The sequence below is a fragment of the Nicotiana tabacum genome, chromosome 19 (genome assembly GCF_000715075.1).
Source record: "Nicotiana tabacum cultivar K326 chromosome 19, ASM71507v2, whole genome shotgun sequence".
In the NCBI taxonomy this organism is placed as follows: Eukaryota; Viridiplantae; Streptophyta; class Magnoliopsida; order Solanales; family Solanaceae; genus Nicotiana; species Nicotiana tabacum.
Genome location: NC_134098.1, coordinates 138,365,080 through 138,437,168, shown reverse-complemented (window position 1 = coordinate 138,437,168; position 72,089 = coordinate 138,365,080). Strand labels below are relative to the sequence as shown.

Sequence of the window (72,089 nt, the reverse complement as noted above, 5' to 3'; positions counted from 1 at the left end):
GAAACTCTCATTGCTCGATCCCACATAGTATAATTCTCCATGCCTATGAGCTGAATACCAACAAATAAGGACCTAGGAGCATCATAGGGATGAAGATACATGGGATAATTATGATCAATCACCACCGGAACTGGAACAAAGGTTCCTAAATTAGATACATCTTCAATCGCCATGAAAGCCATAAATTATACACAACAGATTCAATGAATTCGTAGATGCAACGAAGAATCGTTAATCAAAAGAAAAATTAACAAGAAAATCTAGGTTTTGCTGTATTTCATATTAGGAATCGATTTTCACTAAAATTGTCGATGAATCTCTCGGTCGTCTTCAATCCGCGAAGAACAATCCTTAGATCTTATCTACGAGACGGCTCTGATACCATAACGAAATGCATTGAATTCCTAGTCGCCATTGGAATAGAGAAAAGCAGAGGCCGAAGGAAGAGAACATATGCAGAGCTTTGGGAATTTTCTGTATAGAATGAATTAAATTGCAAAATGAACAAGTTAGCTCCTATATATATAGAGAGAGAGTGTATAACCACTTCCTAACTAACTGCCAGTTGTAGCCAGTTGCACACCTAACCTCCATTAACAATATAATTAACTAATAACTAACTAACTCAGCTAACAACTAATTAAGCATCAGTGCACAGCAAGACATTTATCTAACTCCTTCACACAAATTATGGTGGATGTCTACTCTTCCACCATGATCTTCAACTCAAAGGCTTAATGACATATTCAATGACATATTTTCTTCACTTTTCATACATATATAAAGGCCTAGTAATAGATAGAAAAATACACACATTTGAAGAAGAAATAATAATTTATCTTCTCTTTCTCTCTATATCTCTTAGCTTGTTTTTCCTAGTTTTATATTGTTACTTTGAGCTATATTTCATAACACAATTGAAATATTTTGTTTCATTAATTCAAATCTTAGCGACCTTATACTTAGAGTTCAAACTATTTTGTTAACTACGTGAAGAGAAAAACTCACAAAAGCAACTGAGGATTTCTTCCATTCCAATTCTTTTTTCCGCCATTTTTCAATTCTCCTTCATCGTTCATGAAAAAGAAACATGGTAAATTGAGTGCATTAACTTCTGAACAATGCCAGAATAAAATAAGAACTAATAAACAAAACGAAAACAAAAGAGTAGAATGAAAATAGTGTTATAAAGTGGATGTTACGAAATCGATGTAAGTAAGATTGACTTTTATAATCCTTTATTATTTCAATGCTAAAAGGGGAAAAAAAAAAGAGAGGAAAAAACTGAAACATTAGTGGGCCGTTTCAATTGACTTTTATAATCCTTTATTATTGTCAAAATTGCTTTTTGAAAGTTAAAGTATTGAGTCACACTTTTAGAAGGTAAAAAACTCTTTTCAGAAGTAAATTTTTAGAAACAAAATAAAATACAGCATTTTTCCACATGTAACTTTTTGCAAAGCATTTTTAAAAAGATACTTTTCAAAATAAATTAATTTTAAAAGCACGACCGAACAAACTATAAATTTCACAACTCCAACCACCTCATCCAATAGAAAGTATATTGTAGATAAATTCTTTGCATTTGGTTGTAGATAAATTCTTTGCATTTGGTCATCCTTAGTCTAGCGATTCATCACTTTGAGGACCAACCGTATGAATTAGTGGGCCGTTTCCATGGGCCACAGACCAAGCCCAATCAAATTTTGAACGATGCTGAATGTAAATAGTTTTGGGATTTTTATCTAGCTATATTATATTAGAGACTTATGTACTTATGTGTTCTATGTTTTTTTAGTGAATGATACAATTACCCATAAAAATAAAACTATTTACCCTTACCTACCAATTTATTTTTCTACCCATCAAACTAATTACATTTTCTACCCATAGTAGTTTTGTGGGAAATTTTCTCTTTTTTCTTCAATTTTTTTTTATTTCTATGCTTCTTTTCTTTTTTTTCCTTTTTTTCTTTCTTTTCTCCTTTTCTTTTTTCTCGTTTTCTTCTTATTTTTTTCTTTTTTCTCTTTTCTATTCATTTATTTTTGCCCAAATTGTATTATTGTTATTTTTATCATAACTTATTTCACACTCAATTTTGACTCCTTCTTTATTTTTTTATTTTTATTTATTTTATTTATTGTTCCTTTTCTAATTCCATTTAATTCTTTTTTTTTTAATATAGCTAGTACGATATACCTTTTTCTCATTTTTTTTAAATTCAATTATTAAACTGAAATAATATCAGTTGTCACTTGATCTAATTCACTGAATATCACACTGACTGTTGTTGAGCACCATAAATTACATAATCAGATTCTAAGAATCAACACGTGATTTCCATGCAAACCTTGATCTCCTTCCCTACAAATATCAGTACACACTCTACCATTAGCAATAACACAACCAGATATGGAGCAAGAAAATATAATCTACAGCCACCAAATCTCTATATATACTAGTTAGAATGAAAATGATAATAAAATATTGGAAAATACAATAAAAGTATAAGTAGCAAAAAAGGCTTGTAGTGTCATATGATACCAATATGGTATACATGTATACCGACAAAGTATATGATTGCTCTATAATATTGATACAATTATATGCGACTATACTACTATACCAAAACATTAACGGATGTAATAAAAGTATGAGAAAATTACATGCTCGCATTGCAAACTAAATATTCGCAAAGCAACTTGCTCATTCCGTATACTAACAGGGTATATAGTTGTATGGGGTCGTTCCAACAATTGTCTATAACTATAAAAATTATTACATAATACACGTAATCTATGTCCATTGGCACACAAAAATTCTAGCACTTCAAATCATGTTCATATAAATAATTTCAGAATAGAATTCACATAAAAATGCAGCTACAACAACCAAAAAATGTTCAAACTACCATATGATACCAATATGGCATATAGCTATACCAACATGGTATAAAGTTTTACTTATTAATTTCCGGCAATTATATGATTATAGTACTATTACATAACATACATACATAAAGAGAAAAATAAAAAAAATAGTGTACCACATATTAATATAATAAAGTATTTCAAGATATTGTACTATATTACTATTATTAAAAGAAAATCAAATAGTATACCAATTAAATGCAGCTAATACAACCAAAAAATGATTCAACTAGCATATGATACCAATATAGTAAATAGCTATACTAATAGGGTATATAGTTGTACGTGGTCGTTCCAACAACTGCATATAGCTATAAAAACTATTACATAATACACAAAATTATGTCCATAGGTACATGAAAATCCAACACAACAAAACATGATCATAAAAATTATTTCAAAATAGAATTCACTTAAAAATACAGCTAAAACAACCAAAAAATATTCCAACTACCATATGATACCAATATGACATATAATTATACCAATAGGTTATACATTTCTACTAATTAATTCTAAGCAACTATATATGACTATACTACTATTACATAATACACATGCATAAAGAGAAAAATTAAAAAATAGTGTACCACATATTAATATAATAATATATTTCAAGATATTATACTATAATACTATTATATAAAACAAACGCATAAAGAAAAAAATCAAAATGATTACATAATACACATGCATAAAGGAAAATTAAAAAAATTCAAGATATTGTACTATTCTATTATTATTAAAGAAAAATTAAATAGTGTACCAATTAAATGTAACTAATACAACCAAAACTTATTCCTACTAATATATGATACCAGTATAGTATATAGCTATACCAACAGGGTATACAATTGTAAGCAAAGAGTTTAAGGAAAGATATTTTTAATTCAATTATTAAACTGAAATAATATGAATAAATTATATACTATTAAATTATATATTATATGCTAAAATATTATACAATATATCAAAATAATATCTTGTGTTCTTCATTCAACATTATACTATTATATTATACTATATACTATAACATTATATTGTTATAATTAATTATATATCAAAATGGTATATAATATACCATTTTGTTATACAGTATAAATTCATCTTTTTCGGTAGTTCAACCCAAAATTCTAAAATCTACTCCAAAATCTCCACCAAATTGATTCAAAATATAACCACAACCTCCAATTAATATTCAAGCACACTCCAATCATAATTGGATCGAAATAACTACAAATTCAACAAACCCAATTAATGAGTTTCAAGCTTCAAGATCCTTCAATGATGGATTTAATTTTAATAAAATCTTCGAAAATTAGCATTAACATCATAATCTACACATCAAAGAATAATATCCAATAAATTCCAACAGAAAATACTTCAAACACACATGAAAATTCAAATCTTAGTTAGATAGTACATTTTATTTTTGCTTTACTTTTAGGAGATAAAATGAATTATGAAGCACAAATAAAAAAAAATGGGCGATGATAGCAAAAAAAGGTACAATACAAACAACATACAAATGGGTAGTGGCAGCGAGAATTGATGAGGAGATAAAAAAGTAAAGCTAATTATGTATTAGGCTGGGGAGGTAATAAGTTGTAATAGAATAGGTATTTGATGTAATTACTTTTAAAATGGATAGTTACGGGTAATTACTTTTGATTAGGTAGGTATATAGGGTAGTTTTCCCTTTTTAATAAGTATCTAATTTTTTCTTACAAATTGTATATATTGCTGCTTAAAAGGCTCACACCCCTTTATTAGTGCCTTAAATTAAGGGATTTAATTACATCCTTTCTTTTTTTTCCCTCCTATTCTTTTTCTTTCTTTCTTTTTTACATCAAAATCCCTTAATTTACGCCCAGAATCTCCATCTTTTCTCTTCCCACCATTGCCGACAGCTTTATATTATTAAAAAATCGTTAATTGCATCGTTCTTTTGTTGGGAGACTGGACAACACTGAAAAATAGAAAATATTCAGAAATTGCATCATAATTGTATTTGAACTGATCATATACATCAATAGCTAAAACATAATTGTATCATACTTGTATCACAATTAAATCTAACTTGTATACGGTACATTAATACCCAAAATAATACCTGACACAATACTAATAAATTATAATTATCATATATTTGTGATACAAACTATGAAATACGTCACGAACTCACAACTGCTCGTAACAATATACAATTGTCATACATTTGTAATACAATTCCTTCAACAATTATGATATATAGGGAGTTATAATACAATCGCGATATATTTCTGAAAAATTGTGATACAAGTATGATCTTCATCTTCTTCAAGTTACAATCACAACTCTATGATAAAAATCTAATATATTCGTATTATAATTGTATAAGTAAGTATGAAGTATTGTTTTGGGTATTGATGTATCATATACAAGTCACATACAATAAAGATTTTTGAAAGAAAGAAAACAAGATTCAAAACTTACCCACAACTTGATTCTAGATTAATTTTTTGAATTTCGTCTGCATTGTATCAATAAGAAATAGAGATTTTGGGTGATTAGTAAGAAAGAGAGAAATTGGGTTTGAAAACCTTTAGAAAAGGAAAAGAATTGGAAATTCAGGGGGGAGGGGGGAGCATTGATCACGCCCAACTATGCCTTATAAAAAGGACTAAGTGGTCGTTGCAAATATAATCCGGTTTACAAGTCAAGAGTCGAATCCTACATGGAATTAACGTATTAATTACAACTGCTAGTTTCACTAGGATTCAAGTAATAAATTTCCAAAAATATTGAATAATGAGTGGAGTGTTTCCCAACTAACAACGAGATAATTAAAAAGCTATAATTTTATTACTAACAAAGCAAATGGTGTAGACAATATTGGAAATGCCTAGGGTTATGATTTTCCCTCTTATCGGAATCCTCTCTGCTACGTCTTCTATAAACTCACCTAGATACTCTCTACTGATTATGAACACTTTAGGTGTCGTAATTCTCTTCCGAGCAAATACAATAATTTACTACACGTATTCTTCCGAACTACGCTAGCTAGCACTAGTTTACTGCTCACTAAGATCGCATCACGGTTTTGTTATTCCTAATCCCACCTTTAAAACCCTCCGTATTGATCCCTCAAATACGTTAGGAGTGATGATGTTCAGCAACAACCTATATATGTACCCTTTTCCAAGTAATACATACTAAATAGGCATAACCGATTGAGGGCCCTTCAATCAACCACAATAATCACGTAGTTGAACGAGTAGAGAAAACCTAATGGCAAATTTATATTAAATGCAACAAATATTCATCCTCCAAGAGGTTCCATCAAACCCTAGAATACGGATTTTAGCTACTCATAATTGTTTTCACTACCATAATATAAGAATTCATCACCAATACTAAAAAAAAGGGAAGAAGAAAGATAAAAACTCGTTTCCGAATCTTCCATCTTTCTCTTTGCCTGTTCTTGCCTTCAAAGTTCTTCTAAAAACCAATATACCCTCTTTTTGGACGAGCTGGGCTTCATATAGGTCAAGGGAAGTCGCCTCCAGAATTACAATTTTAGCCTTGAAATATTTTTTCTCGGAAGGATGTGTGCGGCCGCGTACCTGCGCAGGTGACCGCGCATCTGGCCGCGCACTTTAGCCAGTTTCTCCTTGACTTGCACGGCCCAGTGCGCAGTCAGTGCGTGGATGCGCACCTAGGCAATTTTCTGCACTCTTCTTTGTTTTTCTTTTTAAGTGCGCTAACCTCCTTTGATCCTCGAACGAATTCCCAATTTATTCCATAAGCTTTTACTTGGCCTTCAACGCTCCATATTAGCTCAAAAAAATGGTCCCTAACCTCATTGTAGCCCGGAATTGCTCGTGTAAAGCATAAAGTACTTAGTGAGAGAAATTTACTACCTCTTAATGCTCAAACATCAGTAAAGTGCAACAAATTAGAGTACAAATAGTGGCCAAAATACATAGTTATAGCCTACCATCAACACCCCACACTTAAATCATTGCTCGTCCTCGAGCAATCAAACCACACTTTACATAGACGAAACCTTACTGAGCGACTTTCCTAACTCATCACACCAAGAATATTTAAAATAGACTAAGTACAGTAGTGTAACATCTTCACCTCAAGAATTGTCTCACAACCACCATGCATTATGCACAACTTACCCACTTACTCTAACACATAGGTTAAGAATTACCTTTCCTTCATGAATCAAGTGCCCTCCCACAACAAAAGAGAATAGTTCCACAATCAATCAAATTCAAGAACAATTAGGAACTCAAGATAGACAGAATTCACTCACTCTCAGAAACGACATTCATGTGCCACAAAAGATGCACCATAGGCTTGCCCGTAGTGTACTACTCTACTAAGTGAGTTTATTCAGTCAAGGATCAAGTAGGACTTTTAACTGGTTGTAATGTAGGCTGCGGGATGGATATGATACATTTAGATATAAGTGTGACTACACCTCCCTAAGTACTTTAATACATACACTTTAACAGTCAAACCCCACACTTATGTCAAAACATATCTCCACCTTCATATCATTATGCATCAACTCCCTACTTATTTAAGCACCTTTACATCAAAAGTCACCACTATTTTCACAACAATACAAAACATAGCAATTTCACTAGTTCCACTTAAAAGCCAAACCAACCACCTCACACTTCAACTTTTACAAAGTTCATAGCAATTTTAAGTGTTCATGGGAGGTAAATGGTTCAAATAGATGGTCAATTCAAACAAAAAAGGGTAAGGCTTATAATGTGGTTGCCAACAAAATAGGGTTACAGGCTCAAAGGGGTTAACTAAGATACATAACAATTAAGTGGTAAAAGCATATCACTGGCTCAATAAAGAAATGCCTATGTCACTTCCTAGACTGACAAAACTACTATTTCGCTTTGCAAACACACGAGACAAATTTTAGACATCAATTGCCATGCACAGAATACAACAAACCTCACACGCACATGGCACATGACTCACTCAAGATTGGATCATCAAGACACTCTAGTCAAAGCAGTTAAGCAAAGTTAAGAACATATAATTTAAGACACTTCTACAAGAGTCAAAAACTGAGCCTAAGCGTCACACTAAAGCACTCACTATTCTCAAGGCATAACGAAGTCAAGAGACCTTGTTTTCATTTCAGCCCATAGCACAAGGGTTCCTACACCTAACAAAAAAAACTAACTACACCCGGTTCAAATAAAAACCCTTGGAAAAGAACCGCGGCACAAAGAAAAACCAAGGGGGATTTATAGACTACCTACAAAAGAAAATATTTTTATCTTTTTCTTTCGACTTAAATCCCTCAAGAAACCCGTCGAATGATATCCATCGTCGGGAAACGTCAAAAAATTTAAGAAGATTTTTTTTACTACTCAAACACACAAAAGAAACTAAAACTAATATACATTACTACATATATACAACATATCCCCCACCCCACACTTTAAGTGGTGGCATGTCCCCATTGCACACAAAGAAAAATGTAAGGCAAAGGAAACTTTCCTGATAGAGTCAGTCCGTGTCGGAGACCGTGCCGGGGTTTAGATGGCAAGCCCTGCCAAGCGCACGCAGCCATGCCATAACATTTCTCTCAGACTTGGCATTTTGGGTCGCAAGGGCATCCACTCGAGCTCCCAAGTCTGTGACAGAAGTACGCATCCTCATCATTTCCTGCTCTAAGGCCACCATTCTTGTGTCCTATCTGACAACTGAGGTTCTCTCAACAACCTGCTCGTGCGGGGGTGAAGCAGTAATAACCTCAGCTTGCACTTCATTACCTTCTTCTGGTGCATCAGACTCATCGCTATTTGCCTCAACATGTCCAACATGGTCCTTTCCTATTACCACTTTATCATCCCGGAACTTCTGTTCCTTTTTTACTTTCCCATCCAAGTCCTTGTATTCCGGTACCCGTGCCACACGACATAACCGAGTGATGAAGGATGGAAAGTAGAACCCAAACCTTTTCACAGGATAACGAATGAGCATCTCGTCGTGAATAACCTTAGCCACATCAAAATCATGGCCATTGATAAAATACCAGATCAGTACAGCCCCGGGACCATTCACCTCAGTGGTATTGGAGGAAGGCAGCAAGCGGCTATTTATGACGTAAAGCCAACACTTCCCTTCAAAGTTAAGCGATGCCGAATGAAACTTTCGCCCCGGCGTAACCTACACTACCTCCTTGTTGGGCACACATATTGTTCTAAAGAACAATTGCCATGAGGTTGGTTCTCTGCTATAGGTGTCATAGTAGTCCTCTGCTTCAGGATCTTCCCCAAAAATTAGCAAACGATAGACCCTCAGAACGGCCTCTATGGATGCGTCCACACTCATCTTTCGAACCGTGCAAACATGGTTAACATGTTTCAGGCAGTTCGCATAAAAATCCCACACAACCATTAAATTGGCTTCGTCAGGTTCTTCAAACAATATCCCCAGCCCTCGCCGGACCAATTCACGATACATATTGGGGCAGCCATTTTGGAGGGACCTCATATCAATTCCCCTCTCCGGTTTGGGTTTCTTGGATGCCTTATTACAGAAACATTCCTGGGCCTCACTAGATACGAACTTGTTAGCATCAAACTGGCGAGCATTGGCAGAATATCCTGGCCGGGATGAGCCAACGTGACCACTGGAGGAGGCACATGTGGTTCTTCATTTCTTGGATGGTGTCATAATACCTGAAACAAATACCAATATCAGCTAAAGGCACAATGTGTGAACCAAGAGCGGCTACTCAGACTTCACCAGCACACTTGGTCATAAAATTATATTCTCAAACTCATTGTGGCATTTATACAAACACATGCTATGCACAGTTCACCCGAAACCCCAAACAACAATTTTATGACCCCAATTAAACGAAAGATATACCAATGTCACACCTAACCCGTCATGGTGAAATTCGACTATTACCCTAACACACGAACAAGTACAACTATAAAGAAAGAACTAACCAAAATCTACTACAATTCAAGAAAAAGAAAAGAAAGTAAACTAAATTAAGAAGGGAAAAAACATGTCACTTACGTGAGGAAAACTTATGAAGATTTGGGTTGGGGAGAAAATAAAGGAAAGTAGAAGAGATGAGATGAGAGAAGGGGTAGGGTTTGATTTATTGGGGGTGTTTAGGAAGGGGCAACTTCAATCTTGAATTGTATAGAAATACCATATCTCCAGGTTTAAGACTCCGCTCAAGAATATTTTTTGTCATGCATCATCTTCATTCTCTCCTTGTATAGTCGTGTGCTCTCAAAAGCATGGTAGCGAAACTTATCAAGTTCGTGCAACTCAGTGACTTTATTTGTACCAACATATTCTATATCGAGATTCAACTGCCTCAATGCCTACAAAGCTTTATACTCCAACTCCACTGATAAGTGACACGCCCTCCCAAATACCAATTTATATGGCGACATGCCAATCGGAGTTTTGAAGGCGGTACGATAGGCCCAAAGTGCATCATCTAACTTTCTCACCCAATCCGTTCTTGTAGCATTCACGGTCTTTGTCAAAATGCTCTTTATCTCTCTATTCGAAACTTCCACTTGCCCACTCGTTTGTGGGTGATATGGGGTGGCTACCTTGTGGCGCACACCATATTTTTCTAACAACTTTGCGAAGGCGCGGTTGTAGAAGTGAGTGCCTCCATCACTGATTATTGCCCTTGGAGTGCCAAATCGGGTGAATATATTCTTTCCCAAAAAACCAATGACCCTATTTGCATCATTTGTAGGGAGCGTTGCAGCCTCTACCCATTTTGACACATAGTCCACAGCTACGAGTATGTACTTGTTGCTATATGAGCTGACAAAAGGCCCCATGAAATTGATTCCCCATATATCAAACACTTCTACCTCCTAAATTGGGTTAATGGGCATCTCATGTCGGCGAAAAATATTCCCGGTTCATTGGCATTCATCACAACCCTTCACCCAAAAGTGTGCATCTTTGAATACAGTCGGCCAGTAAAAGCCTGACTCCAACACTTTCGCAGTTGTCCTTACTCCCCCGAAATGGCCACCATATGGGGATGCGTGACAAGCATGCAAAATAGAAGATTGGTCTATCTTAGAGATTCATCTCTGAATCATGTTATCAACACAAATCCTAAATAGATAAGGCTCATCCCAATAATACATGCGACAGTCACGAAAGAACTTTTTCTTTTGGACAAAGGAAAGGTCATAGGGGACAATACCGCTCGCCAGGTAGTTTGAAATGTCTGCATACCATGGCTCTACCTCAAGGCTCATGGCCAACATTTGTTCATCCGAGGAAAGTATCCACAATCTCTTCCACCTCAACCTTCTTCTTTGCTCCTTCCAGCCTAGACAAGTGATCAGCCATTTGGTTCTCTGTTCCCTTTCGGTCATAAATCTCTAAGTCAAATTCTTGCAGTAGTAGCACCCATCGAATCAGGCACGACTTTGACTCCTTTTTCTCAATTAGGTACCTGAGAGCAGCATGGTCAGTATAAATAATTACTTTCGAGCCTATCAGGTATGACCTGCATTTGTCAAATGCGAACACCACTGCTAGCATCTCCTTCTCGGTCACTGTGTAATTTAGTTGGGCACCACTCAAAGTTATACTTGCATAGTAGATTGGATGCATGACTTTATCTTTTCACTACCCAAGAACTGCTCCCACAACATAGTCGCTTGCATCACACATCAGCTCAAATGGTTGCTCCCAGTCGGGTGCATACACCAACCTCTTCTTCAATTCCTCAAAAGCTACCCTGCAGTCAACACAAAAGGGTGATCTTTTTCAAGCAATTTACACAGCGAGTTAGCAATTTTGGAAAAATCTTTTATAAACCGCCTGAAGAAACCGGCGTAGCCAAGGAAACTTCTTATTGCCTTGACGGAAGTGGGTCGTGGCAACTTTTATATTATATCAACCTTTGCTCGATCCACTTCAATGCCCTTACTCGACACTAGGTGCCCCAAGACTATACCTTCATATACCATGAAATGGCACTATTCCCAGTTTAATACCAGATTAGTCTCCATACACCTCTTCAATACTCTTTTCAAGTTCATAAGGCAATCATCGAATGAGTTCCCCACCACTGAGAATTCATCCATGAAAACCTCCATTATATCCTCTACCATATCTATAAAGATGGCCATCATGCACTTTGGAATGTGGCAGGTGCATTGCATAGGCCAAACGGCATTCTCCGAAAGGCGTAGATGCTATATGGACAGGTGAATGGCATTTTCTCTCTATCTTCCGGGGCAATAGAGATATGATTATACCCCGAGTATCCATCCAAAAAGCAAAAGTGGGACCTCCCTCCTAATCTATCTAGCATTTGATCAATGAATGGCAGTGGGAAATAGTCTTTTTGGGTGGCCTTGTTCAACCTTCTGTAATCCATGCAGATTCGCCATCCTGTGACTGTTCTTGTTGATATCAACTTGTTGTTCTCATTTTGCACTACAGTCATTTCACCCTTCTTTGGCACACACTGAACTAGGCTGACCCAGTTACTGTCACAGATGGGGAAGATGATTCCCGCATTGTAACGACCCAATCAGTTATTTTGAGAATTTAAGTCACATTCAACGACATAAGGTCTTGAATATCTTTTTATTGCGTGCGTGGTTAAATTCAGTTACCGAATGATTCAGAGTCAAATCGGAAGAAGGATTCAAGTTTTGGAAGCTTAAACGGTAAGAGTTGACCGAAATCTGACTTTTATGTAAACGACTCCGGAATGGGTTTTAGATGATTTCAACATCTTCGTATGGTAATTTTGGACTTAGACATACGTCCGGATTTAGATTTGGAGGTCTGTGGGGTGATTTGAAGCATTTCAGAAAAAATTGAAAAAGTAGAAGTTTTGAAGGTTGAGAGATTTGACCAATAGTTGACTTTGGTGATATCTCCTCCGCGTTTGCGTAGTGTAATTTTTGAGGATGAATTATTTGTTCTCCGCGTTCGCATAACTCCTTTCGCGATCGCGGAAGCCTGCCTTCCTCTTCTTTGCATTCGTATCCGCTCCATCGCATTCGCATAGTAGAAACTAGGAGATGGGAGCTGGTGACCATTTCCTCTACGAGTTCGCACTGCTCTATTCGCTAACGTGTAAGTGTGCTTTCCCCTCCTTCGCGTTTGTGTGCCAATTCATGTGTTCGCGTAGCCCAGTTCCTAGGCCATTATTTTCCTTCTTCGCGATCGCACATGCTTGTTCGCGATTGCACAATACCAATTCCAGGAAGTAGCCATTTCCTCTTCGCGATCGCGATGTACAGACACCTGGGTAGCAGAATATATTTTCCAAATCGAGGGTTAGGCCATGTTTTTCATATCTTGACTTATAGAGTTCGGTTTTGAGCGATTTTTGTGGGTTTTTCAAGCAAATCGATTGGGGAAGTGTTCTTCACCTAGAATTTATTATATTCCATGATTTTATCTTCATTTTTATCATTTAATTTGTATTTTGATTTGAGAAAATGGTGTTTTATGAAGAAAATTTTCAAAATGAAAAATTATGATTTGAGGGACGAATTAGTATCAGAACTTGATAATTTTAGTATGGTTGAACTCGTATCAGAATGGGTGTTTGGGTTTTGTGAAATTTGTCGAGTTCCGAGGTGCGGGCCCGAGGGTCGATTTTTAGATTTTGATAAAGATTGAGGCTTTATAATCCGGAATAGTTTCTTATGAGTTTTATTTGTGCTTTGTAGTTATTTTGGTTAGATTTGAGATATCTGGAGGCCATTTCACCCGAAAAGTTCATTTTTGAGTATCAGTCTGTCTTCTTTGAGGTAAGTATCTTGCCTAACTTCGTGTGGGTGAACTACCCCTTAGGATTTGAGTCTCTGTGCTAATTTTAGTTCGTGTACACGAGGTGACGAGTACATGCTCGAACTTATTTGTGGAAAGTTGTCCTTTTAGGGTTCTTGGGTTCTTGTATTTACTAAATATGCAGTTGTTTTGTTATGAATACATTTCTTAATTACTGGTTTCACCTCTACCTGCTTTAATTAGAATTAATTGCTTCATGATCCACTCTTGTTGTTTATTTGATTCATATGTGCCTTAACTTAAATTGTTATCTCTTCTATTGTCACGTTATCTTTCCCCTAACTGCTTATCTTTATTTGAAGTTATAATTATCTTTTCTGTAATTGTTCATCCTTAATTGAGACTATGATTATCTTTCTGCTGCTTATCCTTAATTGAATTTGTTGTGTCTCTTTCTAATTGCTCGACCTTAAAAGAAGTTTAGATATCTTATATCTTAGTTGACTTGTCTTTATTTGGAATCATTCGACTTGTGTTAGCTCCCTTGTTGTCGAACTGTATATTGTGGATCGTTGTTACATAGTATTTCCTTTCTTGTTGAGATGTTCTTATTATGACTAGCATTCCTGATTGTGGCTACTCCTTGTGAATTAGTTCCTCCGCTTCTTTAAGTTCTGGAATCTCTGAGTTGACTTATTTGTCGTACCCTTATGTTATTGTCATTGTTGCGGTTGTTGTTATTGTGATGCACGAGGTTTCTCTCGTGCGGTTGTTGTTATTGTGATGCATGAGGTTTCTGTCATGCGAGTGTTATTGGGTTGCACGAGATTTCTGTCGTGCTATTGTTAATATTGGTATTTGCAAATGCGGCGTGACATGGCATATATATATATATATATATATATATATATATATATATATATATATATATATATATATATATATATATATATATATATATATATATATATATGGGTTGCGCATGTGGTGAGACAAGGTGGAAATATTATTATGCACGTGTGGCGAGATAAGGCGGGCACTTACCATATTATTGCACACTTGGGAAGACAAGGTGGGCTATGTCAGGGATTGATTTTTGATGACTTGTGATGGCCTGGTGGCATTCTTGTTGTTGATGTTTATGTAGTGGTACACTTAGCCGTGTGAGTTTTATCTTGTGGAAAGTTGTGAGAAAACATTCTATGTGCTGTCCGTTTCCTTTCCTATACTTACTAGCTGGCATGAAACATGATAGGACACTTGCACAAGCATACACGTAGTTGAGCACTCTTATCGGTTAAGAGGTTTTATTGATATTGATAAGTATAGATGCACACCCTTGTTACTTGCCTTCTATGTGAGAATGGCTCTATTTGGCACGTGAGTTGTTAGTACGGTTATGAATTATAATGAGGGCACGGGATGCCCAGTGTTAGGGTTCAGGTATTAAGACCCGTGAGTTGTGAATAGTATGAGGTTCGGTACCTCGTGGAGTTTATTGACTAAAACCTAGTGTGAAAGTTGTTGTTTTCATTTAGCTGCTACTTGCCTTTCTTTTAATTGTGTTTATCGGATTTAGGTTGTGTTTCCGTTCGTTCTCCTATGTGATTACTATGGTATTTTGCTGGTAGTTGTTGTTTTCCTTTCTTACTGAAGTTACCGTATTATTTGCCATTTCGCGTAGTCCTTATGTAGATATCATACTCTGTTGTCCCTATACTTATACTTGTTCAGGTTATTTAGTCCAGTAAGTGTCTTGACTGTTTCTCGTCACTACTCCATTGAGGTTAGTCTTGATACTTGCTAGGTACCGCCGTGGTGTACTCGTACTACACTTCTGCACATTTTTGTGTAGATCCAAGTATTTTCGAAGTCAGTTGATCATTAGCTAATTATGCGGATTGTTGCTGTGGAGACTCAAGGTAAACTTGTTGATGCGTTCGCAGGCTTTGGATTCACCTTCTGATTTGTATTCACACTGTTTACTTTATTTCAAATAGTTGTATTTAGAAAATTATAGCAAACTCTGTAGAGCTTATGACTTGTACTACCGGTTTTGAGAATTGTAAATTATATAGAGATTTCCATTTCAAAAAATAAAGAGAGAAAAATTGTTAGATGTTATTTAATTATTGGGTCGTGACAAGTAGGTATCAGAGCCCTAGGTTCATAGGTGTTATGAGTCATAAGCGAGTTTAGCAAAGTCTTGTGGATCGGTACGGAGACGTCTGTACTTATCTTCGAGAGGCTACGGAACTATTAGGACAATTTCACTTCCTTCATTCCTATCGTGCGAGTTTATTGATCTCGAAGTTTGAAGCTTTTATCATTCCATTCTCTCACAGATGGTGAGGACATGAGCTGCAGTTGCTGATGAATTTACCCCCGGAGCAGATGTCACTAGGGGCAGAGGCATAGGCTGACGTGGAGCACGTACCGCAGCTAGGGCACCTACCAGAGCAGTAGTTGAAGAACCGCCAATAGTTCCAGTTTGGGGGCAGGTACCAGAGGTGCCTGTTGTTACCCCCAGACTTCAGGAGACCTTAGCACAGTTCCTGAGCATGTTTGGTACATTAGCTCAGGCAGGGTTGATTCCGGTTGCACCAGCTATTTCACAGACCGGGGGAGGAGTTCAAACTCCCGCTGCCCATACTCCAGAGCAGCGATTTCATGTTGGTCCGGTTCCAGGTGTCATGGCGACACAGCCTGTGGTTCTAGTTCAGCCTGTGGTTAGGGCAGAAACATCTGAGGAAGAACATCTTAGACTTAAGAGGTACAAGAAGTACCACCCTCCCACCTTCAGTGGATTGGCGACAAATGATGCCCAGGGTTTCCTGGAGGAGTGTCACCACATTTTTCATACTATGGGTATTGTAGAGACGAGCGAGGTTGCTTTTGTTACGTTCCAGCTCAGGGGAGCGGCTTATCAGTGGTGGCTGGCGTATGAGTTAGGTAGCTCGGCCGAGTCAGCTTCACTTACATGGGTTCAGTTTTCAGAGATATTCCTAAGAGAGTTTGTACCTCAGTCCCTTCGAGATGGCACGCAGAGTTTGAGCAGTTGCGCCAGGGCACTATGTCAGTGTCAGAGTATGCCATTAAATTTAGTGATTTGGCCAGACATGCACCTGCTTTTGTCGCTACCGTTAGAGAGCGTGTCTGTAGATTCATTGAGGGGCTAAGGTATGATATTCGGTTCAGCATGGATCAGTTGTTAGAGTCGTATGTTTCATTTCAGCAGGTGGTAGGGATCTCTCGCCGAGTGGAGGGCATATGGGATCAGGAGAGACGGGACAGACGGGGCCATAAGAGAGAGGTTAGGCAAGGTCAAGAGAGAGGACAGGGAAGCTAGGAGGCCTCGTAGACCAGAGAGATATACTGGTCCTTATTTTGGAGGTAGGGTACGACATGGTATAGGTTTTGTGGGTTAGCCAATTAAGTTTGCACTTCAGGCTTCGCACGGTGTTTTAGGTACATATGGGTCTCAGAGTACCCGTACCGTATAGTTCCCACAGCCACGTCAGCAGAGGGGTTGCTTTGAGTGTGGAGATACCAGTCACATGGTGAGAGATTGTCCCAGACTCCGGACAGATGTGTCACAACGGGGTATTCAGGCGAGTAGATGGCGCCCAAGAGGGGGAGACCCAACCTGTTGATGTGTTTCATATAGTAGGCTTGAGGCCGCATCGCCAGATGATGTCATACATGTATGCTTTTGGTTTGTCACAGAGGGGCACCATTCGTATTTTTTTTTGTTCTGCTTATCGAGGCGAGTTCCCTTATTTGTTGCTTTATTTATGGGTGAGTTTCATGATTAGTACTTTGCTTACGTGTTACCTTGTTGGGAGATTCTATGAGTGGTAGCACGTGTCTATCATTTATTTTTATTCATTATTGAGAGTTACGAGACTAAAAGTGAATTCATGTTGTCCTCAAGGTAGGTTTGATGTGATTCCTGAGTAATTTGGTTACAATTTGTGATTTGATACTCTACCGGGGTGAGAGTTTAGTAAGTGTTGTGATTTTATTGGCAGAATTGAGTTAGTGGAAGATTTCCATTGGTATGATGTGTATTCGACTTGTGATTTAGAGTTGAGGGTGAGACCCTCGCGATTCCATGTGATTTGATATGTTTGAGCCGGGCTGCATGCCGTGGTGGAAGTTATATCAGGATGAGATCCTTGTGAATTGTTCATATACTTCAATTTTTCCTTTTAAAGTGATTTGTAGGATGGTACTCATAGAGAGTTATGCCTATCAGGCTTGTTTGACATTCTCTTATGTGTTTCTCTTTACATATTCAGTCATTTTTCGTTCTGTGATTCTTGAGTTTTAGCTTGCGGGGTGTGTGCCCGGTGGTGTTAGTTACGACTCGTTGATTCGGGTGTATAGTTAATAGGTCTTCATGTTTCTTGCATCATTTTTAGTGTTGTGGAGGTTTGAAATAGGGTTCTAACAGATATGAGGCTAATTGCCAGTGTTGGTTTTGATTACGGGCAACTATTGTGATCAAAAATATTATTATAGGGCTATATGTGGCATGTCATGTTGAGTGGTCGTACCTTATGGGGGGTAGGCATGAGTTATTGCAACTGGTTGAGACTGATACCGGGTGTGGATTTAGAATCGGGTCTTTTGGAGATGAACGGAAGGTGAGAATTTTGACTCTAGGGCTTATCGGTGTTGGTAGAAAGGATAAATTATAGTTGACGTGGGGTCACCCACCGGTGTATGCTGGATATGTGCATTCAGTGATTTGAATACGTCGAGGCGATTCTTGGCACGTTCGAGGACAAATGTTTGTTTAAGAGGGGGATGATGTAACGACCTGACCGGTCGTTTTGAGAATTTAAGTCTCATTCGGTGGCATAAGGCCTTGAGCAGCTTTGTATTATGTGTATTGACTTGCGTGCGTGGTTGAATTCAGTTACCGGATGATTCAGAGTCAAATCGGAAGAAGGATTCAAGTTTTGGAAGCTTAAGCGGTAAAGAGTTGACCGGAATTTGACTTTTCTGTAAACGGATACAGAATGCATTTTTGATGATTTCAACAGCTTCATATGATGATTTTGGACTTAAGCGTGCGTCCAGATTTGGATTTGGAGGTCCGTAGGGTGATTTGAAGCATTTCGGCGAAAATTAAAAAAGTTAAATTTTTGAAGGTTGAAAGGTTTGACCAATAGTTGACTTTGGTGATATCGGGGTCGGATTGCGATTCCGAGAGTCGGAACATCTCCGTTATGTCATTTGGGATTTGCCTGTAAATTTTGACGTCATTCCGAGTTGATTTGATAGATTTCAACGAGTTTTAGAAGTTGGAAGATTTCAAAGTTCATAAGTTCGATTCATGGTGTGATTCATAGTTTCAACGTTGTTTGATGTGATTTGAGACCCCGAGGGAGTCCGTGCTAGGTTATAGAACTTGTTTATGTGTTTACACGGGGTCCCGGGGGCCTCGGGTGTGTTTCGGATGGGCTACGTGTCATTTTCTTCAATTTTTGGACTGCTGTTTTCGGTCATCTGGTTTCCTTAATCGCGTCTGCATCACTTCCTCCGCGTTCACGTAGTGTAATTTTGGAGGATGAATTATTTGTTCTCCGCGTTCGCATTACTCTTTTCGCGATCGTGGAAGCCTTCCTTCCCCTTCTTCGTGTTCGCATACGCTCCATCGCGTTCGCGTAGTAGAAACTATGAGTTGGGAGCTGGTGACATTTCCTCTACGCATTCGTACTGCTCTATCCGCGAATGCGTAAGTGTGCTTTCCCCTCCTTCCCGTTCGCGTGCCGCTTTACGCGTTCGAGTAGCCCAGTTCCTAGGCCATTATTTTCCTTCTTTGCGATCGCATATGCTTGTTCGCGATCACACAACACCAATTCTGGGCAGTAGCCATTTCCTCTTCGCGATCGCAGCTCCTCTTCCGCAATCGCGATATACAAACACCTCGGCAACAGAATATATTTTCCAAATCGAGGGTTAGGCCATTTTTATCATATCTTGACCTGTAGAGCTCGATTTTGATTGATTCTTTGTGGGTTTTTCAAGCAAATCGATTGGGTAAGTGTTCTTCACCTAGAATTTATTATATTCCATGATTTTATCTTCATTTATATCATTTAATTTGTATTTTGAGTTGAGAAAAATGGTAGTTTTTGAAGAAAAGTTTTAAAATGAAAAATTCATGATTTGAGAGACGAATTGGTATCGGAATTTGATAATTTTAGTATGGTTGAACTCGTATCGAAATAGGTGTTCGGGATTTGTGAAATTTGTCGGGTTCCGAGGTTCGGGCCCGGGGGTCATTTTTGGGTCGATTTTTAGATTTTGATAAAGATTGAGGCTTTATGATCCTGAATAGTTTCTTATGAGTTTTATTTGTGCTTTGAAGTTATTTTGGTTAGAATTGAGCTGTTCGGAGGCCATTTCACCCGAGAAGTTCATTTTTGAGTATCGGTCTGTCTTCTTTGAGGTAAGTATCTTGACTGAATTCATGTGAGGGAACTACCCCTTAGGATTTGAGTTTCTATGCTAAGTGTAGTCCATGTACGCGAGGTGACGAGTACGTGCTCGGACGTATTTGTGGAAAGTTGGCCTTTTAGGGTTCTTAGGTTCTTGTATTTACTGAATATGCAGTTGTTTTGTTATGAATACGTTTTTTAATTACTGGTTTCACCTCTACCTCATTTAATTAGAGTTAATTGCTTCATGATCCACTCTTATTGTTTATTTGATTCATCTATGCCTTAACTGCTTATCTTTATTTGGAGTTATAATTATCTCTTATGCAATTGTTCATCCTTAATTAAGAATATGATTATCTTTCTGCTGCTTATCCTTAATTGAATTTGTTGTGTCTCGTTCGTAATTGCCCGACCTTTAAAGAAGTTTAGATGTCCAATATTTTTGTTGACTTGTCCTTATTTAGAATCATTCGACTTGTGTTAGCCCCCTTGTTGTTGAACTGTACATTACGGACTGTTGTTACATATTATTTCCTTCCATGTTGAGCTATTCTTATTATGACTAGCATTCTCAATTGTGACTACTCCTTGTGAATTAGTTCCTCCGTTTCTTTGAGTTTTCGAATTTCTGAGTTTCCTTATTTGTTATACCCTTGCATTATTGTCATTGTTGTTGTTGTACTTGTTGTGACGCACGAGGTTTATGCCGTGCGGTTGTTGTTATTGTGATGCACGAGGTTTTTGCCGTGCGAGTGTTATTAGGTTGCACGAGGTTTCTGCCGTGCTATTGTTACTATTGATATTTGCACATGCGGTGTGACAAGGCGGGATATATATATGTGGGTTGCGCATGTGGAGAGACATGATGGGAACATTGTTATGCACGTGTGGTGAGACAAGGCGGGTACTTACCATATTATTGCACACGTGGCGAGACAAGGTGGGCTATGTCAGGGATTGATTTGTGATGACTTGTGATGGCCTGGGGGCATTCTTGTTGTTGATATTTGTGTAGTGGTACACTTACCTGTGTGAGTTTTATCTTGTGGAAAGTTGTGAGAAAACATTCTACGTTCTGTCCGTTTCCTTTCCTATACTTATTAGCTGACATGAACCATGGTAGGACACTTGCACAAGCACACACGTAGTTGAGAATTCTTATTGGTTAAGAGGTTTTATTGATATTGCTGATTATAGATGCACACCCTTGTTACTTGCCTTCTATGTGAGAATGGCTCTATTTGGCATGTGAGTCATCAGTGCGGTTATGAAGTGTAATGAGAGCACGGGATGCCCAGTGTTAGGGTTCAGGTATTGGGACATGTGAGTTGTGAATAGTATGAGGATCGGTACCTCGTGGAGTTTATTGACTAAAACCTAGTGTGAAAGTGGTTGTTTTCATCTAGCTGCTACCTGCCTTTCTTTTAATTGTGTTCATCAGATTTAGGTTGTGTTTCCATTCGTTCTCCTAGGTCATTACTATGGTATTCCGCTGGTAGTTGTTGTTTTCCTTACTTAATGAAGTTACCGTATTATTTGCCATTTCGCGTAGTCCGTATGTAGATATCTTACTCTGTTGTCCATATACTTATACTTGTTCAGGTTATTTAGTCCAGTATGTGTCTTGACTGTTCCTCGTCACTACTCCACTAAGGTTAGTCTTGATACTTGCTGGGTACCGTTGTAGTGTACTCATACTACACTTCTGCACATTGTTTTGCAGATCCAGGTATTTTTGAAGTCAGTTGATCATTAGCTAGATGTGCGGATTGTTGCTATGGAGACTCAAGGTAAACCTGCTGCTGCGTTTGCATGCTTCAGATTCACCTTCTGATTTGTATTCACACTGTTTACTTTATTTCAAACAGTTGTATTTAGAAAATTGTGGCAAACTCTGTAGAGCTTATGACTTGTACTACCGATTTTGGGAATTGTAAATTTTATAGAGATTTCCATTTAAAAAAAAAATAGAAAAAATGTTAGATGTTATTTAATTATTATTGTTATTTAGTAAATGTTAGGCTTACTTAGTTCCTAAGACTTGGTGCAATCATGATACCCAACAGAGGGAAAATTGGGCTGTGTCACGCTTCTAACCACTTGATCACTTCTTTCTTCACCACTTCTTTCATGTTGGGGTTCAGCCTTCTCTGATGTTTTATGGACGGTTTGTGCCCATCTTCCAGTAGAATCTTATGCATATAAAATGTTGGGCTGATACCCTTAATATCTGCAATGGTCTAACCAATTGTAGTCTTGCACTCCATCAACACATGTAAAAGTTGTTCTGCCTGCACAACTAACAAACTAGTTGAGATAATAACAGGTAAAGTTGAGTTAGGTCCCAAGAAAGCATACCTGAGGTAAGACAGTAATGGTTTTAGCTCCAACTGTGGTGGCTCTTCAATTGATGGCTTAGCTCGAGGGGTCTTTCTCTCTTCTAAGTGTAAAGGCTCAAATTCGAGCTCTCTTTTCCAGTACCCTTGGCCTTCAAGGGCCAAAACCCACTTAGCCAAGTCCTCACCATCTACCTCTTCTAAGTTCATGAGGCAGGCTGCTAGAGGGTCTTTCAAGTTCAGAGCCTCATCTTCCTCCTCCAAAATCACATCCATATCTTCTATCAGAGAGCAGTTAGCAAACTCACTGGGTTGCCGCATAGACTTTTGCACATTGAACGTTATCTCTTCATCGTTCAGTCTCATCTTTAGCTCCTAGTTTCACAATCAATTAGAGCTCTCCCAGTGGCCAGAAATGGCCTTCCCAAAATTAAGGGAATCTCCTCGTCAACCCGGCATTCCAGAATGACAAAATATGCCATAAACATAAACTTTCCAACCACCAGTACATAATCAAGTATACTTGATGGCCTCTTCACCGTTCGGTCAGCTAGTTGTAGTATCATGGATGTGGGATTACTCTTCCAACGCCTAACCTTTTATAGATAGCCAAGGGAATCAAGTTTATGCTCGCCACCAAATCACACAATGCTTTATCAAAAACATAGTTACCTATTATGTATGGGATTGTGAAACTTCCTGGGTCAGACAACTTCTCAGTTATGCATCTCATCACGACAACACTACATGTCTGAGTTAGTGTAACAGTGGCCAAGTCTTGAAAGTCGAATTTATGAGACATCAAGTCCTTTATCATTTTTGCATAACCAGGCATCTCCTTCAAGGCGTTAATCAATGGAATGTTCACCTGTATTTGCTTCAACATCTCCATGAATTTCTTATACTGCTCATCCTTCTGATATTTGGCCAATCTCTGTGGGAAGGGTGTTGAAGGTTTCTTCTTTCATGTGATTTGAGTTTGATCCTGCTCGGGCACTGTTTCTAAAGCCTTCTCCTGCACTAACTCTGTCTCCTTCGCAATTTTTTTCTTTGCTTGTTTCCACTGGTGCATGTCGTACCGTCACCTCTGTTAACCATGTTGAATCCTCAACCTCAATTGGTACTGGCATAAGTATCTCAGTTGGTCGGCTTTCGCGAACAATTTCTTGCTCTAGATCAAGATCTCTACCATTTCTTAGACTCACTGCCATAAGTTGTTTCAAGCTTTGCTATTTTGGATTGACATGCGTGTCTGCATGTAACGTCCCTTGGGGATGATTATTTAGAGCCATGGATAACTGCCCTAATTGAATCTCAATGCCTTTTATCGTTGAGTCATGTGCTTCGACTTTCTCTTGCATTTTTCTATTGGATCCAATCAGCTGTTACAATATTCCTTTAATTTGAGACAACCCATCATCTTGTCTCACTATCTGTTATTGTTGAGGATGTTGATAAGCTAGCTGCTGATTTTGCTGATTGTATCCCTGTTGCCTTTGGTAAGGCACAACTTGACCCTGTTGTCGCATAGCTCCAGGATTATTGATATTATTGTACTGTTGTTGTGCTGGTCTATACTGTTGATTCTGCTACCCCCAATTCTGACCACCTTGCCTTTGTCCTCCATAGTTGCCCACGTAGTTCATATTCTCTTGATAGTTCTGGTTGTCACTTTCACCACTCCACGAGTATACATATGTTGGTTAATACATGGTGTAAATAAGCCTCCATTAGTCGTGTCAACTATGTGTACCTGCTTCTGGCCTGATTCATCAATCTTCTTGGTGAAGATACTCATTTGCGTCATTATAGTGGCCATATTCTCAGCTATGGAATTGTCTAGGTCGAAAGACACTGAGTGAACTAGAAGAGTGCTTGTAGAGTCTCTTGTCATCCATCCTGAGTTTTGAGCCATTTTATCTAGCGGGACTTTACACTCTCTAAATGATTTGCTAAAAAATGCTCCACCTGCTGAAGCATCAACATTGTCCTTCAAGCTATCTGCCAATCCCATGTAAAATCTTTGACCCAACATCTGATCTGGAATGCCATAATGTTCACACTTAACCATCATCCCTTTGAACCTCTCCCACGTTTCTTGTAGTGTTTTAGCTGGTTTCTTCTTGAAGCTCAATATCTCATCAACTTGTTTGGCAGTCTTATTGGGTGGGTAGAACTTGTTCAAGAACTGCTTGACTAACTCCTCCCAAGTGGTGATGGAGTTTATGGGGAGCGAATTAAGACAAGTTTGAGCTTCTCCAGTCACTGAGAATGGAAACTATAACAATCTAATTGCTTCCGGTGTCAAATTCGGTTGCCTTTGAATGACACAAAAGTTTTTTAGATGCTGCTGTGGATCTTTAATGTAAGACCCGGAGAACAATCCATTGTTCTGCAGCAGATGTAGCATGTTCTTTGTGATTTGAAATGACTCCGCTTCTATCTGAGGGACCGCAATTGAGGTTGCCAGATTTTCAACGGTGGGTTGTGCCCAATCATACAAGGCTGCTTCTAGCACAAGAGGTTCCACACCCTGATTGTTCGGGTCATTCCCATTGTTTCTGTTGTTTGGGTTGTCTATTACGTCACCCAGTCTAGTTCGATTCATTCTGTTGAGTTCTGTTGTTGTTTATTCTTCTTGTTTGCACGATTTAATGCCTTGAAAGCTTTCTTAGGATCCGATAATGCTTCAAACAATTTACCAGTTCTTGAGGAGTTTCTAGACATGCACCTGTAACACCCAAGACTACAAACGTTAGAATTTCAATATAATGAATTTCAAGTCTAGAAAGCTGACTAAATTACGAATTCTAGTTATTTTTCTAGTTGTAATTAATAACACCATTAAGTCCCCGACAACGACGCCAAAATTTGATCACGCCCAACTATGCCTTATAAAAAAGGACTAAGCGGTCGTTGCAAATATTATCTGGTTTACAAGTACGGAGTCGAATCCTACAGGGAATTTACGTATTAATCACAACTGCTAGTTTCACTAGAATTCAAGTAATCAATTTCCAAACATATTGAATAATGAGTGGAGTTTTTACCAACTAACAACGAGATAATTAAAAAGCTGTAATTAATTACTAACAGCAAATGTTGTAGACAAGATTGGAAAGGCCTAGGGTTATGATTTCCCCTCTTATCGGAATCCTCTTAGCTACGTCTCCTATTAATTCGCCTAGATACTCTCTACCGATCATGAACACTTTAGGTGTAGTAATTCTCTTCTGAGCAAATACAATAATTTACTATACATATTCTTCCGAACTACGCTAGCTAGCACTAGTTTACCGCTCACTAATATTGCATCAAGGTTTTGTTATTCCTAATCCCACCTTTAAACCCCCTGTATTGATCCCTCAAATATGTTAGAAGTGATGTTATTCAATAACTACCTAAATATGTACCATTCTCCAAGTAATACACACTAAATAGGCACAACCGATTGAGGGCCCTTCAATCAATCACAATAATCACGTAGTTGAACAAGTAGAGAAATTCCAATGGCAAATTTATATTAAACGCAACAAAAATTCATCCTCCAAGAGGTTCCATCAAACCCTAGAATACAGAGTTTAGCTACTCATAATTGTTTTCACAACCACAATATAAGAATTCATCACTAATACTAGAAAAAAAGGAAGAAGAAAGGTAAAAACTTATTTTCGAATCTTCCGTCTTGCTCCTTGCCTGTTCTTGCCTTCAAAGTTCTTCTAAAAACCAAGATACCCTCTTTTTAGATGAGCTGGACTTCATATAGTTCAAGGAAATTTGCCTCCAAAATTATAATTTTAGCCCTGAAATATTTTTTCTCGGAAGGACGTGCGCGGCCGCGCACCTGCGCAGGTGGCCGTACACTTTGGCCAGTTTCTGCTTGACTTGCGCGTCCCAGTGCGCGGTCAGTGCACGGCCACGCACCTAGGAAATTTTCTGCACTCTTATTCGTTCTTCTTTTTAAGTGCGCTAACATCTTTTGATCCTCGAACAAATTCTCAATTTATTCCATAAACTTTTAATTGGCCTTTAACGCTCCATATCAACTCAAAAAATGGTCCCTAACCTTATTGTAGCCCGAAATTTCTCCTGTAAAGCATAAAGTACTCAGTCAGAGCAATTTACTACCTTTTAACACTCAAACATTAGTAAAGTACAACAATTTAGAGTGCAAATAGTGGCCAAAATACATAGTTATAGCCTACCATCTAGCATATAAAAATAAAAGAGATATTTTAGGTGATTATTAAGAAAGAGAAAAACTATTTTTGACTTCCTTTGGAAGAGAAACATAATCTTAAATATAGAGGGGTTATTGGAAATGAGGGTGGGTGTCGTGTAACTGAGACTCTAAAATTAAGGGATCTTGATTTTTTTTCTTTTTTATGGTTTTGTATATAACTTGTAGTTATAGATATACAAAGTAATTAATAAGGAATCTAAATAAAGGTGGTAAAAAGGTTTCTATTATAGTATAGCTAGGTAAAAATCCCAATAGTTTTTTCGCGGACTAAAGGTGATAATACCCCAATATATTACTCTTTCAACTATAAATAGAAATGGTTACATGTAATGACACGGCCGTTCGTTTTGAGTATTACAATCATGTTTCCATACTTACCGCTCAATTTATGCTTTACGGTTGTTATGTGACTCGTCGGGGTGATTGGTTCGGGTCCGGTGAGGTTTTGGAATGAATTGGAAGGAACACTTAGTTCCAAGATTTAAAGCTTAAGTTAGAATAGTGATCGGATGTCGACTTATGTGTAAACAACCCCGAAATGGAATTTTTATGATTCCAATAGCTCCGTATGGTGATTTTGTACTTGGGAGCGTGTCCAAAAAATTATTTAGAAGTTCGTAGTGGAATTTGACTTGAAATGGCAAAAATTGAATTTTTGGGAAGTTTGATCGGGGAGTTGACTTTTTGATATCTGGGTCGGAATCCAGTTCTGAAAATTTGTATAGGTCCGTTATGTCATTTATGACTTGTGTGCAAAATTTGAGGTCAATCGAACATGATTTGATAGGTTTCGACATTTAATGTGGAAGTTGGAATTTCTTAGTTTTATTAAGCTTGAATTGGGGTATGATTCGTGGTTCTAGCATAGTTTGATGTAATTTAAAGTTTCAACTAAGTTTGTATGATGCTCTAGGACTTGTTGGTATGATTTGACGGGTCCCAAGGGGCTCGAGTGTATTTTTGGATCATTGGTTGAGAGACTAATAAAGTTAAGAAATTTGAGAGTTTGACCATGGTCAATATCGGGTCAAGACGGCCTCTTTCCAGTGTTTTGAGCACGTGAGCCGGTCCGTAGCATATTTTATGATTGAAATTCATATATGGTTTGTGTCCGAGATATTTCAGATGAGTTTCGGGGTAATTTCGGATCATTTCGGAGAAGTTTGAGTTTGCTGGTTTCTGGTGAAATACTGTTCATTGGCAATTGCGAACCATTTATGAAAATTGCGAAAATATTGTTCATTCACAATTGCGAACCATTTATCGCAATTTGCGAAAACACTGTTCATGGGAGGTACTGTTCATTCGCAAATGCGAACCTGGGCAGAAACTTAAGGATTGAAAATCTGTCATTTCTTCATTTTCGATTAGGATTTTTGGAGCTCGATTTTTGGGCGATTTTGAGGATTTCTTCACGACTTCGACTGGGGTAAGTGTTCTATATCCTAAAGTGATTATATTTCATGAATCTATGGTTATATTCATCGTTTAATTCAAATTTAAATGGAAGAAATCAAGATTTTTAAAAATTCTTCTAAAAATGAAAATTCCAGATTTGGAGGACGATTTGTTGTTGGAATTGGATAAAATTGGTATGGTTGAACTCGTATCGGAATGGGTGTTCGGATTTCGTAAAAATTATATCGGATTCCGAGAGGCGGGCCCCGCATTGACTTTTGTTGACTTTTTGAAATAAATTTTTAAGTCGCCGTATTTTTATTCGGAATTATTTGCGATGAATATTAATGAAGTTATACAATTAATTTGGATAGATTTGAGCTGTCCGGAGGTCAATTTAAGGAAGAAGGTGATTTTGAAATATCGGCAAAATTTCAAAAAGGTAAGTATCTTGCCTAACCTTGAGTGGGGGAATTACCCCTTAGGTATCGAGTCTTATGTGCCATTTTTGAAATGTGAAAAACTGTGTACGCGAGGTGATGAGTACGTACTCGGGATTATATGTGCAAATTTTATTGGATTAAAGTCTTAGACATTATTGTGTAGTAAATTGGATAATTGTTGGCATTTATTAAATCATCTATTTGTCATGACTCATTCCTTGTTTGTTGAATTTGTTTTTATATGACAATTTGATGTGATTGTTACTCGAATATTTATGTAAATTCCGTGAGTTTGGTGATTTGATATTTCCTTGAAATAATTATATTATGGATTTTTCATTTACAAATAATTAATGAAATAAGTTTAAACCGAGGCGTTATATAATTATCAAGAATTTGGATTAGTGAAGGTGTTGCCAAATACTGAGTATTTTCCATCTCTGTTGTTATTTTGAGGTGTTATACACATTGTGTGGAGCCTTGGGCTATTTGTTGTGAAAGTAATTGATTTTGTTATATCTTTGGAATTGGTTGTGGCCATTGGGCAAATTGTGATATGAATTGATTTTGTTATGTTGCCGTGATAATATTTCGTGTAAATTATTGTGTTATTTGAGTTATTATTTTGAGGATATAGGGTGGCATTTCACTGTTGATATTATGTGGGTATAATGGTGGCATTTCACTGTTGTTATGTGTGTTGGGATATTGTCTGGGCGGAGCGATAAGGGTGGCTATAAGAGCGATAAGGGTGGTCATATGAGAGATAAGGGTGGCTATAGGAGCGATAAGGATGGCTATTGATATTGTTAGGACGGAGGGATAGTGGGGGCTATTATAGGAGTGATAAGGGTGACTATTGTCAGTGATGATATGTGATAATGTGGGGTTATTGCGTAGGTAATTTTCATGTAATGTTGTGATTTCCTTGTGTTTATTTTTATACATTGTGCAATTTATCTTGTTGTTGGTAAATTGATAATAGTCTGATCTATGTTGAAATTGGGAGCTTGTGATTATTACCGGGCGGATAATGAAATAAAATATGGGCACGAGGTGTCGTGAGTAAATAATGATTATATTGGCACGTGAACTGTCCGTGCAGTTGTGATATGAAATATGGGCACGAAGTGCCGTGAGTAAATAATGATGATATTGGCACGTGAATTGTCCGTGCAGTTGTGATATAAAATGTGGGCACGAGGTGTCGTGGTTAAATGATAATGATATTTGGCACGTGAGTTGTCCGTGCGGTTGTGATAGAGAAATTGGCACGAGGTGCCGTGGAAAAATAAAAGTGGGTTGAGACCCGTATTTTATGATTTTAAAATATTGTGTCACAAGGTGACTTTTATTCGAAAGAGATTTATTTGAAAGAATTTTATTTGAAAGATATTTATTTGAAGGAAAGAGATTTATTTGAAAGTATTATATCTTGAAGATTTCTATTTGAAAAACATATAGGCGAAAGATTTATATTGGAAGGACTTGATTAATTGGTTGTACTTGTATTCATTATTTGTTGCGCAATATTTATGGTGTTCTTGTCGCTCTGCTGTGTATATCACTGGATGATTATTGTTGCCATCATTATTATTTGTATCCTATTATTTTTGCATACTATATTGTACATGTTATTAGACTAGTGCGTGTCTCGACTGTGCCTCGTCACTACTCCACTGAGGTTAGTCTTGATACTTATTGGGTACCGACTATGGTGTACTCATACTACACTTCTGCACATTTTTGTGCAGAGCCAGGTGTTGGAGATATCAGACTCAGACATAGTTAAAGTGTGATCGCAAGGATTCAAGGTAGAGTTTCTTGGTCGTCGCAGTCCCTAGGAATCTTTTCATTTTATTGTACTGTTAATTATTAATCAAACAGTATTGAGTATTCGATCCTTGAGATCATTCCATATATTCAGTTAGAGTTCGTGACTCAATATTACCAGTCTTGGGAGGTTTTTCATATTTGTTTCCGCTGTTGGTTTTTGGCACCTGTATTGAATTAAAAAAATAGCTTAAAATGTAATTGTGCTTGGCTTATCTAGTTTTAGAGACTACGTGTTATCACGATACCTGTGATTGGATTTTGGATCGTGACACTACACCTAATCAAACATGCATTAAAAAAGAGAGCATACTTCTGTCATAAATCAAATAAAAAGGACCTAATGATTCTTCAAGAGTACAACGACAACTATGTCTCTATCTTAAAGTAATTGCGATCCACAATTTGAATCTCTAATTTTCGGTCCGTAAAGGACTATAAAATTCTTCAAGAATATATAATGGAATAGAATTCTTAGATTGTTATCATATATAATCCTTCATTTAGTTAAATAATATCTGCATTTGATGATATTAACATTATGTGAAAATTATTTTAGTTTCATTCTCGTTTTATCTCTATTTCAACACCAAGAGATGAATTGTAATTTGTACACCATTATTTAATTAATCTATTATTAATCCGTCTTGGAAAAAAACAAAAAATAACTAAAATATCCTTAATTAGTAAATATTGTTTTTGGAATTATAACTATTTTACATCACTAAAAAAAGATAAATTAATGCTTTTGCAATTGATAAAGTTAGAAGTTCAGGTAGCATGAGGTAAATAAAGATACTCATTATCTAGCTTATTAGTATTTATTTAGTCACCCGAAAATAAATGAAGATGTTTTTCCTCTTTATCATTCTTATTATAGTTTCCATCAATGCTTGTGTTAAGTATTAAATTTGGAAACTTTCTGAGAGCCCGTTTGGACATAAGAAATTTTTAAATTTTATTCGAATTTTTTAAATTTTTTTTTAAAATCAGCGTTTGATCATAAAGTTTTTAATTTTCACTTAAAAATATATTTTAAAATTTTTTGAAAATTTTAAAAACTCCAAAAAACTATTTTTCAAAATTTTCACTCAAATCACTCACAAAACTTTAAAAACAACCCAAAATTATATTCATATCCAAATACAACTCTAATTTTCAAATACAATTTTTATTTTTTTTTTATTTTACAATTCTTATGTCCAAACGACCACTAAGTTAATCGATCGTAAGAAACGATGAGATAAACAAGAGGAGAATCACAAGTCCGACATTGTAAACTTCCCACCTTCCCACGTGTTTTGTACACGTGTCCATCCATCCACGTGCGCCCCTTCCAAACCCTCCACCCCTTCTTTCTCACTTCGTCACTCTCTTTCAAGTTTCAAAACTGAACACAGCTTGATTTTCAGTTCATCATTTCTGCTAATCTCAGCTTACAAGCAATGCTAAAGAATAAAAGCTTTTTTCTTGAAGTTCCCATCTTTGATTGGTTTAATGGAGCGCTTGAGGTTTCGGATAACGGGAAAGAAGGCATCTTTTATACTCTTTCTGCTGCCTACGCGTTTGTCTCCTTCATTGCCCTGGTACACTAATTTGAGTCATTACTTACGTTTCTTGGATTATACTACTTGTGTTTCCACTTATGTTATAAAGTTGAACTCCAAGGTTTCTATTAGTAGTATTTTTTTACCATATTTCTGGATCTTATTAGATTGACCATTAATGCCAGTTGATTAAGTGTTGTAATACCCACATTTACTATAATACCAAATCACTAATTAACCTCGTTTTTAGACCCAATATTTGGGTCCATCTTTTATTAGGGCATTTTCTTCGGATTTATTTCATCCATTCAGAGTTCAGATATTTTCCAATATGAGCTCCTAACTTACGCTGGGTTGTTTAATTTTGTGGACACGTTTGTTCTGGGGTATGCCGAACTAGACCTAGGAATTTTTTGTTCAGTTTGCATTTGGCTTCGTTTGAATGTCTGGAGGAAAGTTTGATTGTTGATAAAAATTGCAGCGAATATAGTGAAGCAAAGGAGATTATATTATTTTCTTGGATGTCCTTGTTTGAAAGGAAAAAGAAAGTTCAAAATAAGATAAAATAATTTTCCCTCAGGTTTATATATTTTTGCGGGACTTAAGGTTGGGATTTTTTTGTTTTGAAAAATTGTCAAAGGCTTTACCTACAAGTCTCCTTCCTATCAAATGCACAAAAATGCAAGAAAATCAACTTTTCGACCATTTTTCTCCTAAATCATGGCAACCAAATGATATATTGAGGTTAATGCATGGACTTATTGTAGCAAAGGGATCATTTGATTTGCAGGTGGATAAGGCGTGACAGTGACCAATGGTGAGAAATTTTTTATTGATTATGTCGAGTGCATATACCATAGGCCTATGTCACATGGGCTTAGTGGGCTTGTGTTAATACTCACTAAGAAAGGCTTAGTTGATTCTCTGTTGGTAACCATGGGCTAGGCATGCTCGGGCAAGAGCTTCACGCTTGTCAAACCATGGGTTTTAGTCTTGCTTGGATTAGGAGAAAGGTAAAGAGGAGTTGAAGTTGACGCCAACCTAAGGTATGGAGAAAATATTTTGTCGTGGGGAAATGTTTCACCTAGGATACTATTTTCTGAATCATTCTTCTCGTGCTTGATTGGATATAAAGTAAACAATTTATGGTTATTGACTTATTGTTAAGTATAAGATAGGTAGAATAGCCGTTTTGTGATATATTTTTAGTATCAAAGGTTGACAACAACATCCAGATTGGTTGAGGCAAGCGATCTGAAGTAAGAAGCACATACTTATAAAAGAATGCGATTTATGTTCATATAAGTAACGTAAGTCATTTATCGGCTTTAGGTGAAAACTATTTTCTTCGGAGAAAAGCAGTTTCCATAATTCAGGACAAATCAAATCAAATATCGAGCAATGATTTGATCAATCACTACATTTTCTAGAAAAGATTTTGTATCATAGCAAACACATTCGTACTAATTTTGGATAAGCTACTCCGTCCGTTCCAATTTACGTGGCAGAGTTTGACTCCACAGAGTTTAAGAGGAAAAAAAAAGACTTTTGAAACTTATGATCTTAAACTTGACACTACATTTTTGTGGCTATAAAAACATGCTAAGGATAGCACTCAAGGGTGTGGCCTAGTGGTCAATGAAGTGAGTTGAGAATGATGAAGTTTTAGGTTCAAATCTCAACGGAGACAAAAACACTAGATGATTTCTTCTCATTTGTCCAAGCCCCGGTGGATAGAGTTACTTGCTTCCTGTTGCTGGTGGGAGGTAGCAGGTATCCGTGGAATTAGTCGAGGTGCGCATAAGCTGGTCCGGACACCACGATTAAGAAAAAAACAATGCTAAAGGTAAAATGAGAAATTTATAGTTAAATTGTTTCTAAATATAGAAATGGGTCATTATTTTTTGAACGAACTAATAAGGAAAAGTGTCACCTACAATAGAACAGAGGGAGGAGAATTACTTTTTTCTCTCACTTTACCTTACTGTCTGAGAATGCTTCTTTGAAATTACATCGCTTTACACATAAAAAGTGATAGTTCCTCGTTTCGCGCTGCTCCAAAGATAAGGTGATCGCTTTTAGTAACACTAGACTTTTTACTGCTAGGGTAATAAATTAGTTGGCAGGTAAGGAAACACAGGAGTTATGTTCAAAGATATAATTTATGGAAGTCAGAATTCTCTTATTTTTCTGCTATTCACTATTACAAAACTGAAGGGTTGACATTTTGTTGCCTAAGTTTTATTTATGAACTGTCGAGCTTCCACTCTAAAGTGCTATTGAGGTATATGTTCCCCCCTTATCTTCGTATATTTACCTAATCAGGAACTATATTTAAAAATAAAAATAAATATAACTTCATATCTTTACCTAATCAGGAACTATATTCTCAAATATGTTGAATTCAACTTAACTGAGATTTTTTGCCTAGCCTGAATAAGCAACTTATCGTATGCATTGACAGCAGATCATAAAAAAGGTCACACAGTTTCAGTCTCCTCTCCTTGCTCTTTGCAACAGATATTCACAAGAGGTCAAGAGCCATGGAAATTGAGCTTAAAGTAAATGACAACATGCAAGGGAAGTAGACTTGTTAACACAAGACATTTTTAATTTTGACTCATGATCATGTAGTGGTAAATGCATTTCTAGGCTCGAAACAAAAGAAAGATTAAGACATCTTTTGATAGCTGTCTAGTAAATTCTGTATAATTGACCTAAGCATTACAATGACTATCTTGTATTCCTTATTTATTTTCAAAGGATAATTTAATCAAATGGAAAATAAATAGTTCATCCGACAAAACCAAAAGGGACAACAACAACCACCTAGTGAATTCTCACAAGTGGGGTCTGGGGAGGGTAGAGTATACGCAGCCTTACCCCTACCCTAGGAAGGCAGAAAGACTGTTTCCGAAAGACCCTCGGCTAAAGAAAAGAAGAAAAGAAGAAAAGAAGCAGTGACAACAAGTAGTAACAACAACAAGATATTAAAGAAGCGAAGCCAAGATAACAATCAAACAATAGATAATACTAGCAATCTAAGGATAAAGGATACCATATTAACACTAATGCTACCGGTTTGAGAAAGACAAAAGGACACGCTCGACAACCTACTAACCTTCTATCCTAATCCTCGACCTCCAGATCCTCCTATCAAGGGCCATGTCCTCGGTAAGCTCCAGCTACGCCATGCCTACCTAATCACCTCTCCCCAATACTTCTTAGGCCTACCTCTATCCCTTCTCATACCCACCAAGGCCAACCTCTTACACCTCCTAACTGGGGCATCTGTGCTTTTCCTCTTCACATGTTCGAACCATCTGAGCCTTGCCTCCCGCATCTTATCCTCCACGGGAGCCGCTCCCACCTTTTCCAGAATAACTTCATTCCTAATTTATCTAACATGGTATCCCCGCACAAAATCAAAAGGGACAACGTAGACAAAAGAGCTTTACGGTGATTCCATCAGATAAAAAAGAGAGGAATTTATTAAAAGATCTGCCACCCAATTATATTTCTCCGCCTTTTCTTTTGCATGTGATTTTTAATTATTGTTTTTATGCTTTTCTGTTGAAGGACTATGTGCGTGTTTGTATGTCATGTTGCTCAGCAGGAGAGGGTGTGTGGAAAGGGGTGGCACTTATTTATTGCAAGCTTTGGTTGTACTATTTTAATGGTCTGGGCACTAGTAGTAATGATGGCACTGCAGTTTTCTTAATACTACAGTGGGATTTGAAAAACTTGGAAATGTATCCAAATTTCCATCAGCATCCCACTAGCTTGTCTTGATGAGGCCTACTCCAAATTCTCGAAATTTATCATCTCAGCAAGTTTCCATATGTTGTATTTCAGGTACAACTCATTCGCATCCAATTGCGTCTTTCAGGAATTGGTTGGACAACACAGAAGGTTTTTCACTTGATGAATTTTGTTGTCTGTGGATGTAAGATTTCCTTTACTTTCTCCAAGTTCTGCTAGAAACTGTTCGCATCAAGTTATTCTGATACTCACAAGAACCAAATGATTTGTTGGCAGTGAGAGCGATTTTATTTGGCATCTACAGGAGTGTGTTTTATCTGAGACCAAAAGTAAGTCTTTTCTTTCCTTTAACCATTCTAATGTCCACTTTGCTGGTGAATAAATTGCAGCGTAGGCTATTGACTCCTAAAATTTCTGGAATGTACTCTCAAGGGAATTACAATGCAAGAGAAGGAAAGTTAACTCATGAATGTCACCGTTTAAGTAGCATTAGTCATTTTGATGAAACAATCATATCCAATTCTTTGAAGCTAAACTGAGAACAATTTATCCTTCTTTAGCATCAACTCATCACCAACCTAGTAGATATCACAGAACTAAGTAGCTGCGAGCCTGTGTTTAGTATATAACCTATGGACTTAACTTCGCCTTGTTTAACATCAATTTACTGTCTGTTTGAACTGTCTTGTGAGCAATTCACAGAGAACAAATAGTCAAATTATCGTTCCTTCTACTCTCTCCTTATTCCATGACTTTGTAGTTGATATGAAACATTCTGACCTTAATAGATCAATATTTCAAACTCTTGGTGAATTTGATTGCAGGTTACATATTAGAACAGTTGCCTTTTAAAAAAAAAAATCATACCATGCATCAGAACTGGGATCCAAGTTAAATTTCATATTTTCTTTAAAGAACAGGCATTATGACATTTGATTTGTCTATTTAGCTAACACCATTCAACATTTAAACAGGCACTTGAGATGATGCTTCTGGATCTCCCTGGTCTTCTATTCTTTTCCACATATACGCTGCTAGTTCTATTTTGGGCTGAAATATACCATCAGGTAATGCTATTTGATTTCGGTAGTCTTTAAGGAGTCACTCAGACAAGATATTTTCATGGGAATCGTGTTAAAATATTCCTTAATATATTCGTTGTGGAAGACGCCTTACCTATTATAATTATTTTCATCATGGATCAGGCCTTACTCTTTATTTATTATTTTTCTCAGGCAAGAAACCTTCCCATTGATAAACTTCGACCTGCATATTATGCAGTTAATGCGGTCGTGTATCTTATACAGGTAGTGCATCAGAGTTCTATTCACTTCACAGAAAATATATCCATGTATAAGCAATGGAAGCCTCTCTAAGTTTCCTCCTATTTATGGAACCGTAATATGACTGCAGATATGCATCTGGATCTTCATCAGGCTTGGCCCGACTTCGACTGGTGTTGAAACTGCTAAACTTTTTTTCGCAGGTCGGCTACATATGTGCAATTGTTACTAAGACATTGTTGTCTACAATCTTATTTAAAAAATCTGAGTGCACTTTCTGCAGTTATTTCGTTTTGTGCTGCTCTGGGATTTGTCATGTATGGTGGAAGGTAATTGGTGCCCAGTATTGTACAAGTGCCCATAATCTCTTTCCTATATCCATGTTTCATGAAATTGATCTTTTTTCTTTTCCTTTTTAATCTCTCTTTAGGTTATTCGCAATGCTTCGGCGCTTTCCTATTGAATCTAGAGGCCGTCAGAAGAAGCTTCATGAGGTTTGTGCCTGTTGTAACTGCCTTCATCTTCATTCCGTCATTCTCTTGCCATGTACATGGCAACTAGATGCAAGACTATATTTCATTTCGGTGCCTCTTTTTTGCCTTTGAGAGAAACAAATCCATCTTCATTGAAGCTTTGCTGCCAAGTCCTACCTTGTCTTTCCGGCCATTGCAATAGTATCTTGACCAATTAAAAACTAGAAATCTAGTTCCCAGCTCCATCCATCTTTGTTTTTGGTTGATAGTGTAGACAATAGGTGCTATATATCTTCTGACATGAAACTGTCTAATTTTTAGTAGACAAAGTTATCATGAGAGGATATGGGTACCTGGTGAAATGCTGAAATAGTCAAAATACACTGATATATTTTTCCACAAAAGATAAAGGGAAAATGATTTATCATGTACTCGATATCAGCCAATCAATTGGCCTCAATCTCAAACTAGTTCGGGGTCAGCTCTTCAGGTGCATGATCCTTTGTGTATTATATCAATCCAAATGGTTTCATTGTACTTAAAAGATAACGTTAAATTTTTTGAGCATTTAATGGAGTTTGGTATAATTATAAAGGAAAAGATAATTATTCCTGTGTAATGAGAATCTGATCTACTTTGGTCTTTAACGTCTATCGTTGTGCAGGTTGGCTTTGTGACTGGTATTTGCTGCACTTGTTTCTTGATCAGATGTGTAGTGGTAAGTTTCCACCAAATTCAGGATATTTGACCCTAGCATGATTAAGAAAATGCATATTTCCATGTTATTTATTTGCAGGTTGCTATTTCTGCTTTTGACGGGAATGCTGATGTTGATGTCATTGACCATCCTGTTCTCATTCTCATCTATTACATGGTAATTTAAGTTATATTTAAGAGTTCAGTTTCTTGATTTTTTACACCATTAGGTTAAATTTACCAGCACCAACTCTTGGGAAGCCATGATAATCTGGTAAATAGAGTAATAACCTTCTATAACTGATTAAAATTCAACTGACAGCGTAAAAGTTCTTTACATTGTTATGTCCGTACACAAAATTTAAACCCTATTATTAATACTCTATAGCTGGTTATAACCAAATTCAGCCCTTGTGGCACATTTGCATCTATATGTGTATTTTTCCATTTTCAAGTCCATTCTTAGGTTTATTTAACTTTTTTTTATTTATCTTCTCATACTTTTTAAGCTCCCTTAAAGCTTTTCATAGGCGTAAAAGATGTTTCATAAAGATCCATTTTTTTCATTTTATTCAGGTGGTGGAGATATTGCCTTCTATATTAGTGCTCTTTATCCTGCGCAAATTGCCTCCAAGACGCGTATCAGAGCAGTATCATCCTATTCAATAACTGATAAAAAGGGCAAAGCTGATCTTAATGCTTCACAGTTTTTGTTGGGAGAAGCCTTTTTCACAGAACGAAGTCATTAAAAATATTCACAATTTTTTTTCCTTTTTTTTGGTGGTTGCCGTTTGTTCAATTGATTTGTGGAAAAGAAGTCTAGTTTGACTGCAACTCATAGTTGTTTAGAAGTCCTGAAATTATTAGCTATTCGGAGTGTCAAAGATAGAGAAGAATTTTGATACGCCTAAGAGAGTAGCAGTTAGAAGTTTAATGGGATTCAAACGTGCTACCTGAGGTTATATTCTGTGGTTATTCCCATTTATATCTTTGCTCTTGTAAAACCTCAAAGCTAATCTTTCTTTGTTGAAACATGTCGAGAAGTGGTACATTATGGGTAATTCTTTTCTTGGGTATTTGCATGGGCATGGTTACTGCCACTGCGAGGGAACCTAAAAGTGAAAACGTGGAGTTATTTGGTCGAAGATGGCCGCCTATTCCTTGGTGGAGACTACCATGGCGTGTATACTACCCAAACTACCCGCCATTGCCTCCGCCTCCGCCCTCAGTTGCTAATGTGATTCCGCCAATGGTGCACATGGATCCACCTCCCCCTCCACCGCATGTGGCTCCACCACCACTTCCGCCACTGCACACTGCTCGTCCGCCACCGTCTCTTCCCCCTGTTACTAATGCAGTTCCGCCACCATCTCCACCACCGCACATGGCTCCACCTTCCCCTCCGCCACCACACGCGGCTACATCACTACCTCCGCAACAACTTCCTCCTCTTCCCCTAATTGATAATGTGGCTCCTATTCTGTCACCGCCACCTCCAGCATTTCATTCACCGGTGGTTAATAAACCTCCTCCAACTCGGGGTGATGAACCAAGTGATTGTTCGATGGTTTTGATAAACGTGGATGGGTGTGTATCAGATTTGATCACTTCCTTTTTCAAGGATCAAGTTTCATTATCCATTGATTGCTGCATAGTCATTTCAAGAATTTCAGATGATTGCTTCGACGCAGGGTTCATACATTTCAGGGTGCCCGTTTTCCTAACAAAAGTGAGGGACTATTGCAGTCACCACCCAATATCACCTTCACCATTGCCTCCACCTCCGCCCTCAGTTGCTAACGCGGTTCCGCCGCCACCTCCACCACAACACGTGGCTCCACCTCCGCCATGGCACGCGACTCCACTTTTGCCGCCGCACGTGGCTCCATCACTACCTCCACAACCGCCTCCGTCTCCGCCTCCAGTCGATAATGTGGCTCCTATACCACTACCACCGTCTCTAGCGTTTCACTCACCGGTGGTTAGCCCACCTCTACCATCGCAGACGGTTACACCACCATCACCATTGCACGTGGCTGCACCACCACCTATGCCACCGCACGTGGCTCCATCACTGCCACCACAACGGCCTCCATCTTCGCCACCAGTTCACGATAACATGGCTCCTATAGTGTCACCACCACCTCCAACGTTTCATCTACCGGTGGTTAATCCACCTTCTTCGGCTCCTTGGGGTGATGAAACAAGCGACTGCTCGACGGTTCTGATCAATGTGGATGGTTGTGTCTCAGATTTGATCACTTCCTTTTTCAAGGATCAAGTTTCGTTATCCGCAGATTGTTGCAGAGTTGTTTCAAGAATTTCAGATGATTGCTTTGATAGAGCGTTCACGCACTTTAGAGTACCAGTTTTCCTAACAAAAGTGAGGGACTATTGCAGCCACCAAGGGTGAAGCATGAGCAAATCTTAACAATACATTTTTAATGAGAGCCTTTATGTTTCCTAGGCCAGTCCATTCAGAGTCATTCCTAATAGAAAAGAAATAGCGTATAATTAATGTATAATTTTTTTTAGTGATTTCGTTTACTTGATAGGATTCTGAAGAAAAAATGCAAAATTTTCATGTAGTTTGCTTAATGACAATTAAGAGTGGTTGAAGTTAAATACTTTCTTCTACCTTTTACTTTAATTTCTTTATGTAATTGATTCATCTCGATATTACATTTCAATACTAGTGACTGCAAGGCAAAAGTAGATATGCTAAAAATAGGTCTTGTGTCTTCAATTAGCAAAACGAAGAAGAATGAGAAATAGTAGAGTATTTATTTACCTTCACTATTTGGAGCTTGGTAAATATCAGATAGTAAATACATCTGTATCATATGTTTGAAGTTTTTCCTGTACTTCAACTTCAGAAATCCAAAGGCAACCTACAATTTTACAGAGGGCCTTGTCTTTTGGGTTTTGGTTGCTAGGTTCATTAATAGAGGAGAACCTAATCAATTAGATAACGAGCTGAGAAGCAAGGAAAAAATGATAACAAAAAAGCTCTAATTATGATCTTGTTACATATAATGCTCTTTATTACTATTTTTTGTAATACGTGCTTGCTTATATTAGAGGATCGATGGACAGTCTTCGTGAATTTATATTTTATAGGCGGGATAGGAAGAGACTAGAGGTAGGATAATGGTAGAAATTTATCGGCATTTATATTAAAACTAGTCTTACGTTACGCGCGTTGCACGTGTACACTATCTCAATGAGTAAAAGACTTTTTTAAAAAACGTTGATATTATATTAAATATTGTGTTTGAGTTATAAAATAAAGTATATATAAATATTGATCCTATATTTATCACTCAATAAAAAAATAAACTACTCCAATAAAAGTTCTCAATCTTCAGTCAATATATTCAACTGAAATTTATTCTTGTTATAATTTTATTTGATATAGAATAGATATAGATTAGTGCTTTCCATGTGTCCTGTTAGTCATTCTAAAACTTATATAAATATCTCTCTTTCTCATCATTTTGAAATTCATTAGGTAATTAAAGTATTTTTAGATATAATTTATTTATCTTACTTTAATAAATAGTAATGGTTAAATATATTTTAAATTTTTCACTACATGTAAAATATTGTTATATAATCTAGTCGTTAAAAAATGAGCAAACTCATTCTAAATCATAAAAAAAACTTGAATATATAAACCTTTATAATGATTCTTGACGTAGATAAAAGAATAGACAAAACACTGAATCTAGAAATCTTCTTATAATTTTGCAATAAAAACTTGGAAAGAACTTAAATTTACCGCGGAGATGAATCCTTGGCAACAATAATATGGAATGTACTATAGTTATATTAAATAATTCAAACAAGAAAAACAATTATATAATGTGAAATTTAATTGATTTTAAAGTTCGATATATTACGACTTCCTGCTTAATTCAAATAAGAAATAACTTTTAAAGCAAAATTTTAATTAATTTTAAAGTCCTAATATTAGTCCACAAATAGATTTCTTCTAAAATAAAAATAAAAAAATCTTCTAAAAACAAAGCAAAACGGCAATCCCTAATTATCAAACAAAACAATCTAAAATAATGAAATAAGAATTCCAATGGATACATGTCAAAATATAAAAGAAAGATGATCTTTTAGCTAATGATCTCCACTGATACCACTATTTTAGTTTATATGTGTGGCTATAATCTATTCCTATTTAGATTAGGACTTTTAAAAGTATAACAACCGGAAGGGTATTTTTAGTTAATTTAGGCAAAGGATTTATATGAATAGAATCTAATCGATTTAAATTCCTAAATATTAGGAGTTTTTACCTAATTTCAATACGGAAATGATTTAATTCATAGGCCTAAATATTAGAGAAATTAATTAAATGACTATTTTGTTTAGTGTGAAATTAATTTTTGAAGGGTAAAAAAGACGAACGACATTTCACTAAGGGTCTTCGTGCTTTTAATATAGTATAGATGTATCAAGTTACTATGAATTAGTGATTTGAAGAGGTGAAACTGTATGTTAATTAACCATGGCCTATAGAATTCAACCCTAACGGATTGGAAATATGGGTTAAACTACCACATTTGGACCACAATTTCTACTAGCAACGAGCCTCCTAGCTTTTAGAACTTGACTTTTATATACTTGACCTATAAGTCAGGGGTACGAGCTGTGGAAGTAGTGACTAATGCTTGCATTAGGGTAAGTTCTCTATATCACACCCCTAAGGTACGATCCTTCTCCGGACCGCTTTGTGCACCGGGCTGTTTATGACTTTAATATATTGGGAAAAATGAGTTAAGCTTTGAGGTGAAGTATTTAAGAATGGGACAATGAATTCATTATAGATTTTAAGTTATATACAACATTACACATCAGATTATCCTGATTATATTCTTTATGCTATTAATGCATAAAACTAAACCCTTTGATTCTAATATTATAGTGGATCCTTTTTAAGCAAATGCCTTTTAATTTGGCATATTTCGGAATTTCTTTAGTTATTTTGCATTGCACGTAGAAGTGAGTAGTGACTCATTTCTTCATTCTTGTTTATCTCCTTTATAGAAGACCATAACAGATTTGACCACAATAAAGGATTTAGATAATCAAAGTAATATTTAAATATAAGAACTTGACACTCGGACTTTTTTCAAGAGAGATACATTGCACCAAATCTACGTTGACTTCGTGTTTAATTATTTATTTGCCAAAGCAGGCAAGCTAAGGTCTATCGTTAGTCACCAATGAGAAAAGGAAAATACGTATTTTAAATTAATTCAGGAAAATAGCGTGTGTACCATTAAGCATCATCCCTCCTTGGATTAATTGTTTTAGAATAATTTACCGGTGACTCTATATTTATTCTTATTGTCACCTCTTTTTGTCATTTTCCTCAAATAAACAACCAAAATATACCTTTTCTTAAATAATCTGTAATGCATTTAACTGGTTTTATAAGGTAAAAAAATAACATGTAAAAAATTCTAAATACATATATTAGGGAAGAAAGTGAAGCTCACCTAGTCCCGAAATATGAAAATTGACTAATTAAGCTTCGGAAGGAATACTCAAAAACTTGTATCTAGTGTAAAAAAGAACAAATAAACTGATGATCAACTTTATTATTAAATATAAAAAGGATTTTGCTCCCGTTAGGTCATAGATTTTGATTATTTTTTTTAAAGAAATTTTTGAATACATTGTTTGTTATGATCAGTTTTTTAAAAAAAATTAAAATTCTTTTTCAAGTTTCCAAAAATTGATTTAGGACAATTTTTGGGTGAAAAATTTTCTTCCACTAATAAAATTTCAACTTTACTTCAAATAATATGCATGTCTAAATACAACTTCAACTTTCAAAAATTATTTTTTCAAGTTTCAACCAAATCTATGTCATCTAAGCAAGATTATTGATATCCAAATTTAAAAAAAAAAAAAAAGGATGTTCGACAGACGATTAATGCTACTCTAGTATTGTTATCAGTATAAAACTTTTGATTTTGGAAAATTAAACAGTCATTTTTAGTAATTATATAACATCTAATATCTCAACGTAATAATAGAAAAATTAAAGAGAAATAACACTAAAAAGGGAAGAAAAAAAAAACCAGGCAAGAGCTTTGGGTCAATGCCAGATGGCTAGTACACACACCGCCTCTACAAGCACGCCTTTGAGAATTGAAACGAACGACAAATTCAGCCCAAAAATCCAACACTAGCTCCACTTCTCTTGGTCTATAAATTCACATCGTAGTCTAGACTTTACATAATATGGTTACTGTAGATAGATAAATACCCCATTTGTGATTGTTGAATTTGAAGACCAAAAAAGAAAGCAGAATAGAGGGGGAGTATTGGTATTTGGTAGAGGAGGGTCTAATGGGTGCAACGGGTTCGAAGCTGGAGAAGGCCCTCGGCGACCAATTTCCCGAAGGCGAACGCTACTTTGGCCTCGAAAACTTTGGCAACACTTGTTACTGCAACAGCGTCTTGCAGGTCGGCGTTACTTCTTTATTCTGTTACTGTAAAATTCTTTTGAGTTTTTCAAATTTGGGTTTAGCTTTGATTGTTACAATAACAACAACAACAACAATATGTCTTGATCCCAAGCTAGGTCTATATCTATCCTACTCAATTTGGACCTCTTTCCTTCGGATAATTTAAATATTTATCAAGTTATGTGTTTTTACTATTTGATCGGATTCTTATGATGAATTTTGTATTCACTATCTGTTTTCGAATTATAGGTTTAGTGAGGATTGTCTGGATGCATAGTTTTGCAATTTGATTAGTTTTTCGATGATGGATTTCGTTCTCAGATAAAGTCAGTATATTGTGTAAATTTAGGTGCAAAAAACACTTTATTTTAGGAGTAATTGCTGCCTTTTCCGATGTGATTAAATTTTTTGTGTTCTGAAACAGGCGCTGTACTTTTGTGTACCATTCCGTGAGCAACTGCTGGAGTATTATGCAAATAATAAAAGCCCTCCAGAAGCGGAGGAGAATCTCTTAACTTGTCTGGCTGAATTGTTCTCACAGGTACCAGATACAATCTAAGTGTGTGAGCTTTCTGTCTAATAAGTGGTATTTTGATGTTTGATACTAATATTTTCGGCTTGAATTTATTATTGCTTTACTTGATCAAAAGAATCCCTGTAAAAAACTTGATGTCCTCCGTGTGTCATGTTTATTGTGGCATTTGGCAAATCTAGCTTTAAATGTCAGCTACCTTTGTGTCGTTCAATTGGAACGTGGAAAAGGCATGACATCTAGCAGAAGCAATGTGACTATTGTGGACTTAATTCGATCAAGTGCTAGTGCTAGTTCAGTATGTTTAGCAACCTTATTCCTATTATCTTAATTTTGGTTAGAGGAAATTGAAAGAAGCAAGATATTTTGTAGCATGAGATTTTCTAGTTTTCTCGATTGAGAAGGCCAAAATATTTGATTAGCTGAGGTAGCATGATCGATCTGCATCGTTAACTGAAGAGTCAATCCAAGGTGCTAGGGAAGTAAGAAAATCAAGATAACATGATAATCTAAGAGAAACAAATAAGAACTTTAAGCTTTCTCTTCTAAACTCCCCTTCATTGAACTTTAACTTGGTTATGTTTTGTCATGTAGTAGAGGTTTTCAAATTTTAACCTGAATATGAGGATTTGGTATTACCAGTTTTGCGATAACCAGGCATTTTTGTCTACCACGAGGTCAGTCTCAACATGATGTCTACAAGCTAAATTTTGTTGAAAGATGATAATTTAAGAATTATCATCAGGAAATAAAATTTCTATCCATGAGAAAAGTTTTTTCTTTATCTCTGATCATTGACAAATTGTAGTCACGTAAACGTTGTTGTTGTCATGCAGATAAGTTCACAGAAGAAGAAAACTGGTGTTATTGCTCCACGGCGCTTTGTGCAAAGAGTCAGGAAGCAAAATGAACTTTTCCGAGGTTACATGCATCAAGTACGTGTTTCCTTGTACATTTTTGTATTTTTGCTACGTCTATGTAAGCCGAGGGATTCTTGAGCCGAGAGTGTATCGAAAATAGCCTCTCTACCCCCTCGGGGTAGGGTTAAAGTTTGCGTACGCACTACCCTCCCCAGACCCCACTAGTGGGATTTCACTGGGTCGTTGTTGTTGTTGTTGTTGTTGCTACATCCATGTAAGAATCATTTTTTGGTTAGATCACAAAGGGACAAGTCACTTCTTCATCAGTTTCGTTAACCATGAAGTTCTTGATGGCTTCAAAAGAATCTTGAAGATGCAATCACTGTATTTTAAGGATTGAAATATTAGTTCATAGTGGTGACCTATAGAAAGAGACCTGTTTGAAAGAGAATAAGAAAATGAAAGAAAGATCATCTGAAACAAGTGAGGGAATACCTTAAAAATATCAAACAAAAAGATGTGCCATGTTTACTTTTACTTTAGATGTATAATTTTTAGCTAATCTAGATCAGTTTGAAACAAGAGACAGGTCGGATGTCGATCCTAAGTCTGTATTATGTGCTTTAGCTTCGAAAGAATGCACTCTTCGTGTTACATTGATGTCATCTATCTTGTATTTTGGAGCATCTTCAAGGTGTAGTGATCCATTGCCCTTATACATTGTATTTTCTTCTGGGAGACATACCTGGTCCTTTTAACTATTTTTATGACAAAGCAGGGGAAGTTTTTACCTTCTGACTCATCCAACTCACCCATATTGTGCTTTACATGCTAAAACCACACTACTTTATTGTTAAACGATTACCATCTTTATCTGATCATTTACATAGAGGTGGAAAATGAATTTCGCTAGGGGGTTTGTGGGGTGGTTGGTTGCTTGAGGAAAAGAAGAAAAAGGAGGATGAAAAAGAAGAGTTACTGCTCAGATGCTCGTCTGCCTAATGGAACAGGGAAATGACTATGAGGAAGAGAAAGAAATAGTTAGGAAGGAACGATAGTTGTAAGTCCTATTTTGACCTAAAAAATAAGAGATGTCAGTTAAAATTACAGAAGGTTAAGTTACTATCTTTTTAAAGCTAAAGGGTTTAACTGCCATGAACAATGATTTAGGAAGCATGTGTCTAATTAGTCTATATGATCTCTACTCGATGTGCTATCCAGAATTATTAGAACACTGCTGCTTATAATGCAAAATAAATTCCTAGTTCATCTAGGTTTGATACAATTGAATTTGTTCATGCTTTTGCTTAGGATGCCCATGAGTTTTTGAACTTCTTGTTAAATGAACTCGTTGATATCTTGGAGAAAGAGTCACATGCATCGAAAAGCTTAATGGCAAGTTCTCCTGAAAAAGTAGCAAATGGATCATGCAATGGTCAGAGCAATGGTGTTAAGAAGGAGCCACTTGTTACCTGGGTGCACAAAAATTTTCAGGTAAATTATATGTGTCTTCACTCGTTTAGAATCTCATCATTCTTGTCTTTACATAATTTAACAACAGCAGATGTTTTGAAGGATTATCAACTCCAAATCATTCCCTCAAGGCTAGATGTCTTTTGTATCTTTTTAGTTGGCATTACCTTTCCCCCTTAGATTCTCCTGACAACTTTTTGAACTTCGTTAGCTCCCTGGTACTAGAATAGTCTTTTTGTAATTGAGCTAACAAAGTCTTTTTGCTTCCATAACTTTTGTATTATTATGCATCTTCTTGATGCCAGCAATGAAATCTATTATTACTTCATCAAAAAAAAATTAACAGCAGTCAGTTTAGCATCTGTGTTGCAGCTTCGCCGGAGGTAAAAAAAGAGGACAAGGAATAATTGAAGTTTTCTCTTATATTTCTGTCAATGAACTTTATATTTTCGTTTGAAAGGATAAGAGGGTTCTATGTTGGGTCTTTCAACTTTGTTTCTCAGAGGAGTTAGAGGTTAAGGAGGAAAATCTGAAGTTCTCTTAAAATTCTGTCAATGAGGTTATGAAAAAGATCTGTCAATGAATTCTTTTATTCTGTCATTGGAAAGAATAAGAGGTAATGTCCATTGTCCTATGCTGATCTTTTGAATCTGTATCTGATGCTCATGGATTTCATCAGTGAACAGATTCATATCTGTATAAATTAGATGTGCTTACTTTTCTCCACTTGTGATGCAAATTTTGGATCCTAGAACTCCGCAAATGGTTTACTACTTTCTAGATCTAGTGGCTGCTTAACCGGTTTATTTTTTATATGAATGCAGGGTATATTAACCAATGAAACAAGATGTTTGAGGTGTGAGACAGTCACAGCAAGGGATGAGACATTTTTTGATTTGAGCCTTGATATTGAACAGAACAGTTCAATTACAAGCTGCCTCAAAAATTTCAGTTCGACAGAGACCCTCAATGCAGAGGACAAATTTTTCTGCGACAAGTGCTGTAGGTAGGTGCCTTCACCCTTTCCTTTTTAAACAATTAAAATGACAGGGAAAGTTAATTTCTTTTTGTGAATTCAGCTTGCAAGAAGCACAAAAACGGATGAAGATAAAGAAACCGCCACACATCCTGGTCATTCATTTGAAGCGTTTCAAGTATATGGAACAACTAGGTCGTTACAAAAAGTTGTCTTACCGTGTAGTGTTTCCTCTGGAGCTGAAACTAAGCAACACCATTGAAAACACGGACTCTGAGTATTCTCTATTTGCTGTTGTTGTTCATGTTGGGAGTGGGCCAAACCATGGGCATTATGTTAGTCTTGTGAAAAGCCACAACCACTGGTTGTTCTTTGATGATGAGAACGCTGAGATCATTGATGAGTCTGCTGTTCAGACCTTTTTTGGCTCAGCTCAAGAGTACTCGAGCAATACAGATCATGGCTATATTCTCTTCTATGAGAGCCTTGCTGCTACCAAGAGCTGATAAAGAGTTCTCACATGTCGAGACCTAACTATTTTGCCCGTCTCTGCTCAACTTATGTCATGTTCAGCTTTCCCATGGTTTGCTGGACTTACTTAACAAATGTTTATGGTTCTGTGTACAACATACGAGGGTTTTCTAGCATTTGACTTGTTTTAACAATAAAGAGATGTAAATCCTGGTACAGAAACTTCAAACGAGATGTTGATATTGTATTTTATTAGATATCAAACTGCAAGGAGTACCAATGCACTTCGTTGGCAGAACTCCAAAAGCAGGAATAAGTGTCTCTTTTGTGTAATTTCAATCTGAAAGGATAGACTGCTGCTGTGTAGCTTTGTTTTGAAGTGGTTGAGATGAACACTGATGGACCTTGGCTCTAGTACAATATTCTTTTCCTTACAACTATGTGGGTATAAATTTTTTCTGACAAATTTTCCTGAGATAAGTTGAGCTTAATACTTGATTCCCTTCTCTTATACTATGTGAGTATGAAGTTAATCGAATTTAGCGCCATAAAGTTGATTTAAAACCACATAGCTCTCATCTCATCATCCATCTCAACCACATAGTCCTTTCTAGGGATAGTTGATTATGAACTGAACACCTTGTATTTCAACCAGTTACACTATTATATTTGCAAAATCTGTCTAGCAGTGATTTTTCGTACGTATGATCAATTACAGTGTTGTTGAACCTGTACCCGGATACTCGCAGACCAGTTCATTAAATGAATATAAATGATGACCCTTTGTATAAGATCAAGGCGGAACGGCGATATAATATAAAAAGGAAACGTGGGAATATAGACCTCTTTAGTGGTTAAAGAAGGAAACAGTGGAAATAAGAATAGCATATATTCCCATCAGCAGGATTAGAAAAGATTAGAGCTGGAGTTTCAATTTTTGAAAGACAGGTACAACGATTAGACTCGTAGGTTGCTTACAAGAAGTCACCTCCCAACAGTTCACCCAGATTTCTGCTTGTTAACTGGTTCTGAGAACAAAGATTTTTCCCAGGCGTGAGCAGCGACGCTATCAACAGTTGACACTTAATAAAGTTGGACTGATACTAAACGCAGAACAGACAGACAGAAAGCTAATGCAGCAGCCGTCTGCTAGAATTTTGAAACAGTTAATACCTGCCAATCCATTTACTAAGATTGTATAAATAAATTGTTAGAAATGGAAAACAAGTTTCCAGAAGTAAAAATTGAAAAGAACTTTCTTTGGTGAAAATTAATGGCTGCACATATTAGCATTTCTTTTATGTTAACAAAAAACATAAGAATCAACATTGTATCGAAATTTCCCTCGAGTAAGCTAAAAGTGCATAATTAGCTAGCTACTATTTTCTATGTATATACAATGAATCAACTATTAATTGGGCTAATCAAGGGAAAAGAAGCTTATTCAAATGCTATAGACATGAAAGTGTCATCATCCAACAAATTTTCAACATCAAACAACTCCTCTTCAGGATAGCTGGTATCTTCTGAGCTCTCCTGAATACAAGTTGAACCATCCTGCTGAAAGTGAAGAAAAACGAATTACAGAACAAGCCAATCAAAACCATGAGTTCAGTTAGGCAGCTGAAACTTTGATTCACCAAAACATGGTCAAGGGTAATGCTCAAGTTCAAGGTAGAGCCAATATCTACAACCCAATAGAATTGACTGTAATTTTCTAAAACTCTGCAGTGGTAACAAGAAAATTACTGACAAATTCAGATGCGGAATTGAGGAGTCACAGATATGTTCAGTTTAGGATATCAACAATTTGAAATACTCAATCCATCAGACTACGTTCAGAAAGTCAAGGTACTCTAATCTAACTATGCAACCAACCGCAAGATCTCTCTGCAACACAGAGACCTGTCCTAAACAATTTTTTCTGCTTTTATATTACATAAGTATATCATAAGAGGGTAACTTCAACTAACACAGTTCATAAGACGCATTTGGTAATGAAAAATAAACCGAGCTTATCAACATAAGAAAAGATTTAGACTTTCCACAACGAGATGTAGCATCCTATTTTTCTTTTTTTCATCTACTTTTCCCCAGAAAAAACCCTTTCCCGAGTTGTTTCCCTACAAAGGTCAGTCAAATTTTGATCTAGGAACTCGCCTTAACCCATAGTTCATGTTTTGCAACTTGAGAGCAACAACCATAGATCAAATCATTAAGTAGATAGATGTGCATGCCAGATAATGGGAAAAGGAGCAGTTGTTATTTTCTGCTCAGTCAAAAAACCCAGTCAAAAAAAAAGTAAGCTACAGTTCTCTCCCTTTTCTCTAAACATCCTAGTATTGCATAAAAGCCATTCAGCAACTCTATGATAATAGCAATCATATTGAAGCATACTTGGCAAAATTGTTATACCTTTACTTCACGAAGTCCTTCAGCAGCAGTAAGCAGCCTACGATATTGAGCACGGCCCTCAGGATACTGAGTCATGGACTTCACCCTAGCAAGGGCTTTTTGCATCCTTACTTCAGTCTGTTTTCTTCCTTCCTTCAGAAAATCATAATCATCCTCCGGTAATGAGTCATCTTGGATGCTTGGCTTATTGATGACCACTTCTGATCTAAATCCCCTCAAACCACTTCTTTTACGTCTCCAGCGCAATATCACCTTCTCCAAAATTCCTACTGACCAGATAATTGGTTTATATTTCTTCCTCACCTGATGCCCCCTTACATGAGCCTTCACCATGAACAGTGAAAATGTCAGCGTCAAGAAAGAAAATGACTAGTAGATGTTGAGCACTTGAGCTATAGAAAAGGGGAAACTTTAAAACGATAGGTCAAATGTAATGTATCAGCTTAAAGACAAGGACCAACATATGAAAATCTGATTATCATTTATCACAGCTTCCACATAACACAACCTGACTCGTGGATAAAATTTTGCATGTGAAAGTTGGTTAAGCAACATAAAGGCAAGATAACCTCGGCATCAACAGCAACAAAAACATATGTAACTTCCCGCCAAGTGTATAACAATATTGTGATTTGAAGGAAGCAATGCACCTGAATTTTAACGATTTTTTGCCGGATTAAAAGAAACTCTTTTCTCTTATTCCAGCCACGGAACTTTTTCTGGATTTGAGTGGCAGCTGCATGAGCTATACCATTGTTTTGTCCCAACTTACAAGCTCTAGAAGCAACAATAGAAAGAGCATTCTCATCAGATGATAGCTCATTGTCGCTACGCTCAATAATTTGCTTCCTCTGAAACGACTGAACCCTGAAAATTTGATGTATCCGAGCAGCTGCTTGAGTAGCATTGCGTATAGCAGCCAGAGAATCCTTAAGTGAAAGTACATCTGGCACATCATCTCCAGTAGTTGTAACAGCCACACGCTCTGTAACTGTTTCTCCAACTTTTGCTCCAGAAACTTCTGAAGCAAGCTCTTCCGTTGCATCAGTCACAGTAAGCTTAGAAAGGTGAGTGGTCAAAGAGGATTCAGCAAGAAATCCAGATATTCCCTTGTGTCCATTGGCAGATGCCAGATCAGCGGGGGTTCTACCCAAGGGAAATTCAGCAGATGGGTCTGTCAACGCTCCAGGAGATGCACCTAAAGAGACAAGACCAACAACAGTCTTCTCCCTGTAAGATAAAAGCCTATTAGCAAGCTGCTCATTCTGTTGGAAGCTTTTTACGGGAATTAATGATGATTGCACTACTTGATAAGATTACTAATGTCACCCAAGATAAAATGAAAGTAAGAAGTTACTTAGTCTTTAGATTTAAATTTGCTTTCAGCTTTTCGACTTGTCAATAGCAGATATGGAATAGATCCTTTAGACTTTCTTCTTTCTACAGCTATAGCAGAATTCATTAAAGAGGATCAGTTTTGATTGCCATGCCACCAATCATCACAATGAAATCCAGCTAACCTACATTCTTTTTATCTGGTAAAAAGCGGACTCTACATTGCTTGGACTACAAACAAAAGGAAATGGACTTTATTGATGTTTGCTTTAATTGCTTTAGCATAGCACCTGTCTTTTTTCTTTGTTGTATTGAACTCTAAGATAACTACCAAGACATATCCAACAGTGTTAGGATCTCAACAAAACTTAGGCCAGTTCTATTGGCCAAAGATCTCTTTTTGTTAAATGTTAACTAAGAAATTTCAGTTATGAAACAAAAATCACAGGACAATCAACACAGAACAGTGAGAATTGGCCACTGACTTTTAAAGTGAAGCATAAATGAGGAACTGAAAAATCAATCATTGGAGTATTTACCTTCCATAGAATGCAGCCCAATGAAGTGCAGTCCATCCATTCATGTCACGAAAATCTACACTTACCCCTGATGCTAAAATTGGCTTTAAGGCCCAATCATAACCAAGTGCAGCTGCCAAATGAAGTACACCTTGACCTTCATCATCGATAGCAGTTCGCCCTCTGCCATCATCAGTAACTTGGCGAACCAGCCATGCATAGAAATTCTGCTTCAGCTTTCTTTCAAGAAATAGATCCTCTTTCACTCCGCATTGGGATGTATCATAGTCTGACGCTCTCTCTATCATCTGCTGATTCTCTTCCTCCATCATACAGATGATTTTATTCACTGTACTATGTTTCTCCTTAGCAGCCTCCATACTATCAGAACTGTGACAACTACTAACAGGTCCCAAGGACATTAAACTTTCAATTCGTTCAAGGAGATGCATCTCAGTTGCAGAAACATTGGCAGCACCAATTTCCTGATAAGCTCCAAGTCTGTATTCGAATTCTCTGACTTCACTACAAGCCAATCTATTTGAACATGTCACATAAAAAGGGAGTACTCCTGGTTTGTGTGGGGGAGCATGACAACGAAGTACCCCATCTGCTAAAACCTCTGCGGGAACCTCTACTTCCCCAAACATACATGACCACTTGCACTCTATCAGCTCGCCTTCACTCTTAAGAAATCTACCAGTAATCAATACCTGCTTTGTGTGTCGAAAAATCAGAATTTGAAAAGTCATCTAATATCTTTCAGTAGTAAATTTCAATTCCTTAGCTAAAATAATGAGATTATGCACAATCTAGGCTATCGAATAATTGGTTGCATGATTGTGAAAGCTTGGGTGGCAATAACCAGACACAGCAAGGTCAAGAGAGGTAATTGCATTTGATAGAAAAAGTGGATTCTAAGACATGAAACTACTGCAAATCAATAGAGATTTCAGACAATAGGCGCAAGCAGTGCCAATCTAGCACTCACGCTAAAGAACATAAAAGTCAAATGCTTCATAATTTACCTTCGTTTCCAAGTTTGAATAAGCCCAATTAGGCGAAAAATCAATGATGCTGAAGACCTGCTCCTGGGAAAGTGAGGGATTCAGTGAATCTGAATCCACGTGCAGTTGGGTGGGTAGACAGGAACCATCATCCTCAGTATCTATAACATTCCATGAAATTCGATTAGTACGCTGCATATGCAACTCCTCAACATCCTCAAGCTCTTTCACGACCCATCGGGAGAAACTGTCAACTTTTTTCAGGCCTTCTTCCATTTTTACACTGTTCAAATGAGGATGTTTGATCGTAGAATAGTCTCCAAGCCCTAGCATATCCATACTATTTTCTTGATTGAAGTCACCTTGAACTTCCACGAGTGAATTCAGATATTGAATATTCAATTGTGTTAGCTGCTCTTCTTGCTCATCAGGATACAAGTACGATTGCCCCCTACCAGTATATAGGTCTGAAGATAGGTTTTTGTTGTGAAAACTATTTACCAAATCATAGCTCGAATCTGCAATCAAATCCTGATTGACAATTTGTCCATGAAACTGCGATGCAGAGTCTCCAAAAGAATACTGATAAATTAAAAAAAAAAAAAAGAGAGCAAAGTTTAGCACATCATTGGAGAACAAGAAAGCCTGGTACATAAAAGGATGGAAAACAAGGGCAAGGAGAAGATAAATAAATAATCTCCAAATTCAGACTCTAAGTAAGAGAAAGTCGCCGAGACACATGCTCATGAACACATTCTTAAATTGTCTAAAATAGGTACTTATTTGCCACAAGAAACGGGCAGCATTCAATTTTAACGCAAGAAAATATCATACATGCGAGTCTTAATTCTTAGAAAAATTTAATTTTTTAAGAAAGCAAAACAGAAATCTTCTAAATTTAAACAAAGTGGACACATAAGAATCCTGGAAAGATTCCATTAATTTCTAAAATACAAGTGCTTAGTAGATCCAGATTTACAGACCTATGAGTTGACTGGAGATGTCAGCTTACAGTGGAATGACTCCAAAAGAGCAGCTCAAAAGAGTTAGAATGAGGATAGGTATTGGTTTTGTACTTAAACCAGTAATGTTGATCAATAATATAATGTAATTATGTAAAAAAAATGGACCTTAAACAGCTTTACGCCTTTACCTGCCAATTTCCTTTGACTGACAAATTGTTCTTAAAATCATCTTGGCATACTATCTCACCTACAAAATACTTGGTTAAAGCCCAATTCATTTCCGAAAATCATACCAGAAAGGCTCTGAAGCGATTTAGTACCATTTGAACAATGCTGAGAAACTGGTTCCTGAGATCCCAAATCAATTGTTCTTTGAGGACCAGATGCAAAATTACCAAGACCACACTTTTCACCTACATCTATACCGGGAAGTGATGTATACTCCACTGCAACAACAATTAAAAACTTTTAAACATAAAATAAACAATAAAAGAATATGAAACAGTCTTGAAGAAACCACAGTGATGAAAAAATGCAATAACTTCACACAAAAACTTAGCATAGGCACCTGAAGATTGAGGTGAACCATATGAACTATAGATGGTATCCCTATTTTCCACCAGATTCCTGTCCATTCCAGAAGCTCGCTCTGGATATGACTGAAATCTAGAACACGCTTGGTGACTATCTTCTGTGATAAATTTCCAGTATGAGACCTTTTGCAACAGATTTAGTGCTCGGCACTTACAAACTAGGTAAATCAAGTATAGCCATAAAATTTCTACAAGACAGCTGAAGAAATCACATTAAAACCAACCGCAGACAAATTACCCGATTCAGCTTCTTCATGTGCTGAAGTTAAAGTGCTTGCTACACTTGTTGAGTCAGCATTTGCTGAAGCTAGTTTCTTGTGACCCCGAGGAAAACTATCGGACAATGAGCAATCGTTCAGATAGTTTGAGTGAGCTGATTTAATGCTTCTGACGCAACCCATATTCGCCTTGTTACCCTGTCAAGGAGAAATAACAAAGAACTATAATAAAAGCGGCAGTCTATGGATCTTTTTGATAAGATAACTAGTACCAAGAAGGTACTGGAAAAGTACATAAAGGGAATTACATCATCAGCCAAATAGCATTCAGCTCAAAATGAATATAGAATATAGCAGTCTTGCTTTAAAAAACTTGCTATTTCCATATATATGTCATAGACCCAGAGTCTGGTTAAAGGGATGTGCAACAGGCATAGTGTAGATTTTCTTAGTTCAAACAAAACCAAAAGTATGGAACTAGAAGAACTGATGCTGGAAATTTCCAGTTATCAGTTATCACTGTACTTTTTCTCCTTTCCTCCTCCCGTTTTTCCCTAAAAGGTGGGAGTTTGGGGTCGGTGATTTTCCAAGGTTCTCCAATTACCTAAAGAGTGATCAGAAAGAAGGATGCGGAGATCATGCTCAAACTGAACTCTCACATCCCACTTAGTGATAGTAATTTGATTTAATCCCTCGTGAGTGTGTAACAGTTAACTAAACTGATTAATGACCTAATAATGAAAGAAAACAGTAGAGTCTAACCTTGACTTCCAAGTAGTGAACAAAAACTATGTGCATGAGATCCCTGCACCAAATTAAATGAAAAGAAAGAACTTTTAGTGCAGAGGTGGTTAGAGATGACGAAAAAACAGATTGAAAGAGTAAACAAGAACGTGCAAACAGTTTAATCTCTCTTTGTAGGACTAGTAGACGGAATGAACAGTATGTTCTTATGAACTCTTGTATAGTCCCTTATTTACTGTATTCCTATGAAATAGACATAGTAGTTATTCTAATCTACTTTTGCTTAATACCTCCGTTATGAAGGTATTTTAACCAATCAATAAGTTCTTTAGTTTCTTATTTTGAGCTACTTCTTTTGCAAGTAATTGGACACAAAAGTAAAAAGAGAAGAGGTCCAAAAAGAAAATACAAAACGAAACAATGATGCCACATCTATTGGTCCATACTCACTGTTCAAGCATCCAATAACTACGCCTTTGAAAATTATCATCTTCTTCTCCATGGGCATAGTAGCAGTGTAGCACATCAATACTTCCGACCTGCAGAAGGATTTCATCAACAAATAGTATGAAGTATATAAAAAAGTTCACTAGCTTTAGCTCACAAAAATTAGACTCATCTAGCCAACCCAAACAGACGGTACTGATGCCCAAACTATCAACACCTACCTTCAGCTTCTCATGAGCTTCTTTAACTGTCTTCCCATCCTTCTTCTTCCTCCAGTTATGCCCATCCTTCCTAAAGTATCTTAGCACCTTCCTATCGAAAAGAAAAACAGAACCACCTGAAGAGTAAAGCACACATTAAGAACAAACATCTAAAAGCACGAATAGAGGGAAAATCAAATCATTTCCTTTTTAGGAAATGCAGGTAACAATGCTAATAAAATAATTCTACAACAGACTGCTCCAATCATCAACAGTCATTTAGAGTTGCTAGTCTCACATGGAGGATATTGTATATTCTTTAGTCACTTTGAAAACAAAATCTACAATTATTCTCAGAGGATCTTCTATTTCCCTACTTAGATGATAGTTTTGCAGGACACAAAGCACTGACGCAGGACTGCAGAAAAGTCATTTATAATGTCTAAAGAAATTAGGGTCCCAATGAGCATGAAAACCAATAAACGTAAAGACTATTTGTTTTTAGATAGAGAAGCAACATGTTATTAAATGAATATTTATCATTTCATTGACAACTATAATAAAAGAAATTTAATTAGATTCCTTGTACAGAAAGGAAACTGCTGCTTTGTCTAAACTCAAATCCTCTTTAAAATAGCTTAAATTGAGACAGTAAGTCTTACAACTAAAATACTCATTGAGGTTAGGGCATACATGCAAAAACTTTAAGAATTCCCATCAAAACCAAGGAACCAGAAAGTTTTCTTTTGTAGAAGTGTCTGTTAGGATGTGCTAAGTGGCATAGTTGCTCTGAAGTCGAAAGAATATCATAAGTTTAGAAAATAGATGGATAAAAATGAAGAAGACATACTGACTGGCCTGTGTGGAGCCTCTGGGGTTATATGAAACTTCTTGTAGTTCCGCAGGATTTCACAAATCTCTGCAGGTCTCAGCCAACGGTGTTGTACTTCTGATAATATCTGTGTTATGTCTGCAACTCAAAATCAACAAAAAATATTATGTTTACAAAGATACATAGTCCAACTTTCGGAAGAAGTTTTATGTAGAGTCAGTCAGACATAATAAACCTCATTGTAGCACATTTAATTCAAAACATGCAAACGCAACATCAACCAATGCTATGGATCAACACTTGAAACACTCTTGCCAATGCCTTATACATTGTATATAGTTAATAATTATGTCTGTTTTCTGAGAGAAGAGCATAAGAAAGAGACTCCAGCCTCTAGTACACTGCTAAGCCATAGCTGAAAACCAGCTTCTCTTGCAGATCTGTGGCATAAACTAGAAATCTCATTTCCACATACTTTAATAAGATGGAGTTGGATAACGTTGGACTTGAAAGATCACTAGTGACACATCGGTGAAGGTGTTTGGGTTTGAAATTGCATCTGTGAGATGTCAACAATATTATTATAGCTAAGGAAAGCTAATGACGAGGTCTCATTTTTCATTCAATTCTTTGCGTTAGATTTCTCAAGATGAAGCTGTTATGCAAATAGATTGCTTCTCCCTGGCTTATGTATTTTATTTGCAACGTCATGTCACAAAAGTCTTGAGCTTTTTAATTGCTCCAGCAAGCCAAGCTCAAAGAACTAACTTGGGCTTGGTTACACTTGAGCCCACTCAAGCTAAGAAGTTTTCAATTTGAGAGATGAGCCAAAGAAAAGTTGACTTGGCTCACAAACACCCATCCTCTACTATTCTATACCAACATATGAACAGTTTCTTTCTCCAACTAAAACTACTTACACAACCAACACATTAAGTTTCTCTCTTGTGGGTAAGTATCTTGCGTATTTATGGAACCATTGGCAATTAGATTAAAACACTTTAGTTGGTTTCACTATGGCAACAGTGTTTTGCGAAAGGTCAGCAATATCTAGTTAAATCTTCTCTTAAAGTTCTGGTATGGAGCAGTAGATTTACTTTGTAATTCTTATCAAAAGAAAGAATATCTAAGAAATGAGGAGCAATACTGCTAAGAACAATTATACCTCAATTTTAAATGACTTCCCCTTATTTACCCTCAAGTTATCAATTTTTCTTGGTTATCAATTTTTCAATTTGATAAATTTTTCTTCATTTTGATACATGTGGTGACCGTGCCAGCTTGCGCGCACTTCGACTAATTCCACGGGGTACCTGCCACCTCCCACCAGCAATAGGTACTATGTCACTCTATCCACCAAGGCTTGGATAGATGGGAAGAAAGCACCTAGTGTGTTTTGCCTCCGCTGGAATTTGAACCTGAGACCTCGTGGTTCTCACCCACTTTATTGACCATTGGGTCACACCCTTGGTGTGGTGGTTATCAACTTCTACGTGGTTTTATTTCTTCTTATGCATATTTCTTCTTAGCATGTAGTTATCCTTTAGTATTAAAATATGACACAAAAATTTAAGAAACACGATTGAGATTTTGAAATGGGCAAGCCAAACTATGAAGTCTGATCTACAGAGAGAGATTAGAGCTACAACATAAATACTGACACCATTTGAAACTATAAAATGAAACTGAATTCCAAATTTCGCGGATAAATCAAACACGCATTAACCATCTCAATTCCCCAAGGTTTTAAAGCTACATGTTAAACCCAGAATCTAACTTCAGAGTCTAATCTAACTGCCTGTTTGCACCCAAAAGGTAGAGAAATAAAAAAGCTAAAACTCCTATATTTAGCGGTTTTCATAACAGTTATAGCCCATCGCAGTTTGCAATAACTCTTTCACCCAAATAATGTCATAAAGAATATATAAAACTCATACTTTTATATTGTTAAACCATTAAATATCAAAGCAGAGAAAGAGAAAACTGCCGTGCAAACCAAATTGCGTCGGACCAACAAAAGTAGCTAATTCTCCGGTTATTTACGAACTTTCATCAATTGTAAATTCAATCAATTCAAAGAAAAACTAAAATCACTGCATCATCCCCGTTGTGCATTTGCGTTCTCAGTTCAATCGAAGTCCACTAAGTTTATACCAGTGAGCTATATTATGAATCAATCACAATTAATAGTCATCTAATTCTTAAAGCACAACTGTATGAATAACAAACAATTAGGTGACGGGAAAGAGGAAAACACAAATTTACTTTACCTAATCGAAATCCCGAAGGATCCGATCCACAATCCGCCATTGATGATGACTTGATCACAAGACCGACTTGACCGAAGATGAATGGGAATGAAAATGAGAATCGAGAACGCTTGGTGTGAATGTGATGGATTAGATTTGAATATTGCGGATTTTTACTACTCCATTAAATTAATTTAAGACTTCAGACTTGAGAGGTCTGTCAGTTCTCATAAAGTAGTTGGACATGTCCTAACAAATTATATTGCGACATGTGTCATATGAAAGGGCAGTCGGAGGCAAACGTACCCCACTCAAATATTACCATGACTTGTCGACGCGTGGACCAAATAAAAAACCGTCCGGTTCTTCACTTTCAGTACTCTCTTCCACTTTTCATTCTCTTTTCATGAAACCCTACCTAACCTAAGTAGTCATTTGGTACATGGAATAAAACATATAATCCCGAGATAAAGTTATAAATTAACTTTATTTTATGTTTGGTTTGGGATATTAATTAATTTTTAAATATTTTTTACACTAAAATAATAAGATTAATGGGACAACTAATCTCAAGAAATATACCATCACGTGAGATATCACACTATTGTACAGAACAACCCCTAATTATTTTAAAACTGAAGTAAATTCTTTCTAGTTTCAAGTTGAAACTTTCTACTGCCAAATGGCTCCATGAAAGTCATAAAAAAGGTTAAATAGGTCTATAAAGTATGAACATAATTTTTTGGGAAAAATTCAAAAATAGCCAGATTTATAAGTGATAATTGAAAAATAGCCACGGTTTCAAAAGTAATCAAAATTTAGCCACTTTTCATGTAAAGATAAATCTGAACGAATACATTATTTAAAATTCAAAAAATATTCCAGCATAATATACTGGAGTTCCAGTATAATATACCGGTCCAAAAGTTCATACACAGGTGCTCCAATCTCCAGTATATTATGCTGAAATTTTCCGCGTGCTGGAGTTCCAGCATAATATGCTGAAAATTCATACACATGTGCATCAATCTCCAGTATATTATGCTGGACCGGTCCGTGTTGCAGCAAAATAGTGGTTATTTTTCAATGACTTTGCAAATGCCCAGTCCGAAAACTGGCTAGCCCGTGCTATTTTTACCAACTTTTATAAGTAGAGAGAAAAGGCTGAAAAAATCTCATTAATATTAAGTTTCAAATTTTCAACTTTTTCTATTTTTTGTAATTACTAATGTCATTATTATTCCACCTCCCCCAGCTATTAATTTCCCCCATGCCAGATCCAATATCTCCTAAGGTTTTTGTTTTTAAACTCTGGTACAATATAAATTTTATCAAAATATAAGTAACTACAATTGGAAAAATAAGACTAGCTTTAGAAATGGGTTAAACGAAAAAATAATAAGACGTCACCTTTTCGTAGATTTGCCGACATCAAATTCGTAAAAAAAAAAATTAAATTATTGCTAGCTAGTATTGTTTATGATTAAAAAAAAATCCAAGTTGATCCACTAATTGAAAATGAAAATTAAGAAGAAAAACGAAGTTCATCACAAAAGATTAAAATAGATAGATGGTATGACAAAATCCAACATAGTATATGAGGTCATTTTCAAATTCAATAGTTCAACGTGTCATTTGAGTTCAAAAATCAGGAGTTTAAGTGAGATCTTCCTAAAATATTCTAGGACCATCACGATGAATCATGAATCACTAAGGATAGAAGGAATATTGAATTTGTAACTAAAAAGGAATGAGTTACGATCAATAATGTCACGCCCCCGAGACGCGTGGCAGGCACCCGATGTCATACTCAGTCCGAGCGTATCACTTTGTAACTATAAATTTCGGAGGGTAACCTTCAACTTAGGCCGATGAAGCCATATTTTGAATCATCTTAAAATAACGTCTACAACCAGCAATACCAAACTAAACATCTATATAGGGTTGGTAAAGCCATAATACTGATATAAAAATGTACAGAACTCGTCTACAATCCTCTAGGAATAACTGAATTGTATCATGGTCGGGACAGGGCCTCGACCTACCCATCAAACCTGTATTATAAAATGGACTCCAAGATATCGAGATGGTAACTCCGAGGAAGTGGAGCTTACCAACCAAGCTGATGTTTGACTTTGTCTACTCGGAAGGTCTATCTAGCTGTCTATTAGTACCTGCAGGCATGAAATGCAGCGTCCCCAGCAAAAGGGACGTCAGTACGAAATAATGTACCGAGTATGTAAGGCAACAAGATAACTGAAATATAAAACTGAACTGATAATATAATAACTGAAAGTACCTGGGGAGTCAAATATAATTTGAAGATATGCTTACCTGCTGATACTGACTCATCTCTCTCAATATAGTAAAGTAAAATAGTTGTCCGGCCCAAAAAGGCTCGGTATGTGTAACTGCTCTACCGTAGTAGGCTCGCTCATAGGCGCTCGGCCATACTGGTCTTTGTATCTTGATCAAATAGGCTCACTAATAGGCGCTCGACCATAGTAGGCTCGGTATATAACTTACCATCTGATCAGAGGTTGCCCAATAAGATCTTGCCCACCAATAGCTTGATGGGGTTGAAAATACTGTATATATGTAGACCCTCTTCTCTCTTGACTGAAAGAAGACAATACTCAATTGAATATAAAGTCCCGATAAGGGAGGATACTGTAACTTATGAGACTAGGATAATGTACATAAGTTTAGGAAGAATGAACTTCTCTTTATGCTTCGTTATCAAACACATGTAGTTACGGGATCATGCCAAAATGAAGAAAGGTTTAGCCTTAACATACCTTTGCAATCTTCTCTCCAATCGTCAACCAAGCTCAATATGATCTTCTTACGTCTACAATGAGTAACCCGACTTCGTCGTCATCATATAAGCATTGTAACTCTTATATTTCAAAACCAATATTCTACAAAAAAAAAAAAAAAGGACAGCACCTCCCCTATTTTTACTACATCTCATAAGTTACTAAAAGTCACCAAACAACCCAATCAACAATAATATAATTCACAATAAACTCTCTGATTACTTCAACAACCATTTTGAGCAGTAAGCTCGATTTACAATTAACAAAATATAATTTAATCTAATTATTTTTCCATGAATCTGCCTACAACTTGTATAACATCATACTTATACTTACCATATCATTTTCATCCCAAAATATCATAAGAATAATCTTCAAAAATAGTCCACACGCCTAGCACCTTAACCTTTATCATCAACCTCTTATTTTTTTTCATGTTATCTTCTTCAATCCGCTAAATTAGCACATAGATAAGCTTAACAACAGCAACCACAACATAATCAAACTATTTATAACAATTTTCAGTCAACCAACCATATATATAGCCTCAACACAGCCCACAAAAAAGATAATGATTCCTTATGCCATGTCAATTACTATCTTGAAGATTTTAACTCAAACAAGTCAAACAACACATGATTAACCTTAAGCACAATCAAGAACATGATTTACACATCTTAGGCAGTATATACAACCAAGAGGTTGTGAGTTCGAGTCACCCCAAGAGCAAGGTGGGGAGTTCTTGGAGGGAAGGATGCCGATGGTCTATTGAAAACAGCCTCTCTACCTCATGGTAGGGGTAAGGTCTGCGTACACACTACCCTCCCCAGACCCCACTAGTGGGATTATACTAGGTTGTTGTTGTAGGCAGTATATACAACTTGAAATTTCAGCCATAACAACATATATATATATATAGCCTTAAAACAACCCAACAAAAGATAACAACAACTCTTTCCCTTTCAAGTGTTATCTTGTAATCTTCATCCAATAACTTAACCAACACATAGATAAGATTAATCCCAAGAAATAAAGTATTATTTATACCTTAAAGAATCTGAAAAAACTCGAACCAAAGTTTTTCTTATCTTACAACTACCCTTAATCACATCACGACACCATAGAGACTCTCTTCTTCACTTAGGCTAACCTTTGATGTTTGATTATGGTATATTCCTTTGGAATTTGTTTGGAGCCTTTGGGGAGCTGTTTGGGAAGGTTTGGTGAGTGCGAGTATGGAAGGATAACGAAAAATGAGCAAAGCTCATCCCAAAAATGAGATAAGAAGAATAAGTGAAGATCGAGGCCCGACCAAGTGGGTCCCATGGGGGCCTCATGCGTAATCTCGCGAAAATACAAATATCTCTCTACACTGATGTCGTATTGATGAACGGTTTATAGTGTTAGAAACTAGACACATGGGGCTTTAATTCCATATTAAGATCTACCCGTAACTTTCAATATATTGGGAGAAAACTGACTCGCAACCTGGCCTATAAACCTGCCAATTTCTCCGAAGTGCAGCGATGTGACTTGGCGATCCTACTTTAAAATTCATATTTCTTTACTCCGATATCGTATGAATAAATGGTTTAGACAGTTGGAAACTAGGTTCATATACCTTCATTTTGATATAATATATGTCCCAAAATGACATCATAAAGCTTACGAATTAATTTCTCAAAACGGCTCATTACAAGGCAAATCTTAACTCGATTTTCCCAAACTTTATATTCCATATCCAAACATCATATATAGTCATATCATGACTTTATACTCATTTAAATCATAATTAGAAAGTTTCATATTCATCTTAACTTGCTTAAAATTTCGGTAAACCTTTCTTATCCTTGTAGAAAGATTTGGTCCTTTTTGAACTTGCTTTAGATAATCCTATAATGACAGTGACGTCTGGAGTACGGGGCGTAACAACATGTCCCTTTAGAAACATTTGTCCCCGAATGATAACTCTTAAAGGCTTGCAAAAATGGGACGTAACATCATTAAATCACTTTATATACTTTCAAAGAAAATCTCATTTTCAAGCTTAGATCAATTGATTTACTATGTACTTTCACGTACAAAAACATGGGGTGTAACAAAAAACTTCCGAAAATGTATTTTATCGTGGCTGGAATTCAGTTCAACTTAACTGTTTTATTCCTTCAAATAAAATAATTCTAAAATATATGAAAAAATTAGCATCATAAATAATATAATAATACTAGCCTTCACGTTTATGCTAGCCACTTAGCACTAGACGTATCATTTTAGTTGTTGGGGTTACCTCACTGCATACCAAGGATATTTCACTCCGAATTAATCTATTTAATGTCTATATTCTAGAAAATATAAGGGAATATGACTAAGAGGCGATAAAAAGTTGGAAACGCCATTTCTTTGGATTACTACGAATGATTGTATTTCCTGGTTACAGGTAGTTCTTTTACAAACTCTAACTTAACAAGAAACGCTAAAGCCTAAATACATGTTTACTTCCAATTGAAGAAACAAGTAACATTGCAGAATTTAATTAATAAGATATATAATTACAATACAAAAAACAGACTAATGATCACTTCCGCATATATGTTTTGATCGGATTTTAAGATAAATATACATTCAGCAATGCATCCGATGTTTGTATATCTATCTAGATGACACAATTTAATATTGATTAATCAAGGTCGTGACATTAAAAATACCTTGCACGTGACAATGCACCGATGTGCTCACGAATCACTAATTGCTCAACGAGCCAACGACATCAGTAACTTCTTTTTCGAGAAAATATTCATACGCATACATTGCAAAACTTGGGCCAAATCTGATAAAGACTTCAAACTTGAGCCATTTTCGATTAGGCTGTTGGGCCAAGTGACAAGGAACACAATTCTTCCTTCTTCTTCTTTTTTTTTTCTCTTTCTTTAGCGTAGAATGACGTCGCCGACATCATACTCAACGTTTCTTTTCATCGTCATCATCGCCATGTTATTCCCACCTTCACTATTTCATGTTTCGCTAATTAACTAACTATGGAATAAGAAAGGAACAAATTCAGTTGTATTTAGAAAATTACAAAAGCTTCAAGATACAAATTGTTGCGACTAAATTAAAATAATTAATACTCATCTTGTAAACTTTTCGATTTGGATTTAGAGAAAATGAGATAACTCATGCAATTGTTAGAATTTAACTTAAATCCAACAGGCAAGGAAAATGAACTTTCTAAATGAAATTGTAATAGTTCCAAAAAAGATACTTATACAATAATTGGACGGCCAAGAAGAAGAGAATTTCTAGAAATCCTTTTCGTTGAGAAATTTTCGTTTATTTCAAACTCCTCTTTGAGAATCGAGATATTTATCTCAGCCAAGAAGATGAGAAGCGCCATTCTTAAAAAATATATTTAGACTTGGAAATGTATAGGACCTTTTTAACGAGAGGATGACTTTTCACCTCTCTTAAAATTGTTTTTGTGTAATTAACAAACAACAAACCAGTGAAATTCCACAAGTGGAGTTTGAGGAGGATAGTGAGTATGCAGTCTTACACGTATTGTGCAGGTAAAGAAACTCTTTCCGATAGATTCCCCTCTCAAAGCAAGTATGAATAAAATTCCACAAGTAGAGTTTGAGGAGGGTAGTGAGTACGCAGTCTTACACGTATTGTGCAGGTAAAGAAACTGTTTTCGATAGATTCCCCTCTCAAAGCAAGCATACATAACCACAATAGTTAAGAGAAAAAAGTGCAATAGTAACTGCATGGTTTTTATGTAATTAAGTTCTCGAAAATTTTCAGATATTTATTTTTAGCGAATACAATATTATACCATTGGTCCTAAAAGAAAATATATTTGCTTTTATAACTTTGTATATCGACAAAATAAGAGCCATATTCACTAAAGATCCAACTTGAGTTTAGAGTCACAAAAACTCAAATCTTTGTGTTTGAACACCGAGTTTTCTCTACCAAAAAAAAGACACCTAGTGTTCTTCGTGTGAATCTTTTCTTATATATGGTGAATGTTTAAAGTATTTTAAATTCATAACATTTTTATTATTTTTTGACCAACTTTTTATGCACCATTTTAAAAAATAATTTGCTTCATATCAAATAGATATAGAAATTTTATATACTTGGTGTTCTTACTCATATTGTCATTTGACTTTGGTTTTGACTTTTGAAAATAGTAATTTGGAAGAAAATGGCTAACTTCTGTGTAAATGCATGTTCGTGGTCGAAAAATAAATTCAGACACCAAAGCAATATATATCCCTACATATTCTATTGTTTTTCCCTACTAAAATCTTATCGTGTGTGTGATCTAAAATGAAAGCTGTACAAGACTTACTAAACTAAATACTTAGTTAAATAAATATAAAAAAGAAAGTGAAAAGAAAAAAACCGTGCAAGTGTAATAACGAAATTGAAAAGTAAATAGTACGTGGCAAATGCATGCAACGTGATTGTGCAGGGGCTTTGACTTGTGAGTCCCAATTATGGATACTTTATAATTTTTCATTTACAACTTAATAAGCAATAAGTCAGATTACTAATAACAGAAGCGAAACTATGATTTGAAATTTGTGGGTTCATGATTCTAATTTTTATTGAATTCTAAATTAATAATTATATATATTTAATAATTTTTTAAGACAAAATACATAATTTGACCAAAGTTACTGGATTCGGCCGAACCCGTTAGCCATATACTAGCTCCGCCCCCGGCAAAGACTGTAAATAACAATTTTAACATCGCCAATTTTAGGAAAAAGGAATATGATGCTAACACCATCTAGAGACAAGTCTTCAATATCGATAAATGGCACGCCACTGTGTCGACTTGAAATGAGTTACCAAGCGATTTCAGCAGCGTAAAAATATTTTGAGTCAACATATTCGGGCTCAATATCATGTCGAAATTTGAAAAATGGGTAAAAGCGGGTGTCCCTAACACCCTTTGGAGCTAGATAAACATTTTCATATTAGAAAAACGGGGGGGGGGTGGGGGTGGGGGTGGCAATAGCTTGTTCTAGAAGAGTTCATTGGACCATTGTTGAAACTAATTCTATAAGAATCTTGAATTCAACTATAGGTTTGGACAGATAAATTATCTTTTTATTAATTATATTCATTGGCAAAAGAATTTTCATTTCATGTCATGCATTTTAAAGGGAATTTTTATAAAAACAAAATATGGAACTTTAATTATTACAAATTAATTTAACAATTTTTTTTAAAAATAATAAGTAATATATTGATTAAGCTACTTTTTGCAACTCTGCGCAGGTCCTAGCCACATTAAAAATCAAATTGACAGTTTTTTTAATATATCTTCTCATCTTCCTTTTTTCTTTTTCGTTTTCTTTGTAATAAAAACAATGTTTAACATTTTCTATCGCATATGCTTTGTTTTATACCGATACTCTCTTTTTTCTTAGTTTTGTATAAAAAATGACACATTTTTATTGCTCTTTTGCACTACTATATAATGGGAAAAAGGGTTCGTTATTTTTTGTCCCATTTATTTATTTTACATGATATTCTTTGTTTTTGATTTCTTAAAAAAAGAATGATATCTTTTTACATTAGAGGATTATTTATACACTTTCCAGCTTATACATAATGACATGCTCTTACAATCATAGAAAATATCATGTCATGTTAATTATAAAATATGCAACCCCAGATTCTAAGGGTGCTATTGGTATATGCAATTGTTGCTCAAGCATCCGAGGGAATAATAAGAAAGATTTCTCATAATCAATACAAAATATTCAAAAGTTGAATAAAATCAATTTCTTAAACGTTTTTTGGTAGATCAAAGAGTTTTCATTACAAATTGAGATATGTACACTGATAAGAATTTAGAAGAGAAGGATTAATTTTTGAATGACCCTTCTTTGACTTTTTAAACTTTAATTTGTGTTCAAACAAATATATGAAGATAATACTTATGATTTATCTCTCTTATTTAACAGTAGCTTTTATAACTATATTATTCAAATAATTTCATGAAATCCAAACTAAATTTACCATATTAGTGATCGTTTAACAACTTTTTTGGAACGAACTCAAATAATGCTTTAACCTGTTTTTTTGTCATTAAGCAATTAGAAATGACAGGAAAAAAACAATTACCAATGGACTTGACCTATAAATAAAGTCAACCTTGAAATGACCTTGAAAAAAAGCATGCAATGAAATGAGCATTCATTTCCTTTTTCTTGTTTTAACTGAAACTTGTTACCGAAATTTACTTTTTGATAAAATTTTCAAATCCAAACGGAGCTTGAATGAATTAATTTAACCAAGTCATCTAATGATGGTAAAAGATTGCTTGGACTACGCTCGAAGATGCAAGGCTTGCCAATTCCATGCAAATTTTATTCATCAGCCTTCTAAAGTGTTATATTCGACTGTTGCATCATGGCCATTTGATGCTTGAGGACTAGATGTTGTTGGACCATTGCAAAAATCCTCTAGTGGACATTTATACATCTTGGTTGCAACTGACTACTTCTCAAAATGGGCCGAAGCTATTGCTCTTAAGGAAGTAAATAAGGAAAATGTTGCAAGTTTCATCCAAGTAAACATAATTTATCGCTTTGGAATTCCTCGTTACATAATAACGGACAATGGCAAGCCATTCGACAATAGGTTGATGAACAAGATTTGTGATCTCTTTGGCTTCAAGCAACGTAACTCTTCTATGTACAATGTTGCTGCCAATGGTCTAGCTGAGGAATTCAACAAGACTCTATGCAACTTGCTAAAGAAAGTTGTCTCCAAATCCAAACGAGATTGGCATGACAGTATAGAAGAAGCTCTGTGGGCATACAGGATAACTCACCGCACACCAACACAAGTGACCCCTTATTCACTTGTCTATGAAGTCGAAGCCGTTTTGCCACTTGAGCGTCAAATACCTTCATTATGATTAGCTATTCAAGAAGGGATCACTGATGAAGAAAATGCTCTACTTTGACTAGCAAAGTTGGAGGCTCAAATACTTTCATTACGATAAGCTATTCAAGAAGGGATCACTGATGAAGAAAATGCTCTACTTCGACTAGCAGAGTTGGAGGCTCTTGATGAGAAGAGATTGGAAGCTCAACAGAGTCTTGAATGTTACCAAGCTCGATTATATCGCGCCTTCAATAAAAGAGTTCGCCCAAGATCCTTTCAAGTAGGAGATCAAGTCTTTGTCGTACGAAGACCCATTATTACTTCCCATAAACCTATAGGGAAGTTCACTTCAAAATGGGATGGGACATATGTCGTGCAAAAAACTTATTCGGAGCTTAGAAGCTGGTTGATGCGGATGGCATGAGAATCAGCCCTATCAATGGCAAGTTTTTGAAGAAGTATTATCCTTGAAATTGCAACTCTCCTAGACGCACGAACCTAAACTGTATGTCATGAAGCTCTTCAAATTTGAGCAAAATCTTCAGGTTGCAAAGTTCCTCAAAATACGAGCTTAAATTAAAAATTGCTACGCTCCTAGACGCACGAGCCTAAACTGCATGTCATGAAGCTCTTCAAATTTGAGCAAAATCTTCAGGTTGCAAAGCTCCTCAAAATTCGAGCTTAAATTGCAAATCGTTACGCTCCTTAATTCAAGAGCATAAATTGCATGTTAGTCCTGGCCCACAAGAGTATAATCTGTGTACAGCCCACCAAAAGAAAAAAAGAAAAAAGGTCCTCTAGGTTGAAAACCTCGAAAGGGGCGGCTTAGGCAAAAGTTAGGACATAAAAAAAAAACTCACCAATTCTGAACTACGGTATGACTTGATCCTCTTCACCGAGGTACGTAGGCAGCTTAGAGTTTCATTCTAAGTTCAGTCGCACAAGTTCAAAATATTCATATTACCCCAACCATTATTCGAAAGAATAATGATGGAATATAATCCACTTGATTGGAACTAAAATTTCGGGCTTAAATGAACGTTGTGCCTTATCAAGGATTGGTGGTTCAATGGGGGCAAGTCTCCATAGCAAATTGGCATCTCCGATGGATGGATGTAGACTTTTAGTAGAAGGCCAAATCTTCAATTTAAAGTACTCAAGTTTGTCGGTCTTCAAGTAGAATTATATAAGCCCTCCAAATCTTCAAGTATGTCGCTCTTCAAGTTAAATTTTGAAAGACCACCGCCTTCAAGTTGAAGTCCAAGTCCGCTAGACTTCAAGTCAAATTATTCAAGCCCTCCAAATCTTCAATTCTGTCGGTGGTCAAGTTGAAGTGCTCGAGTTCGCCGGTCATCGAGTTGAATTATTTAAGCCCTCCAAATCTTCAAGTATGTCACTCTTCAAGTTGAATTTTGCAAGTCCACCACCCTTCACATTGAAGTCTGCAAGTCTGCCAGTCTTCGAGTCAAATTATTCAAGCCCTCCAAGTCTTCAAGTCTGTCGGTGGTCAAGTTGAAGTGCTCAAATTCGCTAAGCATCGCAAGAGTACTCCCTCAAAGGATCTTCTGTATAGAGTATCTTTGTAGTAAAGGAAACAAGGTGCACGACAACAGATTTCAGTCCTTCTCCTCGGATTTTTTGGAAGTATCCCATATCTTAAGTAGTCGATAATGGGTTGTTGCCATTCTTCCTTCTCAGCTTCAGAAATCGCGAACTGATGCTCGAATTCATTTTCTTCACTTTCCCCCTCATTTGGTGGCGGTACTACCCATTTTTTGGTTGATAATAACTTGCAATTGATCAGGTAGGGTTAATGATGAAGCTAGGGCAACTAAA

The 72,089-nt window shown here is 36.4% G+C and overlaps 3 protein-coding genes across 11 annotated transcripts; 2 read left to right on the top strand and 1 right to left on the bottom strand.

Moving 5' to 3' along the window:
• The first annotated feature begins 31,742 nt into the window (after window positions 1–31,742).
• Window positions 31,743–39,155, top strand: LOC107806259 (tobamovirus multiplication protein 1-like). The gene is made up of 11 exons (XM_016630382.2): window positions 31,743–32,018; window positions 35,835–35,925; window positions 36,018–36,070; window positions 36,716–36,808; window positions 36,977–37,048; window positions 37,155–37,227; window positions 37,308–37,353; window positions 37,455–37,518; window positions 38,162–38,215; window positions 38,294–38,371; window positions 38,770–39,155. The coding sequence occupies exons 1-11, from the start codon at window positions 31,878–31,880 to the stop codon at window positions 38,860–38,862; spliced, it is 858 nt and encodes a 285-aa protein (XP_016485868.1). The 5' UTR covers window positions 31,743–31,877; the 3' UTR covers window positions 38,863–39,155.
• Window positions 39,156–44,295: 5,140 nt separating this feature from the next.
• On the top strand, window positions 44,296–49,434 carry LOC107806258 (ubiquitin carboxyl-terminal hydrolase 3). Its single transcript, XM_016630381.2, has 6 exons — window positions 44,296–44,685; window positions 45,112–45,228; window positions 46,056–46,154; window positions 47,391–47,573; window positions 48,377–48,558; window positions 48,632–49,434. The coding sequence occupies exons 1-6, from the start codon at window positions 44,569–44,571 to the stop codon at window positions 49,032–49,034; spliced, it is 1,101 nt and encodes a 366-aa protein (XP_016485867.1). The 5' UTR covers window positions 44,296–44,568; the 3' UTR covers window positions 49,035–49,434.
• Window positions 49,435–50,254: 820 nt separating this feature from the next.
• LOC107806257 (calmodulin-binding transcription activator 2) lies at window positions 50,255–60,732 on the bottom strand. 9 transcript variants are annotated; one of them, XM_075238739.1, is made up of 14 exons: window positions 60,544–60,732; window positions 58,292–58,411; window positions 57,463–57,578; window positions 57,245–57,333; window positions 56,813–56,855; window positions 56,071–56,248; window positions 55,808–55,930; window positions 55,560–55,685; window positions 55,428–55,486; window positions 54,296–54,856; window positions 53,289–53,980; window positions 52,065–52,644; window positions 51,415–51,738; window positions 50,255–50,559 (listed from the first exon to the last, which is right to left on the bottom strand). In XM_075238739.1, exons 1-14 carry the CDS (start codon window positions 60,581–60,583, stop codon window positions 50,440–50,442), a joined length of 3,171 nt encoding a protein of 1,056 aa, XP_075094840.1. In that variant the 5' UTR covers window positions 60,584–60,732; the 3' UTR covers window positions 50,255–50,439. The 9 variants fall into 9 exon arrangements, with proteins under 9 accessions (XP_075094840.1, XP_075094841.1, XP_075094842.1 ...); XM_075238740.1 differs by having other exon boundaries at window positions 50,255–50,556; XM_075238741.1 differs by having other exon boundaries at window positions 55,808–55,927.
• Between the last annotated feature and the right edge of the window lie 11,357 nt (window positions 60,733–72,089).

What these genes read in the sequence shown, in the direction of transcription:
- LOC107806259 (XM_016630382.2), top strand. Translation starts at nt 31,878, where the DNA reads ATGCTAAAGAATAAAAGCTTTTTTCTTGAAGTTCCCATCTTTGATTGG. An exon ending in TGTTTTATCTGAGACCAAAA is followed by an intron (nt 36,071 to 36,715) that starts GTAAGTCTTTTC and finishes ACATTTAAACAG; the next exon opens with GCACTTGAGATGATGCTTCT. An exon ending in GTCAGAAGAAGCTTCATGAG is followed by an intron (nt 37,519 to 38,161) that starts GTTTGTGCCTGT and finishes ATCGTTGTGCAG; the next exon opens with GTTGGCTTTGTGACTGGTAT.
- LOC107806258 (XM_016630381.2), top strand. Translation starts at nt 44,569, where the DNA reads ATGGGTGCAACGGGTTCGAAGCTGGAGAAGGCCCTCGGCGACCAATTT. An exon ending in TGGCTGAATTGTTCTCACAG is followed by an intron (nt 45,229 to 46,055) that starts GTACCAGATACA and finishes GTTGTCATGCAG; the next exon opens with ATAAGTTCACAGAAGAAGAA. An exon ending in TCCGAGGTTACATGCATCAA is followed by an intron (nt 46,155 to 47,390) that starts GTACGTGTTTCC and finishes GCTTTTGCTTAG; the next exon opens with GATGCCCATGAGTTTTTGAA.
- LOC107806257 (XM_075238739.1), bottom strand. Translation starts at nt 60,583, where the DNA reads ATGGCGGATTGTGGATCGGATCCTTCGGGATTTCGATTAG. An exon ending in TGGGCTGCATTCTATGGAAG is followed by an intron (nt 52,645 to 53,288) that starts GTAAATACTCCA and finishes TTTATCTTACAG; the next exon opens with GGAGAAGACTGTTGTTGGTC. An exon ending in AAGGACTTCGTGAAGTAAAG is followed by an intron (nt 50,560 to 51,414) that starts GTATAACAATTT and finishes CTTCACTTTCAG; the next exon opens with CAGGATGGTTCAACTTGTAT.